Genomic DNA, 72,089 nt, shown 5'->3' with positions numbered 1-72,089 from the left:
AGGAGCTTCACTGTAGCGGCTGATGTGCAGCTACGCCATCAAAACTCATGTATATACAAGAAAACAGCTTTTGAAGAGTGACCTCTGTGCAGGAAAGGGTTAAAAAGTGACGTAAGCCGCCAAACAAGAAAATCAGATCCAAGCAATTGATCCAAGCTGATCACTAAATGTCACTAAGCAGTGTGAACGTAGCCCAACATGATGTCACACACACGTTTTGTTTTCTTCCTCCGTTGTTCTGTCTTTTGTTCCAGGTTGTTCTGCACTGCGCTCACACCAACGAGGACTAACACAGCTGGTTGAAATTAATCACGTTAAACTTGGTACAGCAGTCAAGACCGACTCATGACAAGGTCAATGTTCTCATGAATGCAATTTTAAAATTACCTCCATTAAAAAATGTCACAGTTACAAAGTGCTACGGTGAAAACTGCCCATTATGAGTCTCAGAACCTGCTGCGCTGTGGAAATATTCCTTCTTTGTCTGGTATGTGGAATTTACACTTATATAAAACTTAGAAAAGCTGCAGATCCTCACAATTTAAAAAGTACAGAATCAGATGAAAGGCTTCAAAAGATTGCTGATTGTTTTCTGTTGTTCAACCAGTGTGGAAAAAAGTACTCATATCCTTCATTTAAGTGAGAATAAAGGGTGTAAAAATAGTCTTCGAAAAGCATCCAGGACACAGAATGGCTTCTTTCACAGCATTATAGTGTTATAGAATATTAGATTATTCTGTTTTTATCCCTAACAAAGTCATGTAGCTGTGGTTTGTCGATGTGGAGCCCACTTCAGTTTAACACTGGGTGTGACAGCAGCAGTCACATTAATAAAGTGCTGCATTAGATCATATTAGTGTTTCTTCTGTTTTTATTTCAAAGGTGACGAGCGGCTGTAAATGTCGTGGTTCTCTGTTCTGTGGTGGACTTTAACTTAGCTTCAAATAAAGATACTAAAGTACAGTACAAGTATGTCACACATACACTTACTATACTTACATTCCACCAGTGTGGTCACATAATTGATTAATTCAGTATTTGAGGATTATTAGTTCCATCCAATCAACTCCCAGTCCATTCTGCTGTAGGCGTTCATGGTATTTTGTCCACCTCCAGCTGGGGGCTTTGGTAGAAACATTTTCAAATGAAACTGAAGAAGGATTTCAGGATATCAGCTGTTCAGCATTTGTTTTGTAGCTGCTGTTTGTTGGCGTCTGGGGTCGCTACGCTTCTTTGTCCTCGCCGCCGCTCCAGAGTCTTTGTGGAGGTGTTATCATCGCGGCGGGCGGATCAGGAGACGTCCGAGCTCTCGACCTTTGAAGTTTCCTCTCGACTGAATCGTCAGCGCTGAACAAAAGGCGGGATTAACCCGGCTCAGCCTCCCTCAGTTAAATATCCATCAAAGGCTGTCTCACCTGACGCTGCGCTCTCCATCTGAACTCTCAAAGGCTTCACCGTTCTGCAAACTAACACTTTTATTTTTCCAGCACTTTATTCTTCTGCCTTACGAGACGACGAGAGGAGCAGAGACGCAGAAAACATTATTAAAACAGGTGCATGTTGTTGGTTCGAGCTGCTTGGGACTTTCATGCCGTTTTTTTAAAAGAGGAAACTATGAAGGCAGTCGAGGTAAATAAACACTGTCTGCTTTTGAATTACACACAATTAAAAGTTTGCAGAGTTTCTGCAGCAGAATTGCGGTTGAGCGTCGCTGCCAGGAGGTATTTAGTCCGCTGAAGGTGAAGGCAGGAGAGGAAAACAAAGTACAGGCTGGAAAGAAAAGTGTGGAACACAAACAAAAAGTGTGTGGACGCACACGACAAACACTCGGCTCAGTCATCCAGTGTTCGACCTGCTGAGCTGCTACTGAGCTTTCACATAGACAATAAACTGGACTGGTCAACGCCAGTCTACAAGAGAGTTCAGAGCAGACTGTACTTCCTCAGGAGGCTCAGATCTTTCAACGTCTGCAGATGTTCTATCACTCAGTGGTAGCCACCATCATCTTCTACGCTGTGGTGTGCTGAAGACTCAACAAGCTCATCAGGAGAGCTGCTTCTGTCCTGGTGGTGGAGGTGGAATCTGTGGTGGAGGTGTCTGAGAGGAGGATGCTGAGGAAGCTGCTCAGCATCCTGGACAACACCTCTCAGCCCCTTCATGCCACGCTGACGTCCTGTCAACTTAACGGACTCAATCATCACTCAATCATCTTAAAAAACAAACTGTACTTATCTTGTTTCATTTTAGGAACTATGTCTGTTTTTTCACTTTTCACTTGAGACACTTTACTTTTTACACTTTGTACTTTGGATTTAATGTTTGTATTGTTGAGTCAACTGTGTACTTCAGGATCAATAAAGTGATCTTATTCTTATTCTTGATTGGATAGCCACTGTTTAGAGGTTAGGGTTTAACAACTTCATGATGATTTTAATTAACTTCAGACCTCATCCAACATTCACTTTCCAGCTCTTCCCTTAAATACTGTCATTTTGTTGACTGTTATTGTAAAAGTAGAAGTTATGAATGTCGTAGTTCTTTCAGTTGGACGTTTTCCTTCGTCCTTCGTGTGAGTAGAACAATGAAACCTGAACAAGGTTAAAAAGTTTGGTGAACAGCAACAAGGGACAAAGACACACTGAGAGAACAGTGAAGTAAAACACAAACCAAAACGATAAAAGAAGCAGAAGCAGGAGCAGAGAGTGCAGCGCAAGTCTGAAATAAAAAAATAATAATAAGGAGGAAAATAAAAAATAGAAAAGAGCTGCTGACTGGTAACTAGCGCTCCTTAATTACTGGCACTACCTGCTAAAACTGTAATTTTCAGAGGTGATCAAACCCCCTTTAATCAGCTGTGCATACATAATGCTGCAGAGAGACTGTAATAATAACAATAGTAGAATATATGTGAACACAGCGGCTGCCACAGTGAATAATTTGTTAATTTTTATGAATAAATTATCTCTTCATGCATTAAAAACGCTCTTAATGAGGAAGTCACTCTTTGTTCTTTCATTTGGGACGTGTGTGTGTGTGTGTGTGTGTGTGTGTGTGTATGAAGATGAGGTCTGAGGTTCAATGAATGACTTTCTGAGCCAATTTCTCTTTAACACACACACACACACACACACACACACACACACACACACACACACACACACACACACACACACACACACACACACACACACACACACACACACACACACACACACACGCACACACGCACACACGCACACACACACACACACACACGTCAACATCAGTATCAAAGTGACTTTTTTCAGTGCTGTAGTTTGAGTAGAACAGAAAGTAAAACATGTTAAACATTGTTCTAAGACAGATTTCAGGCTGATTGCAGCGTGCAGAAGGAGAGAGAGGATCCGTCTTAATCAGTAGCTCAGTGAAGACACCTGTCTGCTGATTGGCTGCAGGTGGGGGCTCTCGGCCAGGTGAGCGCCGTCACAAGTTCCTGCCCTCCTCTGCTCCACATTAAGACCTGAACTCTGTCTTTTCTTCATTGTAAACTCTAAAAAACCCCTCAAATCAACCTCCTGCCTCCAGTTTTCAGCTGTTTTACCTTCAGCCAACCTCATTTCCTCTTTTAAGGACAGTTTGTTTGTCATGTTTTAGCTTTTTACATGTAATTTAACGTTTTTACTTTGTCTAAGCGTCAAAACTGGCCCTCACGTTCTCGTTACGTGGTCAGATCATCATGATAAATAAATCGTCTCATCGCTCATGTGACTCACAGATCACCATAGAAACCACCAGCATCTTTTTACAGAGGACAGTGTTTCCTCCCACTGGATGCAGAAATATTCAGAGCTGTGACAAACACGTGTCTCACCTCAAACAGCCTGTCTCACCTCAGAAACGTGTCATAAACCAACCAGCCAAGCAGGAAACGCTGGGGGGGGGCTTCTTTTAGACAGACTGAGATCGAGAGCTGCTGTTTACTCTACAAAACAATCCCTTCTCAAGGCCTCTGATGTTCTGACATCACATCAGAGGCTGTTTCAGTCATAAACCTGTGGAGTGTGGATTCTTCTTGAACTTTTTAAATAGTTTTAAAACTGATGATTCTGATTTTACTGGCACCTTTGAGTAAAACAGCGAGGTGATGACTTTTAACGTCACTTTCTTTTGGTTCTGTTTCAGTGCTATTTTTTCAATTGATTTATTTTTTCAGTCATTAAATGATTTTTCAATCCCAACTTGACATTTTCATGTCTTCTTCTGTCAAAAGCAAAACAAAGGTTTTTAGTTTACAGTGATGTAAAAGCAGAGAATCCTCACATTGGTCCTGTGCAGGTCACCTGACCCAGTCACCTGACCCAGTCACCTGACCCAGTCACCTGACCCAGTCACCTGACCTCCCAGCTGCTCCTCGTTCCCAATCAGCTCCAGTGAGTTTATATAAGGAGGTCAGTCTGCTGTCTGTCTGTTTCTTCTCTCTCTGCTCTGCCACCTGTTGCTGACATCCCTCCTTCATGTGTCCTGTCCCAGGCTCTTCCTCTGTGTGCTTGTTTGGGTTAAGTTACCTGTGTTACCAAATGCTACCAGAAGCTCTCCAGGAGGGGGGGACGACTGGATTAGCATCAAAAACACCAAGACAAACAACTGGAGAATCACAGTTTTGCCCTTTTTATAAATATCTCAGTAATTATAACAGGACAGCAGACTCAGCTTTAAGGGGCTCCTCCTGTGTGTGGATGGAAAAGCTTCATGGTGCCACACCCTCCCTCCCTCCCTCCCTCCCACCCATCACTCACCAATAGGAGCTTCAGGAGCTTGACCATTTCCACTGGTTTCCCCACTCCCACAGTGATTTCTGAAATATGAATGCCTATTTCATATTTATCTTCTGCGGCGGTGGGGGGGCTGTTGCAGGAAGGAGCTGAGCTGGGAGGTCCGGGGGAATAAACTTTAATTATACATGCCAGTGTCAGGGATACAGAGTGGCGAGCGGACAGAGTGATTGATTCGCCGTCAACAGGGAGGGTGGGGGGGAAGAGGGGTGGGTTGGTGGTGATGGAGGTATCCGTGGCGACGAGCAGCGGGCCCTTCATCACCTGAGAGGCAGCTGGCATTAAGGCAGCTGTCAGGGACTTTGATTTGGAGTGGGAATTACAACACACTCAGACTCTCTCTCTGTCTCACACTCACACACTCACACACACTGGCACAACACACAGTTTTACACAATACCCCAGCTTGCATAATATACACGATACACTCTTCACACACACACACACACACTGTGGCTGTCCCCGCAGGCAGACGCTGCAGCAGCTCCTTGACGTGACACCACATGAATAATTTGTGAGCGGCGGTTCAGGCTGGAGGTGAAACAGAAACACAAGGCTGAAAAATCCCACGCTTCACAAACACACCTCATGTAATGCTGATGGCGCTGTAAAAAGAGAGCAGCCTCGACACTTCACCTGCAGGCTGAGACGAGCCGAAAAACCTGAATCACATCAAAACAAAGAGGAAAGAAAAAAAAAAATAAATCCAAACTACTCACATCTGAACCCGGGGGCTGCAAAAATGATAAAAGACCAAAGCAGCCGAAAGCAGAGCAAGCAGACTGTCACTGCTGGGCGTCTGACTGCCTGTTCTTCTCTGGATGCACTTCTTCAGGAAGAGGCAGTGTGAAGATATAACACCTGGTTAATTATAGAGCCCGGCACTATCTATAACCCCCCTCACAGAAATCCCTTTGGAGTGCTTCAAGATGGGGGTGGAAAAAGGAAACCATGAGCGTGGAGGACATTTGAGAACGTAGCCTCACCAATTAGCCTGAACACAAGCAGCTGAGTATGTTTCTGTATTTGAAATATCTCCTTCTATGATCAGCCTGTATGTTTTCAGCATCGCTTCTCCCCAGAACCAGTCTGTGATGCTGGGGGTCAGCATACCCAGAGCTCGGCTCGATAAGAATAAGTGAGGACCGTGGACATCTGGTGGGAGCACCTCTCTTTACATCGAAAGGACCCAGCTGATCAGGACGCCTCCCGGGCACCTCCAACTGGGAGAACCGTCACCGTCACCCTGATGAACTCACACTAGCCTCAGAGTCTCAGGATCCACTGTAAATAGTCCCCGGATTAGAGGATGGATGGATGGGTGGATGGGTGGATGTCATGAAGGCAGTTTTGCAGGTTATCTGATAATAATAATGAGTCATCATCTGCATAAACAATGTGTTGGACACATAAGGTTCCTACAGGACGACTGTAGACAGAAACCAGGGCTGTTCTTCCTCAGGCAGCTGAAATGGAGTCGTGATGGATTCTTTTTCTAAATCACCCTCTCATATGTTGGAACAGACCACATCCTGTGCTAATATTTGAGACCCAGCCATGATTTCTCATAGTATCTAATATCAGATATAATACTGTACTGGCAATATGAGCGTACTATAAAGTGTGGAGTGTTTAACTGGGACACACTCTGGAGCTGCTTCACATTAACAGAATCATATTTCCTTTGGTTTTACTCGAACGCTCACTCGTGTTGGTACTTTTTCATTTCGGAAGTGTAGCTTCTCCAACTAAAGTGAGATGAAATTACCCCCCCCCCCCCCCCCCCCCCCCCTCCAGCATACTGAACGATGCTATCAGAGCAGAAGTGACAGCTCGGCTCTGCTTTATTTACTTTATTTGCTGTGGTCAGAATGTGAAGCTCCTCATATTCAGGCTGATGAGAGGCTGCAGATCAGTGTGTCATCAATCAGCCGGGCAGAGCAAACATTAGCACAGAGCGAGGGGGAGCTAGCCGGAGAGAGCCGCCTCATTTGCAAAGTAAATGCACTCGTGTATTTATCCTGACATGGTTTATGATTACCAGCCCCCCCCAACACACACACACACACACACACACACCCACCCCCCCACTCAACCACCCTCCCAAGACTGATGAATGAATAATGAAACTCAAGAGGCAGCAGTTAGATAAAAACACACTGTGGAATCAAGTTTGGGGAGATTATTAAAAAGCTTTCAGCGTCAAACTGCTCCCCCACCAGCGCTGGTGGACAAGACTGTCCAAACACTTTAGTCTGGCTCCGGCCTGGAGCTCTTTTTGCTCCACTTATAATGGAGGTAAAGCTTAAAGCTGCAGCATACAATGACATTTTATAGCTTAAAGCCACAAACTTGTTTCATAATCTGTAAGAATTAGACGCCCCTCCGTTCTTTGATCCTCCTTCCTGCTGTGACACGAGAGCGCTCCTGTTCAGTAACCCAGATTCATTAAGAAATGTGGCATCTCCCAAATCCACACTATGGTTTGATCCCCAGCTCCTTCTGTCTGTCTTCTCCTGGTGATCCGAGCAGCTCCCTGCATGGAAGCTTGCTGCTAAATGGCAAAATCACAGGTTTCAGGTCCTCAGATGTAAATATCTGTGAGTTTTCTTTTGGATGCAGTTAATTTAATCTGTTGGTTGTGACAAAAAAAGACATTTTAAAATGTCAGCTTGGGCTCTCAGACATTATGATGGTAATTTGTTCTATTTTCTGGCTTTTATACACAGAGAAATGTCTCTTTAAGGGATAAAGTATCGACCATCTTATCTTTGTGTGATATGTGGATAGTTTATGCAAATGAACGCTGTTGAACTTTCCTCCGTGCCGCCTGCACAGAGAGCTCCCCGGAGCCTCCCATGATGAAACGATTAATGTTATTTTACTGTTAAGTCAGTTATCCAATTGAGCAACAGTCCTAGAGCTGGCAAAAGGCTGCTGGATGATACGTTTCCCAGCAGCCTTTGAGAGCGAGGAGCTAAACACTGTTCATTTGCATATAGTGTTACAATGCTGGCAAAGTTTCCCCTTTAAGAAGTGAAGATCCCTCTCATCAGCTGATCATCATGATGTTTTTGCACTTAGATTTCCTTTCATGCATTGCATTGTGGGACAACTGAATAAGGGACAGTTTTTCCTGTCTGCTGCTGAAGAACATGACAGAGGACAGAGGAGTGAAGGCAGTGAGTTCACAGGGATCTCCAGGTGTCCACAGTCCAGTTTTCTGATCGTCGTCATCATCAGATTTAGGAACAGATGAAAACGATTAAAATGCTGGCTGTGGTGAAACACATTGTTCAGAGCTCCCGTCTATTAACTAAATATGAAAAATAGAGAAATAATCCAGCTCTTTACTTTTGACTCCATCTGCAGTGAAACGAACACTTTGATCTCGTCGGTCTGCTTCTTTCTGTTTGCCTTCATGAATCAAACATGCGGCATCGTCTGTCAATATCGGCCTCAATGAAAATGGAAAAAAATTAACGTGTAAGCTTTTTTTTTTTCCCATGAAATTATCTGTAACGTGGTGTTTGAGCAGCTTTTCTCTCGTCCTCTCAGGACGCCGCTTCTGGGACTGTGGGCTCGCCGCTGCTGCCGGTAATGGAAACATTGAATATTGATGCTGTTATTATTCAAGGACATGTGGACATACACGTCTCTGTTTGTAAAATTGGTCTCTTTTTTTGATGTGAATTGAAAGACTGAGAAGCTGGTATTGCTGTTGCAGCCCGGGAGACATTCTGAATGAATTCAAATGATAGCTTTTATTTTCTACATATATACAGTATGCATGGTGTTCATATATCAGGAGCTGTGCATAGAAAAGGGTTTTCTGATGAGTCGGAGGGAGCAGGGAAGACAAAAGGGATGGTTGTGAGGGAAAAAAGGGATATTTGCAGGTGGGGATCAGGAAAAGGAGAGAGAGGGAACATATCTCAACTATTGCAGGGATGGTTCAGACATTTATGTTTCCATCCTTCACGAGGTCAACGGGTCAAAAGTGACCAAACACCTGCAAACATTCCCATCAGCCTGAGCTCTACTTTTAGTTTAGCGCCAATTAGCAAACGTTAGCTTGCTAATATGCTAAACTAAGAACATTGTTCATGGCACCATTATCAGTGACCATGTTAGCATGCTGGTGGTAGCTTTTAGCTTGAAGCATGGCTGTAGACTTTCCTTCTTCCTGCTCCTTTTTGGTCCTGGAATGAAAGAATGTGTGTTTTCTTTTTTTAAAGTAAAGTTCATGGGCCCATTTTGCTTGTGTGTACAATTAAATTATTGAAATCTAAATAAATGATACAAAAATAAATGATAAATGAATGAAAACAGAGCGATCGATACGAGTTTCCCCTCCCGGTCTTTCTACTGGAGCCACTGGGGGGGTGGGTTGGTTATTTTTGTGAAAAAAGGCTGCAAGAACATCATTTTGATTAGTTTACTCCATTTTACAGTTTAATGATGTATTGATTAAATGGCTGAAATTCCTTTTATTAAAGTGGATGTGAGGAGCTAAGGTCAGAGATATGAAAGGGAGGTAGAGAAGGGTAGAAGAAGACATAATAAATGATTGAGCAGGTAGGAAAGGGTGTAAGGAGGAAGGGAAGGAGATGAAAAGGTAGGATGGGAGGAGGTGGGAAAGTATTCAGGGAGGTAAAGGAGGAAAGAGGCAGAGAAAGAAAGCAGGACGGAGAGTAAGAAGAGAGGAGAGAAAGGAGGTAGTGAAGGAGATGAGGAGGGATGGGTGAAAAAAGGAAACACTGCGTTAAAGAAGGTAAAGAGGAGACGGGGAGGGAAGAGAAGAGGCAGAGGAGGAGGGAGGTAACATTAAAGGAAAGCGTGTGCGGCCTCAGAGGCTGATCGGCTCTTCAGTTAAACTCTGGAATCCATTCTGGCACAAACTTAAAGCTCCAACCAGACACGAGTCGATTCAGGGCAGATTTCAGGGCGGCTCCGCTATGTGACGAGACATGTAATTATCTGCAGCTACTGCATGTACAAACAAATTTTCACTTTTATAATCTTATTAGGAGATTAGAGGGGCTCGGCAACGAGCTTAGGCACGGCTGTCTGCTGGGGGGGGCCGCAGAAAAAATAACTTATTTACTTCTTAATGGATTTTATTTTCACTTTCTCTCTCTGAAAAATCAGTTTGGAGACGTCCTAAAGCAACACGTTCAACTGCTTAACACACACACACACACACTGTATATGCTTTAGCCTAAACTCTATCAGCAGAAACAACAAAAAGACGAGGTGGGATGAAGTTTGTTGCCTGAATGAATTCAAATGACAATCCAATCACAGAGTGAGGAGAGAGAGAGGAGGGGGGGGGAGGCGTCAGAAAACAGAGCGTTTTTGTGCAGCATTTTTCAAAATAATCCCATTAAAACAGCAATTTGTTCCACTTCCAACAGCATGTCTGTTATTGTGCTGCGATAATGTACGGCAGGAAGAGAAAAGGCACAACAACAAGGAAGAGAAGAGGCATGAAAAACACCACGGTGGGGGTTTTGAGAGTGAGTTTCAGAGAGAGAAGTTACAGAGGAGGCTGCATTCGAACAGAGAGACGGAGAACAAGGACGACCAAATGAACAAAGAGGGGGGGGGGGGTGATGGAGGGGGGACATGACTACACCTTTATTTCATCGCTTCTGCTCATCATGTGACCCCTGGAGATGAATGTGGTCTGAAGTTCCTTGGTGTGATTTCTATTAGTTATAATAACATGATGCTCGACACGGTCTGAACAGGACACAGTGAAGGAAAAGTTGAGTTTACGTTTCCTCTGGTGGCCTGAAGCTCCATCACACCAGTACTGACAAACACACTTCGCACATCCACGTTGAGGTTAAGGGAAGGTCATCTTCTGTCCTGCAGCAGGCCTAAAACTGACACCTGAATCTGACAAATACCTGCAGCGGTCCCACCTGACCTGTGTCATTGTTAAGACACTGAACCTGCCCACTGCTAAGCTCCCCTGAGAACCACAGACCTTCATGGACTTCACCGTCGGTGTCATCTGTTGTTTACGCAGATTTTACAGGAGTTTTTGCTGGGAGCATAACATCTCTGAAGCATGAGCTCAGGAAGTCTCTCAGCACGGCGTCCTAAGAGCTGCTTGGTTCTTGCGGAGGAAGGTTCTTGGAACTCTTCTTCAAACTACCAAAAAGTTCCTCTGGTCCAAAAACTGGCCCGATGACGAGCCATGTGACATTAAAACATCTCAAAATAAGAAATCCTGTGTGTTTCTGTTCAGTGGATCAGCTTTCCCAGTGTGCACCATCACCAGGCCCTGGAGGGGTTGGAGCGTTTTTCATCTGTTGTGACAACAAGTTCATAATGTGTCCCTCTCCAATCAGGGGGGTCGTACGAAGCCGCCCTTGAGCGTGCTTTGATTTTATTTCATCCATTCCTGAGCGGTGGCTCCTCAGGCTCCAGCAGCACCAGAGCCAGATTTCAATCCAGCTGTTGGAGAATTTTATCCAGATTTTGAGACAAATTGGCAAAAGAGAAAACCGATGAATCCTTTTTAACGTCCATCACAATTATCCAGTTATTTTGAGCTGGTTCATTGTGAGCGGTGGTGTTAGCACTGTTGCCTCACAGCAAGACGGTTCCAGGATCAGATCCAGGTTTGAACCTGAGGTCTTCCTGTGGGGAGTTTACATGTTCCCCCCGTGCTAGCTGTGGCTTCCCTCCCACAACCCAAAGACATGCAGGTTAGGTTACGTGGTGACTCTGGGATCGGCTCCAGCTCCCCTGCGACCCTGATGGATAAGCGTACAGTCAGACTATTGTTGTAGTGGAAAAGAAGAGGGCCGAGATAACGGAATCAAACGAGCGCCAGTCAAACCTCAAATAACATTAAACTAAATGGAAATGTGATATTTAGTTTCACATACTAATTTGAGGAGGGTGTCGTGCTGGAGAGACGTACTTTACTACACACACCTGTCACCTGTCACCTCTAGGAGGCGGAAAAGTTGTGGTTGTTTAGAAATATTTCATTTTCTGATAATAGAGGTAATATTAGGAGTACAGTGTTGATATCATGTGACATGAAACAAGGTTCTTGGAGTGAAACAAGATGTTTACGGTGTGTGTGTTGGTGTAAGCGAAGGTCTGTACCTACAGTATGTATCTGCTGCTGTGTGAGCAGATGGTCCGGCCTATTTTTGTTGATGCTGTTTAACCTTTACTCAGAATGAAGAAAACAGACGCAGCCATCTGTTTACAGCTTCAACGCCAACAACTCTGTCGCTAAAAACTCCAACACTCGTTCAGACTACAGCTGCTGGAGGGACGGACAAACTGATGCTGCAAACTTTCCTTCATTATTTGCTATTATTGCTTAAAGTGATGATCTTGACTGTTTCCATGCAGATAAATATCTCTCCAGTCTCTATCTATGCCGTGGTTGATCTGCCAGAGAGAGCCGGCTCGGCTAACGCGTCTGACTCGCTCTTCGACTCACTCGTGTGTGAAGCGGCGTCCCGTTTCCTCCGGACTGTGTTTGACCACAGACACACACGACACCAGCAAACAGACCAGGGACCACAGACAGTGAAACTTAACACGCAAGTGCAAAACCCAAGGAAAAAGAATCAAGCTCTGATGGAACTAATATCAGCTGACTGATGTATACAGGTGATGTTTTAGGAGGTGACACCTGCAGTCACTGCTTTGCACCAAAGAACAAGACAAAGATGTTAGAAAGTGTTTCTCTAAACTGAAATGTTCTGAAACAGATGCTCAAGACGCTAAACTCAGAGAAACCCTCATGGACTTTTGTTCTTCGAGCAGCAGCCTACATCTGTGACTGCAATGTAGTCCTGAGAGAAAGTTCTCCAAAGTTAGATTAATAATGGAGTAAATGTGCAACTGTGCAAATGAGGAAAGAGAAAGAGGAAGTAAAGAGAAGGAAGGAAGGATGGGAGAGAAAAGAAGATGGAGAGGTGGGGAAGTGTTGGATGAACTTATTATTCACAAAGACTGAACATTGTCTCTTTGTGTTCGTAGATCAGCGTCAGTGACGGATCAGCTGATCTGTTAGCTGGTAAACAGGAAGTCAATGGATGGAGGCTGAATGTCTAAACGGAGCCTGACCATGAAAATGTAGGTGGTCCATCATCGGTGCTCTCATTATTCCTCTGAGGAGCGTCGAGGCTAAAGCCACGACACGCATCAGTATTCTGTGGGGGGATGAGGGTAGGGATGAGCTTCTGTCTCGCCAAGATCATTTTCAGTTGACATGGAAGCTGTTTAGAGGTTGTTAGGAGCAGTTATCAAAGAAATAAGACATTTTAAGAGTTGTTATTTCTGTAAGTGGACTTAAAACAACCTGCACAGCTGCAAACGTCAGAGTGTCCCGTCACATCCTTGATCCCACGTCCAGCTCTGGTTGGCTTATTTGTTAGTGTTTCTTCACTGGGGGAGACACTGTGAGCCGTCACTGTTTCCTCAGTGAGTCAGACAGCAGCAGCGTCGTGCTCAGTGTGACTGGTGGCTCCTCATAAACAGTTTAGATCTCCTCTCTGAACAACGGTCCACATCGCTTCCTGACTGTAACCAAGGAGCTTTGACTTCCTGAGCACCTGAGGGGACGTGGTGGGGGGAAAACAGATGGTGGTCTCTTACAAAACTCAATGTAATGACCACTAGTGAGTTCATCACCGTGGAAACCAGGGATGCTGCTATACTGAAAAGGCCCCAGTTCTACTGTGACGCATGCACCATGTGCTCACACCCTGACACACCAGGGTGAACCCCAGGAAGCTGCTGCAGCAGTACGGCCGGTGGACCGCCGAGACATCCACACACTGTGTCTCTCCTGGGCTGCTTCGGTGTTTCCTCTGTCCATGTTCTCTGCCTTTAGTTTACAGCCCACGAGGCTCTAGATTACCGGGACCACCAGGTCAGAGTCCTCTTCACATGTCCGTCTCTTACTGGAAAACCTTTATCGTCCTGGAAGACGTCCCACAGACGTGGGTGTGCTCCATTGTGGTGGTTGTTGCCATGGTTCTGAACTAACAAAAGTACAATGGGAACGTTTTTTGTGAGCGAACCCAGAAGTTTCTGGTAGAGGTGTTTATCTTTTCTACTCCCAAATCTATTCTTTCTCCCCCCATGGGCCCTCAAAGGCTCCGTATCGATCGACTTAAATCACGGCATGATTATGGCTTATTACAACTGGTTCACGAGGACTCTGTCTGCTTCACTGAAATAGATGAGAAACACTAAACACTTATTTTGGTCGGCACAAAATAAAAAGGAAGCTTCTGTAGAATCACATCAGGACAGCAGCACATCTGTAAGTTAATTTACAGGCATATTGTGTCTATGATGAAAGAAAAGTTCAGGTTTTGTCTACAAGTTTTCCATTCATCTGTGATTTCTGTTTCAAAGACGTCTTAAATGTCGCTAATTGTTCAAACCTGAATTTAAAAACTGGTGCTCTGAGCTGAACCTCTGAGCTGAACCTCTGAGCTGAACCTCTGAGCTGAACCTCTGAGCTGCCCGTCAGCCGAAATCCTTCACACGTCCATGTAATGAGTCACAAGTTTAGTTTAACTGTGTGAAAATATTTTCTCTCCTCATCAGCTCGCTGACGTGTGACAGCATAACGACGGCAATTACAGCCAAGAAAACACAACTTCTCCTCTCTAATCGTGTTTGAACTCATTAATTGTAGTTTTTTCCACCTGAGCCACATTTTCCAGTTCAGAGTGTCGTCTGAAAACGTCGCCGCAGTTTTTTCTTCAGCGACAGAATAAAAAAAAAAAATCTTAATCTGAGGTCGTGAGCTTTTCAGAACACATCTGCTGGAGGGATCATCGATTGGCCCGTAAAGCTAACACTGATCTCTTAACAGGAAGTCAGAATGAAACAAGTAGTAGAGAAGGACAGGAGATCTGGAAAGAAAGAAGAAGAAGAAATGGTGGAAGGGAGGGAAAAGATATTGGGATGAAAAAGGAAAGATGTGGTTATAGAAAGAAGGTAGGGAATGAAAGGAGGAGGTATGAAAAAGAAAAAGAATGGATGTGGTAAGGAAAGGAAGAGGAGCGGTAGAGGATGGGGAAATTAGAGAAACAAAGAGAGGAAGGAAAGTGTGTGAGAAAAAGGAAAAGAGGAAGAGGGGATAGGAGGTGGAGAGGAAGAGGATTAGAGGGAAAATGGCAGGAGAGAAGAGAGGGAAGTATGAAAGAAAGAGGAAGATGGGGAAGGAAAGGGTAGAAACAGAGGACAAACACAGGGAGATAGAATCAGTTCTGTTCTTTTATACATAGACTTGTCAATCAATCTGAGACATGGAGGAGGATCCAATCAAATGTCTAGAATTTACTGGTGGGCGGGGCTTCAGCACAGAATATATTTATGTCATAAAAATGTTACTAACAAGGCAAAAGAGGTTGTTCATGTCATGGCATAAAAAAAAAAACCCTGGAGATGTGTTTGCTTCACTGGATATCAGTGTGTGTGTGTGTGTGTGTGTGTGTGTGTGTGTGTGCTGGTGGGGGGGTTCTGGGGGACCTCCAGTCCGTGTCAATGCTGATTATCAGCTCTACTTCAGATCAGCTGAAAGTAATTTGATTATTATGATGTCCCCAGGGTTTCCCAGCGATCACTGATTTACTTAAAGGAATGAAAAAGAAAAAGAGAATGAGAGAAAAAAAAAAAAGATTTCAATTTATTTCTCCCTGAAGGAGACGTTCGCTCTAATTTGATAACGAGCAGGACGAAGCTCCGCCTGACGATCACTGAAACAAACACGAGACAAGACACGGTCGGATTCTGTCACACACACACACACACACACATCTACAATCACATTAACAGCTGGATATCATTTAAAGGACCATACCACAGGTTTTTAATGTCTGGGCCACTGAACTTGTCACTCATAACCAGTTTTAGATCGATCTCCTTCCTTCTGATTCAGTGAATTCCTGAGAAAATAAAATTTTTCTTGTTTCTTGTACAGCTCTCTTTGTGTGTTTTAAGATGCTCCAACATCTGGGATTTTACCTCAAGATGTCTTTTGTGTTTTTTATGTGTTGTACAAATATGTTGGAGCCGAACTGATCCTTTAAAACACTAACGTCACACAAGAGATTCAGGCAGCAGTAGACCAGCAACAGAGAGCGATACAACGGCTGTTTGTGGTTAAACCAAAAGGATCTTCCAGGTCTCTCTCTGTAGGGATCCTTTCCATGATGCTGTCACACACTTAGAATAACACTCTGAGCCTGTCAGTGGATCAAACAAGCTCTTTTACTGAGAAGTATTGCACTTGTTATATCACTCTCTGCAAACACACCAGACTCCATTGACAAAAACAGTAATTTTACATCACAGAACAGAGGAGCTGCTGGTCTGCTGCTGCCTCAGTGGGGTAGTTTGTATGTGTTCATGTGTGACTTTGGTGTTTTATGGGGTCAGTTCAGATCTGAACAAAAGTCACACTACCAAGCAGTCGAAGTAGCAGCAGACCGACAACTACTGTGTCCTGTAAGCTAAAATCCCTGTTTTAGTGAATGTAGTCTGGTGTGTGTGCTGTTTGTGGTTAAACCAAAAGGATCTTCCAGGTCTCTCTCTGTAGGGATCCTTTCCATGATGCTGTCACCTGATTCAGCTGCGTATGAGTGCACAGAAATGAATCTAGTTTTCATTCGTTAAAATATTGTGCAAAACTTGTAAACTTAATATCTACAAGCTGGTGAAGGAAATAAAAGCAGCTTACCCTTTTACCAAGCTGGAGGCTTGTGTCAGAATATCCTGACTTTAAGCTCCTGCTCAACATGAGGAGGAAACCAACCTTTTGTGGAGCGAGTCTTTCAGAAACATTGTCAGTTTATTCAAAACTTCCCAGCATGCACTCTGTGTGGGTTCACTCTCAAAGACGCTGATCCTGGGCCAGCTGAAGGCATGCTTGTATTAGCACTGAGCTGGGGAACATTATCCTGGAAACAAAACACACTGGGCCAAATATCACAATGCAAAGCACATAAGCCATCAGACCCAGAGTGTGTGTGAGAGTGTGTGTGTGTGTGTGTGTGTGTGTGTGAGAGTGTGTGTGTGAGAGTGTGTGTGTGTGTGTGTGTGTGTGCAGAACCAGGAGGTCAATGTCTGAACAAGGCTGTACTTTGATTAACAGCACGATTTCAGTAGCTTTGACGTTAAACTTTGTCCTCCAGTGTTTGCCTGTGACTGCTGCCGAGCTGTGGGGGCTGTCGGGGCTCCTCCGGGGTCCCGCAGGCACACAAATGAAGCGCACCCTTGGCCGAGCACTGATTAGTATTTGAAGATGGCTATATCCCCGCGGCAGTTTAGACGGCTGACCTAGTTCATCCTCGATGGCCGGCAGAGACGTTCGGTCCTCTGGCCTTAAAAACTCGTCGTCTTGGCCGACGTCGGCGCCTGCCCCCCCCCCCTCACAGACGTCTCAGTCCTCAGAGCACAAACACAGCAGCTGCAGCACAAGGCCGCGGTGGATTGTGGCTCGGAGAGTGTGAGGTCAGTGCTGAAATCCTATTTTCAGCTCCCTGGCAGCGCTCTCTGTTTGTGCTTTTGACAAATGATAATGGACTTTTACCTTTGATTTTCCTCTGAAATTGCTTTTGGTAATTTGGGACTGACAGCAGCTGTACGTTGTGTGGATGTATTTATGGATCGAGTGCTTCTCTCTGTGCAGAACATTCAGTGCTCAGACTGCAAGAACAAATGTTCTTTATTTACTGTTTTTTTTCTGTCTAGTTAAGATGGACAAGTACAACTAGAGAAGTGGTGAATAAAGAAATGGCAAGTAAATAAGTAAATAACAAAAGTACATCCCGTCTTCTTCCTCCCAGTCTGTATTATTTATGAAAGCCACGTGTTCCAATACTCACACAAGTCATGTGTGTCAACATATGTGAATACCCGTCAAAGCAGCGTAATGTATCTCCACATGTAGACAAATGTGCTAATACATGGAAACACAGTCAGTCTTCGGTGTCTGAAGATGACAAAAAAGCTTTTTTTCCTAAAGTGTGCTGTGATTAAATGGCATGAAAATGTGTGCAGCGTGTATTGGAACACAGACGAAGGAGAAGAAAGAAGGCAGACTTTATTAATCCCACTGGGGGAAACTCTATTGTAAACCCACACATGCACAAACAAGACGTTTATTAATGCTCATAGACGACAGCGAGGGGGCTGCCTCACCTGGAGATGTCTCCCTCAGTAGTGCCCAGAAGGTGAAGTGGCACCTGTCCAGCTGCCCGTCCACACTCGGTACTGACGGGTCGACACGTCCCCACAGAGTGAGCTCCCAAAAAGACTTTCAGTTTGAATGTGAGATCTGGTTGATTAAATACCGTTTCTGAAGAGAGCAATCTAACGGTGACGGGTGACTGTTTGAATATATTTTGGAGCCGTGAGCCCGGAGCCGTCTCTAACGCTGGCCGAGGCCATCATGTCCCAGAGCCACCGTCAGAAGAGTCTGCAGCCTCGGCCGGCTGAGAAGAATCAAGTCTAAAGTCATGAGACTCACAGAGAGCAGATCTTTTTTATTTCTAATGTTGCATAATAATGATTGTTTTCTACCTCTTACAGTCTTAAGTCTGCTTATTTAGAAATAAGAATTATATTCTCAGACAACAGGTGAACCCATCATCTTAATCACCTCGCTCTCCATTCAGAAGTGTCTCTCACCTTTCCTCTGGTACCGTCGTTACTTGTTTACTGTTTTACTGCAATAATACTTGTCAACCATCGGAATTATGGAGGTCTAATAGAAATCAACTTTAGTTCTATTAAAGAAAAGTGTTGTTCCCTTTTGCAGCCCTCAAAGTTTATTTCAGTAAGAAGCAACCAGGTGTCTTGAACAACCTTTACAACCCTTTTCTGCTGAAGGTTTAATCAGAAGTTCCACCTGAGGAGAGAGAAGCAGACTTTTAGGGGTCGACAGTCAGAGCTCCTTTGAAACGTGTGACTAAACTGAGTGTCTGGAATGAAACAGGAGGTGTTTGTGAGCTCGCTCAGACCGACGCAGCGTCAGCCGGGCCTCTGATGGTCCGTGCCGCTGCAGCTCTGCATGTGTGTGTCCATATGCTCCTCTTGCTCTTCATGCATGGGTCCGATGTGAGCGTGCATGAACGCCTCATCGGCTCTAATACAATTGCCTCTGTTAGCGTTGTTTCCCCATTGTGAGGTTTCTCAGCTCGTCCCAGCGCACGCCACATACACCACCACCCCCCTCCCCCGTGGGTTAGTGTGGAACGCTCCAGCCGGAGTAGAAACCAGGCGTAGAGTGAGTAATCATGTTTCATGTAAATAAATCACTCGTGATTTTGCTGCGGTCGGGTTGCATTTCAGACTGAATACATCCAGTTTATAACATGAATGGGCACCAAGCCGTGATGTACTGATGATCAGTGAAGCTGAACCTGTGTGTGTTTTCACAGAACCATCAAGTCCAGTTTGTCTCAGCTGCAGATTCTGGTTCAGCTGGATCTGCTCTCAACTGAGCCAAACGGCTCCCAAACAACCAGAGCAGCTCAACACTTGATGTACTTTTAACTGAAAGTACATTTTCACAGGATTTCAGCACCTTTTTCCTCCTGCGCTGGTTTGTTGTCAGAGTGTTTTAACCTAGACAACAGTTGTGTTTATTCACAGTCGTACAAAGTCTGCAGAACAATGAATTCATGTGGGGCGTCCTCTCATCATATTTACCCAGGCTGTGTTTGCTAACAGTGCTAAGCTAACCACACAAGATAACACGTGCACACACACACACACACACACACACTCTCCAATCCCTGTGAGTCCGTCAGTCAGATCAAACATCCCAACAACTAAACGCACCAAGATGGAAACAAACATGGAGAGCATCTTAAGGCGGCTCTCAGTCCTTCTATCTGCTATAATAGAGTTATAATCAGAAACACTCCTCAGTCTGCAGCTGTCTGTCGACTGGAGGGCTGAAGATCGCTCATCCTCAAACTCTAATAGTGCTATAGTGCAGAGTATTTTGGACAGTTTGTATTTGTAGCACTGAATATTGAAATCTGCCAAGAAGGTAGCTTTGGCTCCCAGCGGTTGGTCAGATCTGTGCTTGTTCTGAATTTTCCCTTAATTAGTTATTTCCTGAGAATGACTCTTGTTGAACAAATGGAAAGTAGCCAAACCCCAATCTGGTAATCAGACTGAAGTGCCACTTCAGGAAAATCTCAATTAAGCCTTGTTTCCTTAAGTTAACATGTCTGTGATTGAAATGGCTGTGAAATGAACCTTTGTTTTTAAGGACTGCTTCTTTGGATCTGCTGCTGAAGGTCTGAGCAGCAAACAGTTGGCAAAGTACCCGAATCTTATCGCAATTTTACTGCATTAAAAAACATTCTCAATCTTCTCTCTGATGACTCGTCATGTACTAGTCAGGATGTGGTTTTAGAAAATATTTATGATATTTTAATAAAGTTACCTACTGATGCTTTAGAGAATAACTTAAAACTAATAGAACTGGGCCCTCTTTTTGTGGATTTATGACTGAAAATGACTAAACGTGTTGGCATTGGTCCAGACTGCCTCAGCTGGCAGCCACGAACGTGCTGCGGACAGACTAACTAAAAGAGCTTGTTTGAACCACTGACAGGCTCAGAGTGTTATTCTAAGTGTGTGACAGCATCATGGAAAGGATCCCTACAGAGAGAGACCTGGAAGATCCTTTTGGTTTAACCACAAACAGCACACACACCAGACTACATTCACTAAAACAGGGATTTTAGAGAACAGGACACAGGAGCTGCTGCTCTGCTGCTACTTCGACTGCTTGGTAGTGTGACTTTTGTTCAGATCTGAACTGACCCCATAAAACACCAAAGTCACACATGAACACATACAAACTATCTGACTGAGGCAGCAGCAGACCAGCAGCTCCTCTGTTCTGCTACATGAAATTACTATTTTTGTCAATGGAGTCTGGTGTGTTTGCAGAGAGCGATTTAACAAGTGCAATACTTCCCAGTAAAAGAGCTTGTTTGATCCACTGACAGGCTCAGAGTGTTATTCTCAGCGTGTGACAGCATCATGGAAAGGATCCCTACAGAGAGAGACCTGGAAGATCCTTTTGGTTTAACCACAAACAGCACACACACCAGACTACATTCACTAAAACAGGGATTTTAGAGACCAGAACACAGGAGCGGCTGGTCTGCTGCTGCCTCCATCAGTCTGTGTGTTTGTGTTAAAGTGGACTACAGTTACACAATAACTGCACTACCTTTGTGTGATAATTAGTGTTGGAGTAAAGAGTACAACAGAAATATTAAGTGCAGGTACATCGACATTATTAAACACAGTAGTTGAGTAAACACTGAATTAAAGAATCGTGGTCCTACAGTGGGTCTCCCCACACTCACACTCTCTCTCAGCCTGTCAGGGAAGCAGGTGGTGCGCTGGGTGTCCTGGTGTTGTTGGCTGACCTCTGCCTCCTCCTTTGCCCAGGTTCATCACTACACCTCCACCCCCCCTTAATCACACCCAGCTGGGTTCACCGGCTGAAGCAGGGAGCGCCGTCCTCATGTGAATGTCAGGACAGTTTAGGGTCTGACACAGAGACTCTGCTTCACGCCCTCCTCTTCACTTTCATCACATTAAGACGGACAGATGCTGCGAGAAAGAAACATGTGGCGGCAGTGTTGCACAAAGTGTTAACCCTTTGTGGCCTGCAGTAATGAAAGAGTATGTATTTGACTGAGGGGAGGTTTAGCCCTTGTGATTATCATCTTCTAAAAGCTTTTAGATATCGTTTATGATATTGTTGCCTGACTGCTTTGGCAAAAGATAAAGAAAATTATAAGTTGTCAGCTGCATACAGCTGTCATGCACCATACATGGACTGTTTTTATGATATCAGCACAATGACTGAGGAGGGACGACAGTAATCTAAGAATACAAACAGTAAATAGTACATTTATATTCATGTAACCTCCATATCAGCAGGAGCAGTGAGTCCCTCAGACGGAGCAGTGGGTGCTAAAAGCTAAAAACAAACAGAGCACCTTTCTAATGAACCCATGACCTCAACAGGTGGTCACCTTAACAAGGAAGTAATGGTGAGGACATCAGAGTTAAGAGGCTGCAGCGCTCTGATGCTGAGTGTATTAGAACTGAAGCACAGCTGCACAATAACAGACATGTTGTGGAGTAGAATCAGTGAATTTGTCCTGATGGGTTTCCTAATCAGACACACATGTCACTGTGGAAAAGTAAACAGTGGAGGATGCTCTTTATGTTCAGACAGTTCTGTTCCTGCTGTAACTCTCATAAGGTCTCCTAAGTCTTGAGACAAACAAACTCAGGATGTCTTGAGGTCTTTAATCAAGATCCGGGCAGGCAGATAGGTATAAGGTTACTGTGGAAACCCGGACACCAGTGGGATCACCACTGTCCTTTTCTCATTGTGGGAAGCTGAAACACTTTTTGTTGATTCACATCCAGACTTTTTCTTCCATCTACGTGACTTTGTGTGTGTGTGTGTGTGTGTGTGTGTGTGTGTGTGTGTGTGTGTGTGTGTGTGCTACAGGGGTCAAACGATACAACATGGTAAATAGGCTGCACTTATGTGGCAGCGTTCTCGTCTTTCTGACCACTCAGAGCACTTTACACCACATGCCCACCCCATTCACACACCTAATGACGGAGGCTGCCAACCTGGCCACCAGGATCTAATCTGGTGCTCACTCACACACACTATCTGGGGTCCGTGCACACTGGAGGAGCCACCGGTGGGATCGAACAACCAATCTTCTGGCAATCAACTGGACGACCGGCTCGACATGCACATGTAATACTCTAGAGCTGCTTTCATACGGAGAAAAAACTCCACCTGTACACGTAAAGAGTCTAGTTAGAGCTTGTCTCTGTGAGCGCGTCAGCTAGTGATGAGGACCAACACTATGGAAATAAGAAATCTACTGCAGGCGGCTCGTCGTCTTCGCTACCTTTGTTTAGATGAAAGTAAATTACCTGGCACATCATAATATAGTTGCTTTTATCTAAATATTGCTGGATGCTTGTGTGTGTATATGTGTGTAGTTGGGGGGTTGTTGCATAACTCATCACTGCCAATCACTTTACCGTGCAGCACGGTGATCAATTCAACACCCCCCTTCAATTATTCAATCCGCCTCCCTCGCAGCAGGTTGCGGTGAGAGCGCATCATCGGGCCTCCCGCCGCCGCTCCCTCTGCCATACGGTCATTAACCCAGTCTCCGAACCGGAAAACGGCGGCGAGGGACGGAAGAGAGGAAGGAGTCGCCACAGGGAGGTGGAGGGAGGGGACATTCGGCGCCCCGGGGATCCTGCTTCTGTCCTCCTACCCCTCAACACGACCCCAGTCACTTCCCCAGGCCCAGTCACAGCCTCCTGAATAATTCAGCGTGCTCATCAGCTGTAATCTGATTATTCACCGGCTACTGAAATATGAATAATGAAGGAGCAGAGCGGTGGCCATTTCCATATTCTGCCTCTGTGTCTGTCTGTCCGTCCATCTGTCGTCATCTGTTGGCGAACTCCGACAGATACACGGACACGCTGATGAGGAAGTGACAGTCTCCTCTTTGTCCTCGAGAACAGAGATGGCCAGAAGTATGAGGACACTGTCGTCCACTTGCTCACGTGTGCTTTGGGTCTGTTTTTCCTGATTTGGACTTCTTAGTTCCAATGATGGCAAATCTTAATGCCACAGCATACAATGATATCTTACAAGATAGTGATTTTTTTTCCCCTTAACCACATCCAGCACCTCTAGGATAAACTATAAATCAGGCCTTATCTCCAAACACCAGTGGTGGACCTCACAAACGTCTGAATAGGAGCGAAATCCCTGCAGCCACGTTCGCTGTCTGCTGGATACCACAAGAGCAGAAGCTGTCAGAGCAGCGAATTAATGCTCGTGGTTTTGGATTCGGCTTTTCAACCATCACACACGAGTGCAATATTCAGGTGTCCACATACTTTTGGCAGCGTGAAGGACAGTGGCATGTGAAACAGCATCTGTGTGACAGAACCAGAAACACGTGTTCGCTGTGGCTGCTTTTTTTTAGCTAAATGCACAAACGCATTAACCAGCTCAGAAAACATAGTCAAGCCAAAGCTGTAATTGTTCTGCAGGCAACCATAAAATATATACAACACATATTAGCAACAAAGAAAATACAAAAGAACTCCAGGCTCATACTGAGAATGCAGGTATAACGTTTGTGGTCACATATTTGGCCCTAAGCTCAGAGATCAGCTGAGGCTCATGGGAATGTTATTAGTCCTGACGGTACCAAACAAAAGAACTGAAACTGTGGCCTGAAGAAAAATCAGCAGATCACAATATCATCACGTGCTGATGTATGGAAGCAAAGATGGACAAACAGTAGAAGTATAAAAGAAGGATTGTAACTAACCTTACAACATCTATCAAAATGATTTCTATGCTTCATACTCCATAATAATAATAACTTTATATGATTTTGTATTTCATCCCATTATTGGACTGTTGAATGTTGAGGCACCTCTTCCATGAATAAAAAGAAAGTATACATTTTTATTATATCTTTCTCAGGAAAGAGGGATATTTAGAATACAGAATATGTCTTTTATATTTTATATTTACGTTTGTTGGTTATGCACCAATACACAAAGGCAAACTCCTTGTAAAGTAAAAACCATCTCAGGAATAAACCAGATTCTGATTCCTGAAAATGTGAAAATCAGACATGCCTCCACTGGACACTTTATCAACCCCTTCTCTTCCTCCTCTTCGTCTGTCCACCCTCCTCTCCCTCTTCCCCACATTTATATATTCTTTGGCCCTCTTTCACTCACTTCCTCTGTCTTTGTATGCATCCTTAGTTGGAACCCGACCTCTCTCTTCTTAACATTCAAAGCAGCGTCTGAATAATTCCCATTGAAATAATTGATTTTCTTTTGTTTATTTATTTATTTAGTGACTGCAGGACTGCTCGGTAAATAATGGATGGCTTCATCATCAGGGACTCCCAGACCCTAGAGGCTGAGTGACGGCTGTTACTAACACACACACACACACACACACACACACACACACACACACACACACACACACATATATATATATACCTGCACCACTGGGCAGGTGGGGCTGCGTATTTCTGTAGGATGCGGATGATGGAGACAGAGGGCATCATGAATTCTCAGGAAATGCACAGTCCAGGACTGCAGAGGAAAGACAAGTAGAGTAAAGTGATGCCATGAGTGCACTCACAAGCTTTGTTTGTTAAGATGTTAAAGACTAAGTTGTGTATTTGAGCTTAAAACTTAGCAGAGATGACAGGGCACCTGAAGTTGTTCATGTTGATCTGTAGTGAAAGGTCACAGGTCACAGGGGGACAGCACTTTGTTCTGACAGCCCATTACTCTGAAACCCCAATAGTCCAAAAAATGTCCCATTGGACCGAAAACCCATCTGTCCGACACCCATTATCTCTAAAACAAGCACCCATTTCTCCAAAAATATACAGTCGTCCTTCCTTTTTTAACCCCCCCTTGAGATGTGGTGTTGTGAGTCCAGAAGGATCACCTCTAACGGACATCAGCACCACGGACAGGAAGTCACTCAACTAACATCTGTGGGAAGAGAGGATGTTTCTGGAGCATTGGGTGTTTGGAGGTTGGGTTGGGTTGGGGTTGGGGTTCCGGGTACCAAATAGGGTAAGTAGCACTGGCCTATTGATCTACTGTGTAGTTTAGTGGGGAAGGTCGTGGTGGCAGAGACCTGGGTTCAATCCCCAGGCAGAGCACAGTGAGAGAGAGAAGGAGAGCGGCCTACTGGGTGATCTTTTAACAAAATTGCAGGATTTGTGTTGCTGTGGTGGTTTTTATTGCCATGTAAATGTAGGTTCAGGGTTGGGACAGCCAATCCAGGGATGGATGGATCTGTTAGGCCTTTCATTTAAAAACCATTAAGGCCTCCTGGAGTGGTGGTCCCAAGTCTGTGGATCCAAATCCTTTCCGCTCTCCTTCTCTGTCCCGTGGTCCAGTGGTCATTGCTTTCCAGACCGGAGATTATGAGATGATTGGGGGGGTGTAATTGAAAGTGTGTGATTAGGGGGGTGCCAAGTCGACCTAGCCTAATGTTACGGAGGTGTTGTGAGAGACGGGTGTGTATGGAGTGTCGTGTTTCACCTATGTAATGTTTGTTACAGAGTGTGCATGTGATGATGTAAATGACGTTTGTGGAGGTGATGGATAGGAGGCCTAGGGTCGGATACTCTTTTCTGGTGTGTGGAATATGAATGAATTTCCTGGTTTTGTAGTGATGGCTGTATGCGAGTGTGGATGTGGGTCTGTGGTCGGAAAATAGAGATTTGGTGAGTAATGACTGGAGGTTTTTGTTTTTCCTGTATGCAGAGATGATTTTGTGGTTCTGGAAGGCCGGATGTTGAGATTGTAAAACAGAAAATTGTTGTTTAATTGATTGGTGGAAGGCTGTGGTTTGGTGTGAGCACGTGGAGATGAAAGGTATGAGGTGTGATGGTGAGGAGGGGGCGGGGTGTATGTTGTGTGTGTGTGTGTGTGTGTGTGTGTGTTTGGGTCGAGCCGTATCCAGAGTCCAGGGGAAGAGGGGGAGGACGATTGGGGTGCAGACCCTGAGTTGGGTAGAGGGAGGGGGGGTGGGGGCTGGGATGCAGACCCTTGTTCGGGTAGGGTTACGGTAAGGGTCAGATATGAGGGAGGAAGAGGGGGTGGGGTGAGGTGAAAGGTTAAGGTTAGAAGGGGGAGGAGGAGGGTTAAGGTGAGGTATAAGGTAAGGGGCGGGGTCAAGAGGAGAGATGCGGGTAGGAGAGGAGTTAAGGTTAGATGTGGGGTGGACAGGGGAGTTGGGATTGGGGGAGGAAGGGAGGCGGTTAAGGTGAGGTATGGGGGAGGAAAGGAGGTGGGGGTCAGGTAAGTGAGAGGAAGGGAAGGAAGGTGGAGACGGCTCTGGTCCCGGGACCTGGGCTGGGGGGAGCGAATGGGAGCGAGAGTTGCCAGGGTCTTGTTTTTGATGGAGCGGAGGAACCGTTTTGAATAGTCTCTGGGGCGGAGGCTGTGGAAAAGGGTCTGAGTGGCTGTGTGAAAGCGGATGTTTATGATGGCTGTGAATGTGTTTTGGGTGTTTTAGACTTATGTAAAAGAGCATGTGTATCTGTGGGTTTGAAGTAAACTTTGGTTTGTAGCTTCTTATGTGTGGTCGTGTCGAGGAAGTTGATTTGTTCTGAGTCTATGGTGTGTTTGACCTTAATGGATGGATGATAGTTATTGAGGATGTGGATGAATTCTGTGAAGTGGGAAATGTTGTGTGGCCAAATACCGATGATGTCATCCAGGAATCGGAGATATAGAGATGGTTGAAGTGGGCATTTGGCTAGGGCTTCTCGCTCCCATTCGCTCATGTAGAGGTTCACGTAGGAGGGGGCGAATCTTTGACCCATGGCTGTCCCGAGGATCTGAAGGAAATACTCGTTATTGAAAAGAAAGTCGTTGTTATTGAGACAGAGTTCTATGAGTTGTAAAAGTTCCTGATCTGGTCTGTTCCGGTCCGGGTTTCTATTGAAAATTTTTCGGAGTACTTGTAGGCCTAGGGTGGTGTTGATGTTGGTGTATAGATTGTCGATGTCTATTGTAAAGAGATATGATTGGTTGGGGACAGCCATGGGTCTGATGGTGTCAATGAAGTGGTATGTGTCCTTTATGTAACTGGGATGTTTGGAGGAGAGGGGGCCCAAGAAGTGATCGATGTATTGTGAAATGTGGTAGGTGGCGCTGTTGCAATCGGAGACTATTGGTCGACCGGGGGGGAACCTCAAAGGGAATGGTCCAAGTCTGTGGTTCCTTGTGAATTTTGGGTAGTAGGTAAAAGTACCGGGGTCGTGGGTTATCTGGTCCAAGTAGGAAGTCTAGTTGTTTGGCTGTGATATATTTATTGTTGTACAGTGTGTGTTTGATAGTCCTGAGTTTGGTCTGGGTTTGGGGTTGAATTTGGTCGTCCAGTCGTCTATAGTAGGTGGTATTGTTAAGTTGGCGGTTGGCTTCAAAGAGGTACTGTTGGCGGTCCAGGATTACTATTTTTGAGCCTTTGTCTGCTGGTTTAATGATGATGGTGGGGTTATGGGTGAGTCCGGTCAGGGCCCTGCGTTCGGCCTGCGACAGATTGTCTGGGACATCTGCCGAGGGCCGATATTGTCTGTTTGTGTGGATGAGAGTTTGTGTTAGTGGATTGAGTCCGGTCAGTTCTGGTTCCCAGTGTGACGGATGGGTGAAAGGTCTGTGTTGATGATTGGAGTGGGGGTGGAAGTGAAAGTGGTCAATGAGTTTGAGTCGTCTATGAAAGTTGTGTAGGTTCCTTTGAAGCTCCTCACGGTCATATTTTGTGGGTCGTGGGATGAAGGAGAGCCCCCTCTCCAGGAGTTGGCGTTGTGGTGTGGACGGTGTGAAGAGGGTAGCCAGATTGAGGATGTTGGAGGGGGAATTCCAGCCCAGGTCCTGGTCCTGTGGTGTAGAAGGTGTTTGTGTGTGTTCCTGAGTTGGTCTTGGTGGTTAGTGTAAATTTAGCTGTTTGCACCAGTTTTGTAGAATTAGCTTGGCTGTGGTGGCTGTCCGGTGGATGTTATCTTCAATGGTTGAGAATGTGTCATGTGGGATTCCAGTCAGAAATGGAAAATGTGTAGCCATAGTGTTGTTAATGAGTTTAAGGTTCTGTTTCTGTATGGATGTGAGATGAGGTGATCGGAGGTTGGGGGTGTTTGGAGGTTGGGTGTTCGGAGGTTGGGGGTGTTTGGAGGTTGGGGGTGTTCGGAGGTTGGGTGTTCGGAGGTTGGGTGTTTGGAGCATTGGGTGTTTGGAAGTTGGGGGTGTTCGGGATGATGGGCTGTTGGACAAATAGGCTTTTGGCCCGATGGGATATTTTTTGGATTGTTGGGGTTTCAGAATAATTTGCCACTGTAACACCCTCAGGTGAAGGGAGATGGTGTTCACTTGTGATGAAGTTAGACAGTAAGGAGTAAGTAGACAGTAAGGTAAGGTAAGCGGTGAGGTCGTGATTGTGATTATCCATTCTTTGGCCACTTATATAACTTACCAGTTGCCAAAACCTGGTGAATATTTCTTTTCTTTTAGTCGCCACTAACTCGTGAGGCAGCTGGATGTTCCTCTTTCCTCGCCAGCTAGTCTCTTTGTCCCTCTGCTCGGTGGTGCAGGAGATGGTAAAGGTGTTTATCTGAAACCATCCACTTACAGTTTATGTAAGTATATGGGCACGTCGGCCAGAGCCTGACGACTCAACCACACAGTCTGGTTTTGGTTTTGCAGCTACAGACTAAAGGGTCTGAAATCTGACAGAGTGGTGATAATTTTGTGGAGACTTATGAGTGACATTGGTGGGTATGACACATCCCAACAAGTGCCAAGTTAGCTGTGCTAAAAAAGCAAAATGACCACTTGAAGACTTGAAGACTTGTTGTGTTTGGAGATCGATTGAAATTCTTCCTTACATTTCTTTTTTTTTTCACTTTACTTTAACTTTGCTGTATTTAAATGAAGAAGAGGACAAAGGATCACATCTCTTTGTCCAGAGGTCACTATGTTGAGGTGCTATGTGGGTGGAAACTTTGAATAATTTACAGATTTTGAAACTTCAACATGCTTTCAACTATAATATACGATTGTGGATGTAGTTTCCACACAGAAAGACAAATCACGAAGCAGCAGAACCACGTCTGACACTGTGGGACTGCAAGTGGAAACAAACCCCAGTATTCACCAGAAAGTGAAGAACTGTCTGTATACAGGTGCACTGACGCTGTACTAAAACCTAAATTTCTTTTTTATCCCCCAATGACTGCACGCGGTTGCTGTAATCCTACTTCTAGCTTTAGGATACAGTTTATTTTTGTGGAGGCTTACTTCCTTTTTTTCTTTTCTCAAACCCTTTGAACAACTTTTGAAAAGCAAATCCAATCCCTCAGTACGACCTGCCTCCATCACCAAGCTAAAACATGCATGAATTCAGCTGAAAGATTTGACTGAATAGATGCTGCATTTCTTCAAAGAGCTGTAAAACGTTTAATGGGTCTCATTCTCAGCTTCATTCAGGTTACATAACAAGCATTTTCTCTCCTCTGCTAAAAGGAAAAATCCAAGAGAGAAGAAGCAGCATGAGAATGACCCTGACCCCGACCCCTCGCTTAGATTAAGGCTAACACTAAGTTCTGGGAGCGTGGAGCTTTTTAATGAGACTGAATGTCCTTTATTTACAAAAAAATAAAATGGTCTGAGAATGTCAAGTAAGAGTTTGCTTTAATCATTCCAGTTCTCTACGTCAGTCTGTTCCCGGTACAGTCTGCAGTCTCAGATCATCGCCGCTGCCTGTTTGGATGTTTTTCCCATTAAATCCTGTCAGCAGGCCTGTGGACGATTTCATCAAGTAATCCGGACGCGTCGCTCCCGTCGCACTCCAACACTTGGATAAAATCCTCGATCCTTGAAAACCAGCGGACGTGTCTGATGGGGACACATTCACAGCTGACAGTTTAAAAAAACAGTCCAACATTTTGGGAGATGCTCTTGCAGATGAGATCAGATGAGGCGAGTGGTAAAATAAAGAAGTTGCCCCAAAAGATTACTTTGCACCTCGTTCCGCAGCTCTACACCGTCAATGGTGTTTGTTTATTCCACAGATGTTGAAGTATAAATTTAAAAATGAATCATTAACACAGTTCATCTAATAAAGAGAGCATCTAAAAACTCTCCTCCTGAACCCAGCGGACTGCAGCGGTGCTTTGTGACTACTAAGAACAAGTAAATGGAAGCGAATTCTATTAGTTGTGTTTATCTGAAGTTGCTCTGATCCGAGTTCAGTATGAGCAGCAGATTGAAAGTTTGTTCTTGTTAAGATTGATCTTTCTATAAAAGAGGTGTGTCCCCACCAGGCAATAACCCACCGGTCCATCCTCCACAATGACAAACCGAAGGAGCAGCGGTCTGTAACATAAAGCATCAGATTGTCAGGTCTGAATGCCAGCAGGCCAAAGGTCAGTACGATAATGTGGGCGCGCAATTACTGATGAATGAAGCCTCGGCATGTGCGTCCTTCAGGTCAGAGACACACGGTGGGTCTTTCTAAACCGACTAACGGTGCTTTCAGCTCGCTGGAGAAAAGCTGGAAGCTCAGAAAAGAAAAACCTCCGCGTGTTGTTTTCACCTCTGTTATTATCCGTCTGAACCGGCGGTCGGAGAACATTTGGGCTTTTATCAGAAGTGCATCAGAGTATTCAGCTGATAGTCGAGCTAACTGGATCCTGCTGCACGTCCTGACCTGTTCACACCAGTAAACACTCCACTGAAATGATTCAATCAGTTTCTAACACACAGGCCGTCATCAGGAGCTGCGACTGAAATCACTCGCTTGTTCACTCATTCACTGTTTTCTGTTTTGTGAGAATCAGTTTGTTAAGTTCGGACTGATTTTCATATTTTTATGCACATTAGTGTCTTGACACTGTATTTGGTATTTGATGATTGGATAAAGCATCAGTGCCCTGCTACCACGACAGGTGTCCACCATCAGCAAGACCAAACACCAAAGAGGAAAAAGAGCCAGAGAGCATCTTATTTCAGACTAGCAAATAATTTAAAAGAGAAAAATTGATTCAGTTCAGAAGACTGACAAACACTAATGCCATCTTCCATCTCACCAAACCTCAATAAATTAAGTTATCTGATCTCATTTTCTGACACACAGGATGATGGAAACCAGCTTTGATTTACATTTTATTTTGCACAAATTTGTGAAATTAGCTTGAAACATGTGCACCAAGGAAATGGAAGCAGAGCTGGTATCTGTAAAAGTTGTCTGCAAATCCACGGAGACTATTTAATGGGAATGTTTGTGGTATAGAGTATAAATCTCAAATAACAGTGCAGTAAAAGTAGAGCACTCTGTGGCAAATGAAGTGCTATGAGACACAGCCCGGGTAATTACAGCTGAAAGCAGTAAAAAGCCTGGACTTTTATACAGCTGATTATCGACATTACACATTCACACTTGACCCTTTGAACTCCATTATTGCAATTTCTGTCAAAAGTTCTCGGCCCTCGTTCGGAGCAGTTTAGATGCAGGAGCACAGACATCACACACACACTGGAACCAGCCGTCTCTGAATGGAGGCGCTTCCTGTGATGAAGATAAACATCTTCACAACTGTTTAAAAATCAGAGGAAAAAGCCCTCCTCTCAAGGACCTTGTTTGGATGTCAAACCCGTTTTTCATGCCATGTTTCCTGTCGCCGTGAACAAAAAACTGACGGCTGCTAATGCAGCATCACTCTCCATGGTGCAGCAACATTTAAACTATATTAGGTTCAAAATGTGACATAAATATAAAGCAGGACTCGCGCTAACTCACTGATATACTGGAAACATTATCAGAACATGAATAAATATCAATTCAAACTGTCCCTGAACATAAAATACAGTCCCACTGCCATGCCAAGTGACTGCTTACGTACTCTGCCAATAAAATACAACAGTCCCAAGTGAGATCATCAACTGTTCTGTCTTCATTGGGAATAATAAAAAGCTCTTCAAGCTAAACACGTCATTTGAGTCACACGTGTGATTGGTCAGGCAGTTCTTCTTCTCACTGCACAGTCATGTGACGACACTGAAGCAAACCAGTCCGACACACGACAGACACACAGACACACAGACACACAGCATCAACGTGAGCGATATCAGTACCAAATAAACGGTGTGTGTGTGTGTGTGTGTGTGTGTGTAAGCCACATGTTGAAGTTGAAACTTTATGACTGTCAATAAACACAACATATCACAAATATGAAACATCTACATGCAACACTCACTTTATCTGCTTTCTGAATAACACACACACACACACACACACACACACACACACACACAGAGGAAGTGTTGCAGTGTGTCTTTGATGTGTCTTACTGCGAGTACTTCACTGCCCGCCTGGAAAAACGGAACGAATCAGAGGATTAGGGAGGCCTGGGAGACACTGCTGGGTTGGTGTGTGTTTGTGGTGTGTGTGTGTGTGTGTGTGTGTGTTTATTGTGGGTATGCATGTGAAGTCTGGGGGGGTCACGCTATGTTTGGTACCCTGATTGCTGATCCACTTCCTCTTCATCAAAGAGACGAGGAGGAGGAGAAAGAGTGACGCCGCCGGAGCATGAAGCCAGGCAGGAAATTCAGGAGGGAGTTCAAGATGTGACGGCGTGATGAGTGTGGTGGTGGGGGGGGGGGTGTCATGGTCACATTTTGGCAATTAGATAGGAGGAGGGAGGGTCACTTCCTGTTGGCACTGAGCAAAAACAATCATGTGGTGATGAGAAAAAACAGCCCCAGCAAGAAAAACAAACTTTTTCACATGAATATTTCTTCTGGACTTAAGTCAACTTCTCCCAGTCCAGGTTCGGGCAGCGCTGGCCGGCCTCAAGGTGTGTCAGCAGCCAGGCGAGTGTGTAATCCTTCGGCGACATGCAGGAGGGTTTCACACGAGAGCAGCCGAGCTCTTCAAAACGAGTCCAAATACACAGAAAAGAGGCTTCAACAGGCAGATGGCTCTGATTGGAAATCTAGTCTGAAATGAAAATACATCTTACTGTGCAGTGATGCAGACAGTCTCTATCTCTGTATGTGTCTGTCTCTTATAATCCCCGTGTGCAGAGGGTGCTGCTTACCACACACTGTCAATTTATTAGTAAAGTTTGACTTTCAAGTTTTCTTGTCATGTGCACCAAGCAGAAGAAGTCTGAGTGAAATAAAAGTACAATTAAAGAGTCAAGTAAAACAAGATAAAAACACATGATGAATTTAGAAGAAAATTCTCAAAAATATAAATAAATCAAAGAACTGTGACCTCGAAAAATCACATGAACTAAATTAATATAAATAAATTAAAATTAGAATTTTATACAGTTGAAGAATACAGTAGAATACTGGTATGATGAATGTACATGTTAAATATTTATCTAAATAAATATTAAGTACAAATACAATACCAGTATATGTCAGAATATCTTGTTTGTTTTTTCATCTAGAAAAATCAAATCTTCCCTGTTTACATCACACACTCGTACAAAGACGTCCAAAAATCCACATCGAACCTTTAATTTAACAACAGCATATATATATATATATATATATAAGGATATAAAGAAGTATTTAAACTAAACGGGGATCAACAATAGAGCAGGACATGTAATAAATAACTTTTAAGAGTAGAGAGAGAAATAAATAAATAAATGAATGTTTTTTCAGTCTGGAACATGATCTAATAATCAAATCTAATAAAAAGGTTTATTTGCTGTATTAGTGATTTAGGTAGCATCGTGTTCAACAGCAGCATCGTGTTCAACAGCAGCATCGTGTCCAACAGCAGCATTGTGTCCAACAGCAGCATCGTGCTCAACAGCGGCATCGTGCTCAACAGCGGCATCGTGTCCAACAGCGGCATCGTGCTCAACAGCGGCATCGTGCTCAACAGCGGCATCGTGTTCAACAGCGGCATCGTGCTCAACAGCGGCATCGTGTTCAACAGCGGCATCGTGTCCAACAGCGGCATCGTGCTCAACAGCGGCATCGTGCTCAACAGCGGCATCGTGTTCAACAGCGGCATCGTGTCCAACAGCGGCATCGTGTTCAACAGCGGCATCGTGCTCAACAGCGGCACCGCGCTCAACAGCAGCATCGTGTCCATCAGTAGCACCGCGCTCAACAGCGGCATCGTGCTCAACAGCGGCATCGCGCTCAACAGCGGCATCGCGCTCAACAGCAGCATCGTGTCCATCAGTAGCACCGCGCTCAACAGCGGCATCGTGCTCAACAGCGGCATCGCGCTCAACAGCACCATCGTGTTCAAGCTCAACAGCGGCATCGTGCTCAACAGCGGCATCGTGTTCAAGCTCAACAGCGGCATCGTGCTCAAGCTCAACAGCGGCATCGTGCTCAACAGCGGCATCGTGTTCAAGCTCAACAGCGGCATCGTGTTCAAGCTCAACAGCGGCATCGTGCTCAACAGCACCATCGTGTTCAAGCTCAACAGCGGCACCGCGCTCAACAGCAGCATCGTGTCCATCAGTAGCACCGCGCTCAACAGCGGCATCGTGCTCAACAGCGGCATCGCGCTCAACAGCGGCATCGCGCTCAACAGCAGCATCGTGTCCATCAGTAGCACCGCGCTCAACAGCGGCATCGTGCTCAACAGCGGCATCGTGCTCAACAGCGGCATCGCGCTCAACAGCACCATCGTGTTCAAGCTCAACAGCGGCATCGTGCTCAACAGCGGCATCGCGCTCAACAGCACCATCGTGTTCAAGCTCAACAGCGGCATCGTGCTCAACAGCACCATCGTGTTCAAGCTCAACAGCGGCATCGTGCTCAACAGCACCATCGTGTTCAAGCTCAACAGCGGCATCGTGCTCAACAGCGGCATCGTGCTCAACAGCGGCATCGTGCTCAACAGCGGCATCGTGTCCAACAGCGGCACCGCGCTCAACAGCAGCATCGTGTCCATCAGTAGCACCGCGCTCAACAGCGGCATCGTGCTCAACAGCGGCATCGCGCTCAACAGCACCATCGTGTTCAAGCTCAACAGCAGCATCGTGCTCAACAGCGGCATCGCGTCCAACAGCAGCATCGTGTCCATCAGTAGCACCGCGCTCAACAGCGGCATCGTGCTCAACAGCGGCATCGCGCTCAACAGCACCATCGTGTTCAAGCTCAACAGTAGCATCGTGTCCAACAGCAGCAGCACTGACTGACATGGCTCTGGCTTGACAGTCACACTCACAGTACTGTCGGACATGCAGGGTTCCTCGGCGGAACAAAGTTTCACATCAGTGAGAAGTTTTGGCCTGATGCTGGTCCTGACAGACGGGTCAGGGGGGGTCACTAAAATGTTTTAAATCCATCCTCTGGGGACCATGAATATTCACAAACGCCTTCATGGGCCGTAGTTGTAGAGATATTAAGTGTTGGAGCGACTTAATTCAGAAGTGAGCGCCTACGAGTGAGCGGGTGGAATACAGAGCAGGCCGAGCGCTCGCTTTGCTACGGGGCATGTTTAGCCTCACCAAACTGATCCTGCTTTGTCTGTCGCTGATGCTAAGCTTCTGTTATTGCTGCCGGGGGGATTTTAATTAAATCAAGGGCTCTTCACACTATTGTTATGCATAAACAAAACATTTGGATTAAATAAGAGAAAACACTTTCCATTCGCTGTCCATCTCATCTCCACTGTAGATTACAGCACTGCAGGTGAAGCTGCAGCAACTGACACACTGCCAACAGCATACAGATGTGTGTGTGTGTGTGTGTGTGCTGATTATTGTCTCCAGGCGACTCTGGAGACAATTAAAGCCCCAGAGGAGAGTTTTGTGCACTCTGCATGCATATCTTTTCATTCCTGCCATCTATCTCGCGCTGTCTGGTGCCGCCTCTCAGACTAATAATGAGTGCGAGCTTGAAGGCTTTGGTCAAAGGCACTGAGGCTCAGCACACCCTCAGCTGCAGAGAATAAAATCTAGAAGTCATTATGTCACCGACAAACACTCCGACAAACTCTGAATGCTGTACTTTGTCTGTGTACATACGCTCACCTCATGACCGGCCTGATATGATTAATGAGGCAGGTTTCTCTGATGCCAGTGAAGACACTGTGCTTTAACACTACAACACTCACTTTGACAAACACAAACAGGATTTTCTACAAACAGCCATAGTTCTGAAATGTGAAATGTAGGCATCAGCACTATAAGAAAAACACTGATTTAAACCAGGAGAAGTGGAACATTTCACACTTTAAGAGCCAGATATTGTTTTTAGGCATTGGTGGAGGCCAAATCGGAGCTATAAGGAGAGAAAATGTCAGGACTCTGACAGGTTGAGTAAGTCGGCAGCTGGTTGATTAGGAAAGTCATAACAACTTAATAATTCATCTTGTTGTGAAGCGTTTCTAATCTCCTATTGGCAAAAAATCAATTACTGTACTGCAGCTTTAAATTATCCGCCCGCTGGTACAAATATCGGCCAATCAGAGCGCTGCTGGAAAAAAAAAAAAACACTCAGATTATTTCAAGTTTCCTGGATGGAATGAAAAAAGGTTTTACAGTGAGCAGTAACTGACACTTGGTTTGATCATGATTAACATGTGTTTCATATTTCACACAGCTTCTGGTGGAAAGAACGGGGGTGTTGGTATAATGGGTGCTGGAGATGGTGTGTGTGTGTGTGTGTGTGTGTGTGTGTGTGTGTGTGTTGAAGCCCAGAGATCAATGCAGCGTTTGATCTGCATGTATCTGAGTGAAGTGAGCTTCCAGAGGGCTTCCAGAGCTACCAGCCCAGGGGGAGGCACGGTGTAACCGGCAACATCTCTCTCCGCTACACCACCAACCCCCTCAACACACACACACTCTCACACACACACACACACACACACACACACAGTGTTTCATCTGCTCTTCTGTTTCATCTCTTCCACACACACAGACGAGCTAGCTGCAATAGCATCACGTCCATCATGTGCCTGCAGGAACAAAGACTGTGAAGTATCTGAAGCTGATTCTCATTCAGAGGCTCATTCAGTTCGGAGGAGTTGTTTTTAATTAAATTGCACTTTGATAGTGCTAAGTGCATTTCATGAGTAGTTTTTGTTATTTCTTGTTCAATTCAATGGCACGTTTTGTCCCGAGGGTGGAGCCGAGGCAGAGGTCAAGAGGTCACCTGAATAATTACCTGACTGCAGGTGAAGGGATTCTTCTTTTTGCTGTGTTTTCTTGAATTTGATTGTTGGATTGTGTTTCCAGTCGATCCTTTGCACCAACTGTTCGGACACATACGAGGGTTCTGACTCATCTCTAAATTCACCGGGAGCTCAGTTTTGATCCGTTGCTCCTCTTCAGCTCGTCTCCTTCTTCCTCATGTCTCTGTTCCTGCCCGTGAATGTGCGTGCTCTCGCTGAAGACCCACGGTCTTATGTCGCCGCGGTCCCACGGCGCTTTGAGGGGCCATTCACTTGTGTCCCCCAGAAAATGAAGTGTGTCCGACACTTTAAATTAACCCTTTGGATGTATCCTCTGTTGACCATGAATATCCACAGCTGGGCGCCAAATGGTTAGAAAGACCCATAATCACCACCAAAAAGTAGGCTATTTGTTTTATATGGACACCCTGTGATGTGCATTTACAGGATATTCAGTTCACACACACACACACACACACACACACACACACACACTAAATTGCACATGTATGAGTCCTGGAAACACGTGTCTGTAAGCAGCATGAATTCCTGTTGGACTGCCAAATATAGACTCAGAGTATAAAGCACAGATCCAACAGCAAGCTTTCCACCTACAGTGTACACACACACACACACACACACACACACATGCACACACACACATGCACACACACACACACGCACACACACACACAGTGCACACGTGTACAACTGCACAATGAGGCAACATGAATTCCAGTTAAACCCTCAGATATACACAGAATCAAACACACATTCATGTGTATACACACACGCTCACACACACACCAGAACTTGTGAGACATGCATTTGCTCACACACCATGCAACATACACTCCTGCTGGCATCCTGAATATTCAGACAAGATATCAAACACATACACACAGCGGACAAACACACACCCCAGTGCACACACACATGTGCATGCTCATCTCGCAGTCTCTCGGTGCTGCTTGCAGCTTGTCAACGCAGAGTCAGAATCCCGCGGTACGGACAGGTCCAGATGGCGCTGTCACGGCTGTCACCGAACCGCATCTCCCAGAATACACCTGTGACAGCTGAAACATGTGCGCCCAGTCAGAGCGGCGCCGCTACAGAGACTAATTATCACCAGCAGTCCAGCCGCCGCCGCGTACACGAGGCCCGCGCCTCGCCGTCACCTTACAAGGTTGCCGAGACCGGGCGACAAATCAACGGTGTCGTTAGCGTATGCCAGCTCGGAGAGAGATGGCTGGTTACCATGGAGACACCCCACCGGCTAAGTGAGGCTCAGTCTCATAATTGTATCTCAAGGTCGGGCTAACTGTTATTACACGACAAAGATGTTTTTTCAGTGAGTACACTGTAAAAACTTTACAGAAAACTGTCCGCTAACATCGTTACCGAGGGAAGTTTGGAGGCGTTCTACGCATTATTCACTTTCATTTTTCAGAAGGAAATGTTGAACTTTTTACTAATTAATCTGACACCTGGACTCACTGGTTACTTTATGATTTTTCACATGTAGAAGAAGTAACAACATTAGAATAATCAGGGAACTGTTGCCCCCAAAATTGTTAGTTGTGTCTCCGGCGTGTCGTTTGGTCGACGAACCAAATGTGTGGAGCTGAAGAGCTGTCGTTCAGATGGATCGTTTCAAATATAAGGTGTGTTAGAAAGGATTCAAATAACCTTTCACAGCTTCTTCTTAAACGTGTGTGGATGAGCTCGTTAAATACCCAGTGGGATAACAGATCTCTGGTTTTTACAGTGTGGAGGAATCTGTGTGCTGCTACACAGATATATGGAGGACTTGTCTATTAATTGAGAGTCTAATTGATATTTCTTTCTCTGTCAAGGTCAATAAGGCAGAGCTTCCTCCCACAGCTGGAGCTTTTTTCTTCCGTCTTTGCAGGAAGGGTTTATTGTCATGCTGGGCTGGATGTGTTGTCTTTGTTTTCGTACCCTTCCTCTGTCTCCCATTAGCACGCTGTTCACTCATCGTTCTCTGCGGTTTGAGGAAGACGGCGGCGGCGGCGGCAGCAAGGGGCAGATCCATCTCGACGCTGACGCATATGGTAATTGTTATAATAGATGCAGAGCAGTTGCTTAAGGGCTGATGTTTTGGGAAACTGTTATTGAGCTAATTACTCATTTGCATACTTTGTCTTCAGCGTTTAGCTCCAGATTCGGTCTCTCTCCGGAGTCGCATTAAAAGTTGTTGAAAAGGGGGAAACGTGGAGGAGCTCCGGCTGGCTGTGTGGCCTCAGCGCCCATCAGTCAGCTGCTCACGATCACATTCAGACGTTCAGCTTCACCGCTGCTCTCCTTTGTTCTTTACAGCTGATTTCACGGTTATCAAGCTATCGAACCATCACACTTATCATCACACAAATATAAATAGGGCTAAATATAATTAATGGCGGCCGACTGAATCTATTAGTAGGTAAAGCTGCAGCGACAGAACATTTATTGTTCGGTGGTGAACTCAGTAACTGTGAGGGGAGCGAAGGAAGGAGTCAGGGGCTGCAGCAGGAAGAGGACGAGGTTGGGCCGGTCGGATGGGTCAGACACAGGACTTTTACCCAGAAGGCCGCTGCTAGAGTCTGAACAGGGTATTTGAGGTGATGTACAATAAGCAGCGCAACGTAATTTACAGGTTTTCTAAACAATATTTCAGCATCTGAGACCAAAACAAGCTGTTGCTGGTGTCCTCCAACAGTCACACACATGGTTCTGGGAGTGTTGATGATGATAGATGTTACACACCAGGTGCAGCTGGTCTCACCTGAGGGTCGGTCAGGTCTGATGGTAGCGATAACAGGTGATAACAAAGGGATCGGCTGTTTTTCAATAGCTTTCATCAAATATTGCTCAATCTGTTTCTTAATAATTACATTAACGTTCCCCTACAAAATAAAATGTCTTCAGTTCATATATAAGCAAAACTGTATGAAGTTACTAATCCAAACACACGACTTCAGTTTAGCCACCTGGGGTTCACACACACACACACACACACACACCACATACAGCACACATGAAGATATCACTTGTTCAACAGCAGACAAGCATCATTTATTCATTTATGACTCTTCCAGTAGAAAATAATAAAAAAAAGATTGAATGCAGGATATGTTATGTGGTCAGAAAACTGTTTTACCTTTCCATCACCTACATAACGGCTCTGTGTCGTCCAGGAGGAGCATCATATCATTTATGATGTCATATACAGTCACACACAGTCAGCAGGTCAGCAGCAGGTGGAGGATCAGCCTCAAAGTAAAGGTTTCATTAGTTTAAGTATTTAAAATACCTCTATCTAAACCCAAAAGCTCTCAATATGGCTCCAACACGTTCCGTTTGATTGGCTGACTGGTCCAAAAGATGGAGCCGAGGCGTTAGAACCAAATGTCTGCACCGTCTCGTGTTGCAGATTTGCAGGCTTTAGGCTGAAATTCTGCTTCTGCCAAGAAACATGTAAGCGTCCTGGGAGATCTACGCAGAGAGAGGAGTATTCTGGGTAGCTGTACATCACGGGGGCTCACAGAGGGGCCGGATCTGCAGCCCTGCACATCAAACACAGCTGATTGGTCGATCGAGCTCCCACCTGTGCTGGCACAAAGAGGAAAAGTATGAGTGTACTCGAAATCTTTGTATTCACATATCTTTTGTTTACTTGTGTTTGCCCATTTACCTCCTTCTGTACTCTACCACTGTGCACACACTGACTGGAAGCAGCTACATCTGTGTGTCTGTGTATGTGTGTGTATGTAGGCACGAGCGTGTGCATCATCATCATCATCATCATCATTATTATTATTATGTATGTTAGTAAATGTGTGCATGTGTTGTAAAACTGGACATGTTGTGTATTTGTTTGAAGGAATTAGATCGGTTTGGTCATAACATGTCAGTCCAACGGTGTGTGATCTATATTATATTATATTATATTATGTTATATTATATTATATTACATTACATTACATTACATTATATTATATTATATTATATTATATTATATTACATTACATTATATTATATTATGATCTCTGGATATGTTTGCATGTATGTTTGCATCTTGTCACGACTGGCTCTTCGGCCACAACAAAGGAGGAGGTGTAAGAGAGGCTTTACTGTCAATAAAGACCATTTTATTCTAACAACAGAGCATGGGGGGGCTGGGTGTGAAGAGAGAGGGCTCTGGTTCCACAGGCCGGCCTATATAACCTGGTCCACTGGCCAGGTGTGTCAGGTTAGGTGATTGTAGGCTCCGCCCAGCCAGAGACCTGCAACAGAAGAGAGAGAGAGAGAGACCAGGGCTCTGGGGCTGTAACAGTCTTTATTCAACCAGCAGAAAAATGTTGCTCTCCCATTAAGCAACTTGTCCAAATGCACAATTTCACAAATGGCCTCAGTTGCTCTCCTGTCCACTCCAGGTGCAGACTTCACCTGAATCACCTGTTCTTCCCAGCAGTCAGCAGGTGATGATGTAATGCCGCTGTAGCCAGGACACCACATGCTCTCTCACTCGGTATGTGTCTGCTGTACAGGTTAATTTACATGGTAAAAGTTGACGCTGCAAAAAGTGAATGTTCTGTTCTCAACAGTCTCCTGAGAGGGACTCAGCAGCGTGGAGGTCTTGGCATTGGTCATATTCATGACAACTACTGAGGTCTGAAGTCCTGCGTCAGCGCACTTCAGTCCCTCACGGCGTCCTTTCAGATTTGATGACACGTCACAGTCGGTGTGACTGACAGCCGCCGAGGCTCCGAGCGGATGGACACACGGATTCAGACGGAGACGAGAGGAGAACAGCCCAGTGTGACGTCCTCTCACCTGCTGTCGTTTGACTTAAAGGGTAAATGGTCATTTTAACTCCTCAAAGCTTTTCCATCACATCCTCATTCACTCAGCGTTCACTCAGGAGGAGTCTGAACTGGAGGAGATCATTGTTCCACATTCTGAAGCTGCTTCAGGAGCAGGTCGGGGTTCGCTGTCTTGCCCAAGGACGCTCTGACACGCTGACTTAGAGGAGCCGGGGATCGAACGGGGATCTCCTCAGTGATTCATCTGAAGCCAGTTTAAGTGTATTTCTACATCAAACACGAAGGTGCATCATTAGCTTCGTGTAGGGCAAAGAAATGCATCAGAGCCACATTTAACAAGAGGAGAGTAATAAAAGAAAGTTAGTGAGCTTGTGTTTAGGAGGAGAAGCAGCTTGGCATTGAATCATAATTCTTCTTTAATGCTGCACGACGAGGCACAGGTAACACACAGGTAACACACAGGTAACACACAGGTAACACACAGGTAACACACAGGTAACACACAGGTAACACACAGGTAACACACAGGTAACACATTAAGCTCGTTGTGACAAAGTGCTAAAGAAACACAACGAGAGGTCACATCGATAATGTTGTTAACTAATTCTGATTAAACTCATTTAAAAATGCTGAATCATTATTAGCATGTTGCAATGAAACTGAAATACCAGACACAAACAATTCAAATAAACCAAATATAAAGTGCCAACAGAAGCCCAATGTTTTGTCTGACGTCTGAAATCTCTCCTCTTGTAGAAGTCAGGACAGAAAGTCTCTCTGAGGGGGAGGGCAGGAGGCAGACACATGTCCCAAAGTGTCCTAACACACACAGTATACTGTGAATAACATTTGAATTTCATTTCCTTAATTTCTGATTTCATTGAAACGGTTCTTATTGTGTTTTTCTACCTTATTCAGTGTTTTCTGCTGCTGCTGCGTCATGGGAACGTCTCCACAGGCGATCGATAAAGCCTCCTATCTAACACCGCTGGCCACATTCCCATTAAATCTGTTGTACATACTGATGGTCTCCAGAGAGGGAATCTTAATTAATCTAATGACCCCATGACCTTTCCTCTGGCACCACCCTCACACGGAACGTTTCGTTGCTAGTAGGCTGCAGCCACGGATAAATCATCCGTGTTTGTCAGGAGCTCTTTTTAAGAGAAATAAATGACAAATAACTTCACTTCCATCCAGCGCTGCCTGTCGTACATTATTCTCCTGTTACACTCAGTACAACAGAGCACCGGGGGCGTGCTAACAGCCCCACCTGTGCTTTGCTGCAGTCTAAAGTTCAGCCGACACCTCCTGGTGATTTGTTGCACTCATAATTACCGGCGAATATGTCGCTCTAACGCATCCTTAGACTCTGCTGCAGTTATGCTTTAATCTCCTGAGCAGCTGACTGCCTGTAAACCTGAGTTATCGTGTGTTTACCACGGAGAAAGTGTACATTGATCATGAGCAGAGTGAAAGTGCAGCCGGCTCACAAAGTGGCAGAACAGCTCGCCTCAGCAGAAAGGAAGTGAGCGTCTAGTTCCGGCGGCTGAGCCGATCACGTCCCTCCTCCTTCTGTTTTGGTGACAAACTCCTCCGTCATTAACCTCTCTCTGCATTAATAGCAGCTTAATTAGTCCCTCATCCTCAATCCATAATGTTGAGTCAAGAAAGTGACGCTAATTTAGATCTAATTAGGCTTTTTGCAACGCCATTACACCGCTCTGATGTGGCGAGGAGCTAACGACGGGCCGCGAGTGGGGATGTGAGGCGCCGTCGGACGGCTGCTGCACCGCTAAATGACAGCAGAGTGACTCGAGCACAAAGGAGGCAGAGTTACAACGAGAGGACCGAAGGCAAACTGCAAGGTAGCACTTCTGTCAGAGAGGAGAAACAGTCGGTCTGTCGGGGACGTTCAGGCTGCAAACACCCCGTAAAACAGCAGCAGCGGCTGAGTTAGTATGAAACAACACTCCAACGTCAGTGCTGATAAAAAGCAAACGAGAAGAACAGAGTTGTTTTAAAGAAGCCTGAATGAATATATAAAACACGTGTCCACAGGATGTCTGTGGGTTTAATCAGTGGTTCTCTGCCATGAGGTCTGTTTCTGAAATATGTGAAAACATTGGCTCTTTTATTGATACGCCACTCTTGATAACAGATATATAACAATACATTCACCAGCAGCAGCTGTTTGTGACACCGGTCAGGGGGGGTTCAGGGTCAGCATGTTCACCGCTGAGCTGCAGGATCTTGGTAACCTTTCACACCCAGTGCTGCTGGGGAGTCCAAAATGGAGGAAGCTTTCATATTAGTTTTGACAAACTATCTGGTTTTCTGCCCCACATGAGCAGAATCTCCTGAACACAGATGCTGCTTCCTTCCCTCTGACGGACACTCAGAAATGTTCCTCTGGTTCATCGTGTGGTCCAGTACAGTGGGGGCAGTGGGGGCAGTGGGGGCAGTAAGGTCAACGTGTCTGTGAAGGCCAAAGAGTATGAACTTCATCGAGCTGTTTGCTGATCCCCTGTAATCTGAACAGAGGCGTCTTATTATTTTCTGCACTCGTTTATTCGGGCTTTTCCTCTAATCTGTCACCTGTCTGATTGTTTGACTGCAGCTGATTTTGTTTTGGCCCCTCCATTTTCACAATAGTTCTTTATCCTTTCTTTTATCCTTTTTTTATCCTTTATCCTTTCTAATTGAGGTTTTTCACCAAACAACATGCACTCCTGCTGGAAACTGCCTGATCTCTCTCCACGCAGCCTCAGTCGGCGTCCGGCGGCAGCACCTGTAGATCAGTGTGAGGTCTTGATGTCCTGTTAGTGGTTTGTCTTTGTAAAGTGTCTGTTAATGATGAGCTGTGGTGATGGGGTCGAGCACTCATCTAAATCAATACATCCTGGACCATCCTGCGCTAATGATTAAAGCCGCTCGCCCGACACACCCAGAAAAACACCGAGCGGCACAATAACTAACAGAGTATCGAGCGCTGAATCAAAGCGCTGTGACACGGCGGAACTAACGGCGGATCCGCTCCGGTTAGCATTACACGCCAATGTATCTTTCATTGTGAGTAAATGTGATTGAATGTGTTTTCTCCCTTTCAGAGGCCATTAGCAGGCCGATAGTGATCAGTGGGGTTTACATAACGCCGGTTTAAAGAGTGGTGGCTGCTGCTGCTTATCTAATGGCCCACAGGAAGAAGAAGCCATTAGCAAATTAGCAAGTCCATCCTCGTCAGGGCTATTAGCCCGAGCTTTTATTTCCCTGCTCACAAAGTTACTGAGAAACACAAGATGACGACTGCTATGAACTCTGGGACATGATGACGGGAGTGTCTGTTCACACACTTTGTGACGGACACCCTTAAAGACACAAACACTTCTGTTAGGTGTGAACATAACGTCCATGACGCACAGAATACCCCCCCACAATAACCCCCCAGCCCTCCCCAGCTCCCCGTGCCGCTCTGATCAAACTAATCAACTCTACTTTGTGGATGTGTCAGTGATCCCTCCCTGTGTGACATCCTGTTTCAACAGTCATTACATCATGTAAAGACAGTAAATAGGTAATTTAATGGTTCCTCACAAAGGCCGTCAGCTACGAGTCTGTGCTGAGCTCAGTTCAGTGGACACACACACACAGACAGACAAGGAGCAGAGGAAGAGCATGTGATTGTTAAATACACACACTGTTAACCACAAAGTTGGAATAATTGTTCAATACCCCCCAATAAAGGTTCACTGTGGTTTAAGTTTCACTGTGATCTGTCTGGAAGAGTTTGATCAATAAAGTTGAGAAGATCTAAACTTTATTTATCAGAGGTGAAAAACATTTTATTCCAGCTTTATGGGGAACAGTGTAGATTTGATCCAGATGTGGATTCTAAATACCCGTCAGCTGTATGTAGAAATAACCGATCATCAGTATGAAACAAATGTTCTTGAAGACGCCGGGCCTCAGGGGGGGTCTCAGCAGCTGGATGTGATAGTTTCACTTTTGAGTTAAAGATAAAATGACGTGAATCTTCTGTTTGTGCACTTGACACTTCTTCTCCTTTCGTTGCTCTGCTTTCATGTCTCAAACGGACCCCATCTGAGTTTGATCGGAGTCGGACCAGAACCCACCTTTCACCTTTCGCTCCAGTTGTTTCGTCTGCCACCAGAGTTCCACTGACAGCTTTCACGCTGGATTAAACAAATCGAACCAAACAGCAAACGCACCCGAGTTTGTCTGAACTGCAGAAGATCGTCTGCAGCAGAAGAGCTGCTGTAGCATGAAGCTGCTTTCCTCGCTGCTTCAGTGATGTCGTAAACCCACCTGAGCTGCTCTGTGCTGTCACACCTGTGAGGAATAATCATGTTCATCAACTCCTAAGTTAGGATCAGAGTTCTTTATCAAGCTTTACATTTGTCAGCCCACTCATCTCGACTAGTTTCTGTACCTGTGTGGCTGCAGCACCTGATTTCTCCCTCTGGGGGTCAATACAGAAGGATCTTTTCTTACCTTATTTTATCTTTCTGTGTTCCTTAGAACTGAAGTGCTACGGCCACAGCCAGCAGTACTAGCAGCCAAACAGCCTCATGAATAAGGGATGTTATCTCAATGAACTCCAGACGTGTTTCAGAAGGATTTTTGGTCACAATTATGCTTCATTGAGATGCAGAATCCAAAAAACTGAAGGAGCCTGGTGCACAGCAGTGCTTCTCTCCTGCGTGCCAGCTGGTGCAGGTAAACCACAGCCAACCAAAAAATCTATATTCTTGCACACACCAGGGCAGCAGGGCTGACTCTGCTTTATCAACAGATTACATTAACAACTAGAAGAATGCACTCAGTGGAGTGCAGATCAGAACATAACCTTAACCATGACATAACCTAAACCTGATGCATGTGTATAAGACGTGTGTTTAACTGTGTAGTACAACCTTTGGCCCCCTCTCACATGTTCGAGGATTCATCAGGTTCATGTTCAACAGTAAGAGGCGACGTCAATGATTCTACCAGACACAATCAGACTTAATATTACATTTCCATAAGATAAGATAATGAGATACAATTAATATCAGAGCATACAGCCTCTCCAGTACTCTACACTGAGGCTGCACACATCTCCATAAAATACCAAACAAAGTGCACGAGTTCACTCATAATAAGATACAGACCAGAGACTGTTACGTCTCGTCGTGTCTGTTAAGTTTGTCCAGTTCCTGTTTTATTTTGAAAACTAAAACTCTCCTCTCGTTCAGGCTGTTTTGACTTCCTGCCCTTGTGTGTTTCCCGCCGTTGTGATCGTCTGATTGTTTCCACCTGTTCCCCATCACCTCTTGTATAAATAGTCTGCGTCTCCCTTTCTAGATAGATAGATTTACATACTTTATTGACCCTCGGGGGGAAATTCTGGTGTTACAGGAGTAAAAGTGACCACCACCATGAATACAGACAAATAAATCAGCAGAGAAAAAGATAAAAATGTGCAGATTAAAACCAAAGTGTGATCAAATAATTTAGTCCTGAGCCAGATCGTCTCGTCTCGTCCCAGCGGTCATGTTGCCACTAAATCTTGTCGAGTCTTTGAAAGTATTGTTTGCCTTCTTGCATTATTAAAGTGTTCACCTGTCTGGAAGCGTGCTGGAGTCCTGTGCTGGAGTCCTGTGCTGGAGTCCTGTGCTGGAGTCCTGTGCTGGAGTCCTGTGCTGGAGTCCTGTGCTGGAGTCCTCCCTGGTTCAGTGCCTGGACCTGATCAAAACTAGTGGAGAAAAGAAATCTGAATTAAATTCTGATGGCAAACAAGCAGCATGTGAGACGAGCTGTTCGCTCCCTCGTGTTTCTAACGTTACCTGCTGAAATGATATCTATCCTGGAGTCATATTGATTTTTTTTTTTTTTATCTTTTTGGATTACTGTGACACATCAGTCCAGAGGTTCCCAAAATCCAGACCAGTACCAGGACCAGGCCACCAGGACCAGGCCACAAGGCACGCATCAGTCAGACCTGTTTAAAGTGTGAACGCTGACAAAGAGTCCACCAAACTAAACAATAACTCTGTTTCACAGACGGAACGTATTCACTCTCCCTCCTCGGAAATAATAAGGACAAAGTCAGCTGAGAGAGGAACGGGGGGGGGGGGGCACGGGGTCGTCACCTTCAGGCCCATCTGATTGGCTGAGCTCCTCGGCCCGGCAGCGCGTGGGCGGCCTGAGCGCCGCCGTCCTGCTCCGGCGGTCACAGTTTGTTGGGAAGGTTTCCTGTGGTGCCCTTTAGCTCCTCCTGTCATCAGCCTGTGTGTGTGAGACAATGACAAACCAGAGCAATTAGGAACGGGATTCCTCTCTCGGTCACCATTTTATTTTACTCATCGATCTATTTCTCTGTGTCGCCCCTCCAGGGCCACGCTGAGACTTTTCAGGGCCCGAAGCAGGATTAAATTTGATGTCCCCACGTATTACTAAAGCTGTCAGTCAGTTGGGGAGCTGGTGGTAACTCTGTTTTAAATTTGAAAATGAACTCCCTGAGGCTCCATTTGAGATAAAACAACTGAAGATGATTTTTTTCTTTTGTAGTGTGGTTCTTATTGATTTATTGCTCTGTTTTTTCTTTCATTGCGTCGCGCCGCCGAGTCACAAGCTCTCGCTATATTGAAACCAGGCTTTGAAGACGACACGTATTGGCATATGGTTAGGGATGGTTTAATTTAATTTGTGTGGTATCTTACAGGTCCCCTGATTACCGCTGTTTGGGAGTTAATTGGTGTCGCTCGGCCCTCTGAGGAGAACAGAAGGCGAACTGACGCTGGCACTCACACCTCCAGCTCTTTTTGTTTTATTGAGCAGAGACATGCATTGTCTCTTCATTCATCAAACATGTCAGATCACCCAAATTAAATCCAAGCATTTCCTCTTTCCTTTTCATTGGGAACTCCAACTACCTGTTTTCCGACGCTGATGCAGGGAAATGTTTGCCAGAGCCGCCCGCCAACAGCAAAGTGCCCAGAACGCTGTTAGCTGCTTTTCCTCTCTCCTTTTTGACTCCTCTCCAGTTTTTTCTTCGTCGATGCTTTTATTTGAAACTGAATCGTGTTGGTTCACGTTCAAACTGGCAAAAAGGCGCTACAGCGTGCCACGCACAGACATCAGTGCTCCGCGCCTGGCGATCAGAAGCAAAAGATGGCACGAGTCGTCCATCACCACGTGGCGCTTCTTTGAATAAGGTGGTCATCCAGGTCTGAGCTCTCTGCCAACCCATTAGTGAAAGAGGACGATCAGCAGATCCAAGAGTCCACTAATCACAAACCAAAAGCAGCCAAGAGAAGGAACCTGATCTGAGTATCTGCTGCCCAATATGAGAAATATTCTTGCTGTGAAAGCAGTATCAGAGCACCAGTGTGGCTGCAGCACATGCCACATGACAACCACACGGATAACCACCACCGTCGTGGTTCATTTCCATCTGGCAACCCTGTCGTACCCCCCCCCCTCCTCTGTTTCCTCTCCCCATCAGATAAGAGCCAGAAAATGCATCTAAAGAAATATAAAGGCCAACAATTTTATTTTATTTTTTGAAATGATTGAACGATAAAAGAACTTTTATGTATAAAGTTTGAATCCTTGCAGAAACTCTACATTTGTTAGTGTCGGATTGAACAGATGTACTGAAAATTAGGAAACTGATATCTGTGCATCAGAGAAGAGACACAAGAGACGATGTTCTTATTTTCACTGCACAGTCAAATGATGTTTGTAGCAAAGCAAACATTGATGGGATTTAACAAGCTGTGAATGTCTGTGGCTGAACTAATAGAAATGTTTCCCGTCCTGAGGGTCGGGCCAGAGGAAACTCATACCTAATTAAAATCATTTTAAACTTTCCAGCTGTAGCTCTGCTCCGGCTGCACTAATCAATATTTATTCATCAACAATGGATCAACTCACTGTAATAGGAAAGGTGTCCACTGAGATAAAAAAAAAAAATAATCCTCTATTTTTCATCTTGCCATGTGCCAAACAAACTTTCTGGGTGTTCATGTACTTCCTGGTCTCAGGGCCCTCCTGGTTCCTATCAGACCTACCAGGATTACGAGATGTGTGTTTGAAGGGCCAAATGTATTAATCTGTCCCTTGTTCTGCTCCTCCTCCTGATCCAACAGCACAGGTGAAGCAGGTGAGGGTTAACTTCAGTTTTCAGGCTAAATAGCTAATCAAGTAATCATGTAGTTAAGAAAAGGCTTAAATACTAACCTGTTACAGCCCCTCAGTCTGCACCCCTGTCCACTCAGCTGCCAATCAAGAAGCAGCCCCCCTACTCACAGGCTATTCTGATTTCTCCTATTGTCAGTAATAGAAACGATTGACGATACTTATTGATCTCTTTGACTCTTTTCTGACCACAAAAAAGAAAATTATTGCGTGATTGTTTTCATTTTCCTGCTTTTAATTTGGGAGCGAGAGGCCGGAGAGAGACGCAGCCGCTCCCTCCATCGTCGGCCTGTCAGTGCCGATCAGCCGCCGCCGATGTTCAGACTGCAGCAGACAGACAAAGTATGAAGGACGGACAGACGGACGGCTGGGAGGCAGGCCTCGGTGCTGGCAGCTGCATCAACATGCAGAACGGCATTCTGGGAAGAGAGAGGGGAGGCTTCAAATCGAAAGTGGCAGCCGCAGCTGAACTGTGGAGCTGTTTCTTCCAACAGGAGGTCAGGGGTCACCGCAGGGTGCAGGTCTTCTTCTTCAGAGGTTCTTCTTCTGAAGACGACGATGGCGGCAACGCTGCAGTGACACGTTTCCTCCGATGGGATTGTCTCTGCATCCTTTTTTATTCTTCACTCTTCCTGCCTTGAAGGATCTATCTCATTATCCCCGAGCCCCCGCAGGACTGAGAGAACTTCCTGTCGTGTAGAGTCAGTCTCCAGCTCATCCAGCGCCTCGCTGTCACTCGCCTACGTCGCTACATGTTTAATGTCGGTACAAGAATTGTGCATTTACGGCGTTTGGCAGCACACTGTGACACCAGGCGCTTATTACCCAGCTCCCCCTGCTCCCCCTGCTCCCCCTGCTCCTCAGTTTGGCTGAAGTAAACATCCCCCCCCGTCGTGTGTTCAGGCGTCACTGCTTGTTTCTGTATCTGGATTTATTGACGCAGAAATAACTGTTTGTGCTTCTACACTGTAAAAAATCCCCATTTGAAAATCATCTGCTCTGTAATTTAGTCCTTCCAGTGTTTTTGGAGAAAAATTAACTTTAAAAACTGAAACCTTTGAAGTATTTTCTGAAATGAAGAAGTTTAGAGAACATTGATGTCACTTATTGATGTCTTCAGTACCCATGTGTTACCGAAGTAATCCATTAGATTAGGAACAATGTAATCTAATCTGAATACTTTTGAACCACTCTGAGCTAATCTGAATCACGAATGAATGAAGTCTCAGAACAGTTTCAGTGGAAATGAAATGCTTTGTGCATATTCAGCATCTCCAGACGAACTCCCAGTGTGACCTCACGTAGACATGTGGGACGCTGTTTCATTTAGATGAGCAATTTAAATGTACATTTTGAATTATTAATTTCAAACATATATATTTTAAAGATGTAATTAATCTAGTCTGATTACATAATCCCAGTTACATGTACTGTGTTACTACCCAACCCTGGACCATGAACATGTGGCCTGTTATGGCAGAACTGAACCGTTATCCTGCTGCGAAGCCTCTGAATGAGGATTGTTCAGATCCTCCCTCTGTAGGGTCCACAGCCTTACAGGCTTCCATCCAAGACTAATTTAGCCTCTTCGGCCCAAATGTTGCTGCATATAAACAGTGAAAGCTGCCGGTTGCTGTCCATGTTTGTTCTGGTACGGGAACATGTGACTCGGTGTGATCCAGAGCTTGTCTAGCATGTTTACTCGGTCATCAGCAGGGTCACAGTGGAACAGAGCAGCCTCAGCACACAGACCTCTTCTGTGGGATCAGGGGAAGCTTCCCTTCACACATCATCAACACTTTGTATATGTTGTCATTTAATAATTCAAACAATGACTTCAACACGTTTTCCTCGGTGATAAAACGCTCCGTGACCTGTGCCGGGTCGCAGTCATTACCAGCGCTCACGTGCACCTGGCACAGTTAGGACACGAGTGAGGCGGGTCATAATAACGGAAATGAGGAGAAATGACTGGCTGCACATCATCGGCATGCAGCCAGGACTGGAGAGGAAATACTGAGCTGCAGCGACAGACTGGGTTCATCACAGGAACCACGAAGGGGGCTGACCTCTGAGCTCACCTGTCTCCATGGAAACCACAGCTAATCAGAGCGGAGGAACTTTGTTCGTCCCCTTGGTTACCGATGTCTTAATGATGTCATCATCATTCACTGCAGATATTTACAAACACTGGTCAGGTGCATCGGACCAAATTTTTTATTACGACGTTAGCGTTAGAAGGGTGTTATGGGCATTACGACGTTAGCGTTAGAAGGGTGTTATGGGCATTACGACGTTAGCGTTAGAAGGGTGTTATGGGCATTACGACGTTAGCGTTAGAAGGGTGTTATGGGCATTACGACGTTAGCGTTAGAAGGGTGTTATGGGCATTACGACGTTAGCGTTAGAAGGGTGTTATGAGTATTACGACGTTAGCGTTAGAAGGGTGTTATGGGCATTACGACGTTAGCGTTAGAAGGGTGTTATGGGCATTATGACGTTAGCGTTAGAAGGGTGTTATGAGTATTACGACGTTAGCGTTAGAAGGGTGTTATGGGCATTACGACGTTAGCGTTAGAAGGGTGTTATGGGCATTATGACGTTAGCGTTAGAAGGGTGTTATGAGTATTACGACGTTAGCGTTAGAAGGGTGTTATGAGTAACTGTAGGTTCCACGGAGGCCAACATACACACCTCCCAAATCTCAACAACTTATCATGTGGAGTGTCATGTGAGGGTCGGTCCGTCCATCTCCTGGGGGAGTCTGAGTGAAACACAAGCCAGAGAGGGCAGGATGAGGCAGGATGAGGCAGGATGAGGCAGGAGGAGGCAGGAGGAGGCAGGATGAGGCAGGAGGAGGCGGGAGGAGGCGGGATGAGGCAGGAGGAGGCAGGATGAGGCAGGATGAGGCAGGAGGAGGCGGGAGGAGGCGGGATGAGGCAGGATGAGGCAGGATGAGGCAGGATGAGACAGGATGAGGCAGGATGAGGCAGGATGAGGCAGGACGAGGCAGAATGAGGCAGGATGAGGTGCAGGGTGGATTGAACGAGAGCAATACAAGTATTTTTAACTCAGGAAAATTTTACAGGATCGTTTCATCATCTGTGAGCCAATAAGAGACTTTTCAAAATGATTCACACTTCAGCTGGATTACCAGCGTGATAAGGTCACTGTGATAAAAATAAAACTGATGGATCAGCCATCAGCAGGAGGCTTCAAATCTCTGCAGGTAGATTTTGATGGTGAACTAAAATTAAATGAAACCAAAAACACACCTGACGGTCTGTAACCGCGTTCTATCGGACTGGAGCTGCGTTTCCTTTGCACTGTTCTCACCACTAAATCAGCGGACAAACAGAATGGGCGTCTTTCTAACGATCACATTTAGATTCCAGATCCAGATCATCCTCTGCTGCTGCGGCTCTGCTGGTTCTCGGCAGCGGCGATGATGAAGTGGAGCTGTGATAATTTTGCTGTCAGCGTTATAAACAGGGTCCGCCGAGCCTGACCCGTGGCTCAACACACCGCCCATGAATCAGCCGAGCTCCGTAAACATTTGGGCAATAAATAACTATAATTAAAAAATACTGGTTATTGCATAAATTAGGTAATCAATTAGGCTGCATTTGGTATTCATGCGCTGCAGTTTGACTTATTAGACTCTCTGCAGCTCCACTGTGGTTCACTAAGATTTGGGATTTGGTATTTTTCTTATGTATGAGTGTGTGTGTGTGTGTGTGTGTGTGTGTTACATGGAGAGACTAATGTTGTTTCTGCCCCTCGTTACATTTACACTGTAAACACTGCAGAACTCTCCACATATTTAGTTTCACGTCAAGTCTCACTAACTCCTCCAAACATACAGCAAGCAAGTGGACAAATGCTGGCAAACAGATTGACTAGAAACAGTGTCGTAGCATGAGGAGGGCTTGAGATTGTGAGACGAGATGTTCTTGTTTGTACTGATGACTAAAGCCAGAGCGAGCGTCTCCTCACAGGTTGGGACATCGGTCGGTTTGAGTCTCAAAACCAAAAGGAGACTTGTAGGTGAGAGAACTTTTCACAGTACAGTTCACCTCCTCTCCGTCACTTTGCTTCACATTCTTGGTGCATTATTCAGTTCTTCCTTTCTAATTGTGCTGTGAGACTTTGGGGTCTTTAGACATAAAGAACTCTACTTGTTTTTATACGCTCCAGAAATACTGATGGTGCCTGAAACAACTGTAGTTACAGCATCGTTCATCCCACTGATTAGGAGAACGAGCTGGCGAAAAGTGACTTGTACTTAATCTCACAGAGTAAACTTGGGATCTTTGTGTCGCAGCTCGTCTGTGTAAAACAGGGGGGTCAAACTGGATCAAAGAAGGGGCCAAAATTTAAAACACAAGTCGAGGGCCGAACAGGCTCAACATTTAGTGAAGAGTCTAACAGTGACTCTTTTATTATAGTATATAATAAAATAATCTATATTTTATCCAGAAATATGAATGTAAGCAGCCAAACTTCAACAACTTTTCCTCAATAAAATAAATAGAATTTTAAATATTTCTTTTCTTTTTGTACTTCTCCTGCTGTAGTGTCGTCTTATATTTATATTCTTTAATTACGACCACATCAGCTCCACTAACAGGACACACAGGTTTAGACAAACAGATAAACTCTGCTGTGAAAGTCTCTGTTTTCAAAGTCCACTTCTCCTTTAGCCATTTCTTTTGGGGCTGAAGTGTCGCTGTAACAGAGCTGATCGATGCATTGATCCGCTGATCGGTGTGTCATTATACCTGCGGGAGGAGGGGCTGCTGCACACGGCAGCTGTTCAGTGCATTGTGGGATTTGTAGTATGAGAGGTGGGAGTGCTGTTTACCGACGGGCCGTTCTTAATAGTCACATGACATTATCTCGTGGGCCTTATATATAATTGTATCAGGCCTTGAGTTTGACATGTCTGTGTAATGTGTAGAAAATTACTTTTACCATTAGAATGAACTATATTAATGATTAATGAAGTTACTGCTGCTGCTGCTGCTGCTGCGTGATGACCACAGGTATCTATTCATTAGAATAATTACATGGATTACTCCGTTCCGACTACAAGGGAGTGAAAATCAGGATATTTCTGCTTCAGTTGCACAGATTGTTATCACTGGGCTCAAAGTGTGTCCTGTACTAAATCAGCAGAATGCTCCTTTAACCTGTTCCTGATACTAATCATCTTTATTTTTAGGAAATGTCTAGAAGCTAGTGACCAAATGCAGACAGAGCTTATCTTTCTCTAAGCTTGTGCCGTCTCAGTCCCAGCAGCTTCCTCCAGCATAACTCTTTCAGAATCTTGACTTTTCCTCGTTATTATATTAGATTATAATATTTCCTTAAATTTAGAAACCCCGCTTTGCTTGAGGGTTCTATTATGTATTGTGTTTTATGTTGTGAGTGAAACATTCGGACTCAAGACTCTGTGTTTACGCCCGTGACATCAAGTTGGATCTGGAGGTCTTACGCTTCACTTTAAACATTATTTTCCAGAACGTCTGCCTGACGAACTGAGCGATCTCCACTACGATATGAATAAAGGTGTGTGGGTCGGGACATAACTTGGCTGCACAGCATCCGTTTGTAAGGATTAAGCAGCGTGACGGTTGTCTGATGTGATGAAGAATCCAGTCTGAGGGCTGAACATGAGACCGAATTAGTGTGTTAAAATTAGCTTCTTATTTTTGCAGTGTTTGCTTTTACTTTCCCCAAAATGCATTGCAAACAAGTTTCCGGGCGAGGGTTTCTCCCACACTCCTCTCCCATGGTGCACCTCACTTAGAGAACATGAATAGTTGATGGGCAGAAAAACAACAATTGTTACTTAAGTCTTCATATAATATTGAAGGGACAAGTGCAGCAGGTCTGCAGCGGCGGCCTTGTAACTGAAGGCACCGAGGAGTTTCGTGCAATTAACGCATGGGGGGGGGGGCAGAGGGCCGAAAAGGAACAAAGAAAAGAAAGGAAATGTTTTCTTTGCTTTTTTAAAATACATATAGAAGTATAATTGCTCAAACTGCTCCCTTTCCACTGAATTTAATTGGAGCTTTTGAGAACTTTGCCGAAATAAAACTGGCGTCGCTGAGCGTGTGCAGAGCCAACAGATTGCCTCATATCCATGCAGCGGGCTCAGCCCACATTAAGAATGGCCTCGGCGTCTTCCTCCTCCCTCTGAAGGCTGCTGGAGCCTTGGCAGCAGCTGCTTTTGTTTATTCTGCACCTAACATGTCCTCCCCCAAAAGTTTACCCTTGATCAACAAGCATATTAGGTTATGCTAATATTAGTCATCATTAGAAATCTGCTCACGGCGCCGGTTTCCTCTCCGTTCACTGACTCATTTGTTTTGATTACTCTGTGTTCCCTCCCAGAGCGTTAGCGGGTGGCAGCGGCTCTGCTGGGCAGCGTGGGCGCGCTAACAGAGGTCAAAGGTTAAATTCTGCACATCTATATTATTCGTGTTAGCTTTCAGCTAATGTGCAACTCCCACCTCCAGCTCTTACACATGACAGAGGTGTACTAATGGACAGCTGGAGGGCTTTAATGTACTGAAGAGCAGCGAGCAGCCGATAGCTCCGGCCTCCGTCTCCCTGCAGCAAAACACACACCGAGCAGCCATTTACACTCACAAAAACAAATATATACCCCACATAACCTGTCTTTGAGGCTATTAGAGTCCTACAAACCAGATTTTCTCAGAACAAGTACAAACTGTTAGATAATTAAATAAGAAAAGGCACAGTGTGCTTCTACTTCTTAGAAAAGAAACATTCAAGGTGCAAAATAATAATTAAAGTCAAATCTGTGACAGGATGAAAGTAAATGAAACTTTTTCTCTGAGTTACTATGACTTGAGTCAGAACTGAAATGAAGTGATGTGGCCTGAGTTAACCCCCCTCCACCAAAAACAATATCCAAATCTATGATGTTATGAGGACAAAAATCAGTTTGATCTGTTTTTCCTGTTCCTGCTCCTCCAACTGCTTCCTGTTTCACCATCACCATGTTGATGTGCCCAGTCTGAACTCGTGCATCCTGTATGTATTCTACTTTACTACAGTTGTGGTATTTATGTACTGCACACATATTCTGCATTAAATAAAGGCTCATGTGCAAATAAAAAGTGGTTACAAGAAGCCAAACTGTATATTTAGTGCATGCTCGATGTGTCTTCAGGTCCTTTTTGTTTATCATGCACATGTTTACTCTTCTCCTCCTTAAGTGTTGGCAGTCTGATATATGCTAAAGGTTATCCTTTCTCAGGAGGACATACAGTTTGGTTAGTAGTCCGATTATTTTGCCTCCACTGTGAGTCTGAATGCTGAAAGCAGACAGACTCACTGAAAACACTTCTGTACATTTGAGAAAAACCCATTTTCTAAATCTGACCCTCAGTTTTCAAACCAGATTCGGAGCAGAACTTGGCTTTGGAAAATTCTTGCTGTTGCTGTTGAGGTGGAAGCGTCTGACGGAGGCTCCGTCCTCTGAAGTGCTGAACACTCACAGCCACCCTCAGTAGAATCTCCTACTGAGAGTTTCTTAAAGACGCCTCTGTGGAGAAGTGAAACATGTTCCTGGAGTTTAATGAAAAGTTAAACAGATCAATTTGTCGGCATTAAAGAACTCCACCTCTGATGAAGCTCTTCCGGCAGAGACGTGTGTGTGAAACATGGCGGTGGCTCCACCTGTGCTCCCTTCTGTTGGAGCCAACATTATGACTTTGATATTAACTTTTATGTTGATGAATTATTCTTAAGTAGAATGAAACACGGGGAGTGGAAATAGACTCGTTGTGAATAATTGAGTTGTTGGGACGTGTGCAGACACTCCCCCCTTTGGCAATCAGCTGACTGAGGCAGTAATTGCAGTAAATAAGAGCTCAGCTGTCATGAAGTCAGGCTTCTTTGGTTGTTTTTGTCTTTTTGACCTTTAAATGACAATAAATTTAAGTAGTGTTTCTCTTAATATCACCTCTTATGTGCATCACACGGGACGAGCAGCTCATTTGTTTGTGGAAAAGAACGAGAGTCTGAGTGAGTGATGCTTCCACAGGACAAGAAGGAGCAGATTAGTGCTTTGTAAGCTGCTCTTTTACTTCTAATGTTCCATTTTTGGTTTTTAAGGTGTACTCTCTGCCGTCTGTTTCCTCATAGCTCGCCACTCAACCGACAAAAGGAAGGTTTCCCCGTTCGGAGGAAGAACCAGGAGGGAAAGCGTTATTGTGGCTCTGCTCACCTTGTAGACAGAGCAGATAAAAGGCGTGAACTGGCTTCTCTTCCTGTGATGTGTGTTTGTAGCAGCTTGTTAACAAGAAGAATCCAGAAGAGTGAATGGCTCCTTTTACATGAGCTGCATTGCTTCTTTTCATGTTATTATTGGATTTTCAGACACTCTCTGTATCTCCGACTCGGAATTACAAGTTGAAACAGTTTGAACTTAAGTTGTTTTTCTAACCCAGCTGCTCAGGATTACGGTTTGAACAACCTGACTTGAACTGAGCATCAGTTCACACACCAGACTACATTCACTAAAACAAGGATTTTAGAGAACAGGACACAGGACTTTGGTGTTTAAAAGGGAGACTAAAGTCACACATTAACACAAAGAAAGTAGTAAAACAGAAACACCGACGAGGTAAAATGACAAAAAAAATGGTGTAGAAAGTGGCCTTTAAGTGTAGAAGTGTAGAAATACTGGCCTTTAATCAATAAAAGTCATGTATGTATGAACGCTGATGCCTGTAACAGCTAAGTTTCAAGCATCAGGAAGCTTTTATTCATTCAAGTGAATCAACAAGACAAATCTGATGAGATTCTAGCTCACAGAAGACAGGAGCTGCTGCTCTGCTGCCTCCGTCAGTTCCTCTGTGTTTGTATTTAACATCCATGTAACACACATTAGCACAGATGAACTAAAAACAACATAACGCTGGTACAGTTTGGCTCTCTGTTCATACCAGCATCCATTTAATCGGACACTGAGACGTATTTAGAAAATCGAAATGAGCGTTTGTAGTTTGAGTGTCCATAACATGCAGAAGTGTAAAAGTTTGGCAGTTGCAGCCTCGACTGCTCGGCGGTGGAGTGACGGGCTGTGAGCTGCTGGCTGACTCACTGCCTCCCTGCAGGCCTCTTCCTCTCTCGCTCTCTCTGATATTTTCACACAGTAAATCCTGAAAATCGCCGGCAAGCGGACACGGCAAAGACAGCGGACATCATCGATGTTCCGCTTCTCCTGCTAAGAACTAAATCCATCATACATTGTATTTCCCTCCCTTTCGCTCTGTGTCTCTCTGCTGTCGCCACACGAGCCGAGGCAGATTGCAGGGCCGCGTTCAGGGCTGTGAGGGATCAGCAGGTTTTCAGACCGCTGTTGTCTTCTGATGGAGAACATAAGCACTGAACTGTTTATCATCATGCACAAACACAGGCAGCAGTGAGACAGCTTTGGTTACAAACACACGTCTGCAGGACTGTCACCTGCTCTGCAAAACAAGTCATTTTAGTCCTAAATCCTCTTCACGTGGGATTAGCATTGCAACGCGACCTCACGCTAAATCTGTATTTTAGTCAAATTCACCGATGCCATGCTCCAGGTATGATGTCGAGGCTCCGCCGTACTTCCATGTCATGTTCTGTGGTGAGACGAGCCTCGTCAAGACTTTAATCCTTTTAAAGTTGCCAATACAGCCTCCGTAATTCTGAACCCAGAAAGAGGAAGAAGAAAATATAGAGAGAACAAAACCCCAAATGACTGAGCTGCTGATTCACTCAGGACTAATATCATCACAGGGCCTCTGTGTTTGGCTGAATATGGCTGGTTTACTATGGTATTTAGCAAAATTACATTACTAGAGGTCTCCAGGTAACTCTAGTCCTGTGTGAACACACACACTTTCAGTGTGTTTAGATGATAAACTGATGAACCAGCCTGCTCAGGAGTGTGTGTGTGCTCCCTGGTAGCCTCCTTATGACACAAACCCCAACCAACTGTGTGGAGAGCATTCATTCATGTTATTATCACTGATGGAAACAAAAGGAAAAAGGAATCCATGGACCTTCCTTTAGTGCTTTAGTGCTACATAAACCCTCTCATGGCACAAATCTGCTGCACTGTTAATGTTCACAGGAGAAGGAACCTCTGAGGTCGGCTGTGATACCGTCTTTATCTAAAAGGTCCACTTCCTGTTCACCACCAGCAGAGTTGCTGCGGGAAGCTTTGGCTTGACCTCCCAGATTAAAGCCTCCATCGCCGCTCTGCATCGCTCCACCTTCAGGGGAGAGAAAGTTGTTCACTCTCACAAATATTGATCGGTGTATCTGAGATCACAGGCAGACAACACGGCGATACACACACACACACACACACACACACACACACACACACACAGACACGAGCAGGACGGCTTCTTGCTTTATCTGGGATTTTCTCCCTGACAAAAGAGCTCATGGCGAGCTCGTTAAGACGGCTTGTGGAATAAGGAGGGCGGCTTTGCTCGTCCCTGAGATGGAAGATGAATCTGAGCCTAATGACCTTCACTGACAGCCGTAATTCTATCAGGACCCAATCAGCTGCAGCAATTAGGCGCTCTTTGTGAGCCGGGGAAAGGGTGTGTGGATCCTAACCGGGGTCAATTAGAGAGTATAGAGCTGCCGCTCGACTCCCACTACATCACTCTGTCTGTCACTGGCCGACCGGCCTCCCCTTCCCCTTTAATCACATAATATAAATGTATCTCACTTGCCCGCCCTTCATCTCTCTTTCTCTTCCTCTCTGTCCCCAGGCAACTCCATCTTGGTCAGCCAGGGTTTTTTCTTTTTTCTTTTTTTAAATCAGTTTGGGTCTTTTTCCTCATTTTCTTTCTATGGAAAAAGCTTCCTGTCGTTGAATGGAGGTTATCAGCAGTGGCAGAGTCACCTCGGTTCAGCCCCAGTCTCTGAGGGGTCACATCCTCATTGTAGTCGATCTTTATTTTCATGTCTCTCTACATTAATACAGGCTTTCTGTTGTTGGGGGACATTTGCATATAAACGTTAAGTCCACTGACATGAGAGTTCAGTCTGAGGTCTGTCTGTCTGCAGCTCCTTCTGATGCACTCATCCTCATCTTGAACACGGTCTCATTATTGGTTGTAAAAATGAAACTAAAACCCGTCTCCACCTGGTATTAACATGTGATCTTAGCATGGATATTAGCATGGATACGGCAGCATCGTGCAGAGTAGGACATGTACAAGGCAGATAATTAGTACAAAACAATGTTAGGCAGATAATCAGGGCTGACAGTTAATCACATTACAGGAGACGGGGATAAAACCTGAAGGGACACACTCTGACAGACTGGTTAATCTCTCCCCAGAACTTCTCTGCAGTAAATCTGCTAAATGGCAGAGGTGCTAGTCCATAAACAATTCAATCATCGATTCACCAAGCATTGTGGAATGTGATAAGACTGTCCCAGTGGCAGAGACATGTAGGACATGTAGGTGCTACAGTGATGGTAACTTCTGGGTTTCTGGTCCAGGTTAGTTCAATAGTTTCCTACAGGTTAGTTTCACCAGGACTTTTTTGGTGTGTGTGTTTATTGGTGTGAAATCACTCATTTCCATTAGACCGGTCCTTTATCTGATCATACACTTTAATCTTTGTCTTCTGATCCAGTTGCCGCCTTAAAACTATTAACAAGATTGAAAACTCGACATAACATAGCAGGAGATGGCAGGAGCACTTTTCTTTGATTTATTTAACAGCCCAAACCAGTGAGCGAACTGTAAGACAGCGCACTGTGCTGTCTGTCAGGATTACGTTTAAATCCAGTTAATACGGTGTGAGGTCGCTGCCACTGCTCAGCGCCAAAGTTCAATTTTCCAAATATGAGGCCTGCAAACAGATCAAGTGTTCTGTGATATGTGAAAAGATTCCATTTCTAAAATGTTATTTCACATTATTTAACTGTGAGGAGCAGTATGCCGCTGTGTTCCTCTGTCCTTCAGGGCCTCTCTTCCTCTTCAAGAGTTCTCATTGTTAACAAACCCAGTTTGCTGTTTATTCTGATTTCCCCCGTTACAAATTAAATGCATGTATCCTTGAAACCAGAACTTTCCTTGTAAGACAAACTTTGCTTTGACTTGTGCTCTTCTTCAAACCACCAAACACTCTTGCAGCCCTTTGCTCTCCACACAAACATCTTGGCTCAACACTCGCCACCACGGGTATCCTTGCGTTTACTCGTCTGCTGAGGGTCCCAGATGGCGACGCTGTGCCCTGCCCAGAAGGATTGATGGTCCCTGAAGGCACCATGATCCTGACAGGCAGCTAAATAAACTTAGATCGCCACGTCTTCCCTGCAGGACTCTCTTGTGCACGCCTCCATCTGCGACGGCGGCGAGCTCATCACTCAGCTGGCCGCATGAGAGCACTTCAGGAGGAGAGAAGACGATGAGAGGGAGGAGCCCGCCGGGGACGCCATTACCCGACGACGACAATCAGCAACAGAGGAGCGTTCGGGGAATTCTTTCTTTCCTTTTCCTCAACACCTCAACACCTCAACACGCACGTCGAACCCATCTGCTGCTGTCGGGCTCGAGGGGAGGGGGCACGCAGCTGACACTCGACACCACCTGAACTTTCTGTCGGAAAGTGGTTTTACTCTCTGGGTGCATTGTGGGAAGTTGGCTGCAAAACACAATGCGTGTGATGGACTCTGTCTATAGATTGTCGGGTCATATCACATGAGGGACCTTTAACTGCTTTATCTCTAATGGTAGGCCTCCAGCAGCTGGTGTGTGTGTGTGTGTGTGTGTGTGTGTGTGTGTGTGCACATGTTTTGTTTACCTGCAACCCTTCAAAAACTGCTAGCGTGCAGAGTGAAGTAAATAGCAAAGAAGAGGTAATTGCACACGAGGGGACAAGTGTGTGTGTGTGTGTGTGTGTTGTGTATTAAAGAGAGTGTAAATATGTGTGTGTGTGTGTGTGTGTTGTGTATTAAAGAGAGTGTAAATATGTGTGTGTGTGTGTGTGTTTATCTGTGTGCAGCAGTGTGTCGAGCGTGTGCACAGAGCTGTATGTTTCACCACATAGTCGGCACAGGTGTCAAAAAAATCTGTAATTAGCAAACAAACAAACAAACAAAAGAGCGAGCGAGTGAAGGGAGTGAAGGGAGTGAAGGGAGTGGGTGCGGAGGAGAGACAACTGTCACCACAGGAGGAATCACATGACTAAACACTGACAAGCATGAAGACGAGAGCACAAGTCATAGAGTGAAACCATTTTAACAGCCTCTGATAATGAAAGCAGACTGAGGACCGCAGCCTCACTTCTAACCTCTTCTAAGCTTCTTCTCAGATCAGGAAGTAAAAGGACCATATTTTGTCATATATAACGTGAGGTGACTGACAGCTCAAGTCCTCGATGGACTTGAAACTGTCATGGCTGAGTCATCAGCACAAAACACGAACAAGTGTGTTCAAAAAATATCTGATTTTTGGGAAAAAAAAGTTGAAGCCTGTCAATGTCGAGTCAATGACGACTCCTGAGCTGCATGTCAGCGACAAGCATCCAATCACAGAGCTTACGTTTCTGTTGTGTGCTGAACTAACGGCTAACGATAACCTGATAAAACATTCAGCTGTTTAAATCTCTTCACTTTGGAAATCTGGTCAGTTTGTGATGGATTTAATAACTTTGGTGCCACAGCTGTTCACTACTGCTTTGGCGAAGCATCCTGAGTTGGCTCTATCTCTGAATCACACCGCCCACTACGCCAAACTGACAGAAACAAAGATGAAATAACTCGTGGGGCAAATATGTTTCCAGAGAAAAGCCTGAGAGATATCAGGAATATGTTCACAGGACGGGCTTTCACAGTATATCATGCTAATGTGGAGGATTTCACATGTAGCATGTTAGCACGCTAACATGGAACTAGCTAATGTTTAGTATGTATGTGTATGTGTATAACAGCAGTTATTAAGAGGCAGACATCATCACAACAAGAGTGTGATCAGCAGTTTATACAAATGTGCCCGTTACAGGACTGGATACTTCAGGTGTGATAACATACATGGTACAGTTCATCCTCTAAGGAGGTGATGTGTGATAAGATAAATGTACTGTTGCCCACAAAGTTGGAATAATTGTTCAATACCCCCAATTTAGTTAAAGCCTGAATCCACAGTCTGTAAAGGTTCATTGTGGTTTAAGTTTCACTGTGATATGTCTGGAAGAGTTTGATCAATAAAGATATAAACTTTATTTATCAAGAATAAATCACACCGTCACAATCATTTCATGAGAAGAGGGAAAAACATTTTAGTCCAACTTTATGGGAAACAGTGTAGATAATTAACATGGTCATTAAGATCTTGTCTTGGCTGGAGGAAAAGTTGAGGAGATCTTCAGGAGATTACTCAGCCTGAACCTGAACCCTCTTGATCTGGATCACAGATTTTGGCAGACAGACGGACCAACGTCACCACCCTCGTGTTAGAGACCGATTTGTTTTCTCTGTGAATTTGTCCTTCAGGTTTGGGCGATAGAGAGCAGTTTGTGATGGCCGATTGTCGAGTCGCTCTGGGTTTTGTTTTACTGACTTCCTGTTTTCTTGTGCTGATTGTGTAAACAACCTGCAGCAGCACCTTAAAACTCTGACATTTATTATCTCTGTAGGCGCCGACAGCAGCTCGCAGAGACTCGGCACACCTGGAGCTCTGACGGCACAAAGTATACAGTAGGTTGGCCTGTGTGCGCGTGTGCGTGCTGCATCCATCCCTGCCAAATGATATGTCTGAGCACGAGAAAAATAAAAACATCAAACATAAAGTCAAAGCAGCCCAGGGGAAGATTGTTCCAGAAATAACCTCAAAGCGCTCCTGAGCGTGCCCGCTCGGCTCCGCCCACCCTGACCGCTAACTGGGTCAGCAAGGTTGGCGAAAACTAATAGTGCATCATTTTTAATTGCCCCTGCATGCAATTTCCTGACAGATGCAATCACCACTAATTAGTTACTGACAGCATTATCAAGTTCTTGTCTCTTACGACTGGGCCGATCCTTAAAGCCACGGCCAAATTAAAGTGTTGTGAACTAACGAGCACATAGAGGCTCCAATTAAAAGACGAAGAATGGCTCGTGCTCCGGCTCTGTCCCCGAGGCTTCACATGAAAGCTCGGCTCTGCTCGCCGAGACGCTGCTGGAAGGAGGAAGAGGCTCCGAGACAAGAGGCGACGAGGGGCCTCCGGCTGCTCAGGACAGTTTCTCACTCAGAAATATTTCAACACTAATTGGTGCAAATAAACAATATGTTTGAGACGAGGCCACGGACGACATGTGACTCCGCTGGAGCTAAATAAAGATGTGATGTATTTTATTTCACACCTTCACTGCCCTGAGACGCTCTCTGCTCCGATCCGACGGTGACAGTGTTGTCACCTTTCTGCTTCACTGTAGCTAATAAAGAAGGTTTTTGTCACGTTTTCACCAATTGAATAGAACTTTCATAGACTACTGACGACTTGCCATAGCTTACTTTAACTCTTTAGATTGATTTGCTTCCTTCCAGGCAGCCACTGGTTTCATTTCTATTAAAGTCAACTAGCCGAGTTTTAAAACTTGCTGCACATTGATAATAGATCACAGTTGACATTTAGCCACTTAAAATCAAACTCATTTTAATACAATCCTCCCAAGAGTTTTCAATCATGCTATCTCAGGGAATTCAGCCAACCTCTGCCTGCTTTCAAATCCTCACATTATTTCAATAACGTCAGAAAAGACGAGTGCGTTTAAATCTCCATTCTGCCTGACAGAGCACGACTAGAATGGGCACGTTAAAAATTCAAACTTTTACAACTAATAGTTGTGACCAAATATGATCCAGAAAGTCCAGTTTGAGCAACAGATTCACAAATGTAAAGATTTATCAGGTGTTTTAATTCTCTGAAACAGGATTTTACATGATGGCAACTATTTAATCTTTCATCATGATGACCGACTAGTAAAAAGTGTGGAAATACTCAGTTTACATTAGAAGGACCTGGTCACCTACATAAACACTGGTCTCCCCCCCTTAAAAAAACAAGCAACATGCTGGATTGGAGATGTTGTACGAAGGATAAAGGTTTTTCAGGACGACCTGTTGTTCTGAAGCCACACTCACGATGAACTCTGCTATTTTACACCACCAGAGGGGCACAAAGTAGAGTTCTTCCTCTCTACGCCTTTGTTTTCCTGTGTGAGAGGCTGCTATCAGACCAAATCCTGTTCATATTCTGACATCACTGACTTGATGCTTTCAGGGTGGCTGTGCCATTAATCATATTGATCAATATTGATTAATGAGGCTCTGACTTCTGTGAAATAATAGAAGTGTGGCCCTCCCCGCTCTCTTGAGTCATTAATAAATCGGAGTTCATGTGACACTATCCATAGTCATCTAAACATCCACTGCAGCAGCATTCTTGTTCTCATTGCTTTTATCACACCATTTTAATCACTCTGCTGTTTTATCACGGCGTAAATAGACTAAGCCTGAGTCGAACGAGGAGAACACAACGACCCCGTGAACGCTGCAGTGAACGCTAACGGGCCTCTCAGAGAGACCTTTAAATCTGAGGAAAAATACATGACTTCATCCATAAAATCATCCCTCACTCCTCTCAGCCGCAGCCATTAGTGGTAATTCAGCTCTCAGCTTCCCATCACAGCACACACTAACTGCACCTCCTGCCCCAGAGCCCGCGACTAAAACAAACATTCTGGGTTTACAGAAAGAAATCCCTGAAAGCGGTGTGGCTGTCAGTCGGAGTATTTTGCATGATGTATGAGGCCGGGATGAGCGTGCACCTCGCTGTGACTCTAAATAATTAAGGGAAAAAATGAAAGCTTCAAACGTTGTCTTTGCAGAGGTAGCGTGACTCACCGGTTAATCAATGCTAACAGGGAGTGTCAGGGGACCAAACAGATCAATTCCCCTGACGGAGGGAGGGAAGCCAGCTTCAAGCGTGACACTGATAGACTGACAGCCAGCAGAAGGACGGAGGGATGGAAACACGCAGCTTTAGTACAGGATGATGAGCAGAGGGCAGATACAGGAGAGAGGACTCACATGGATTATTAAACTGCTACATCTGCTCGCAAAACAAACGTTACATAATGAAGCAGCTAAACAGGAATAAAAAGGAAAAACAATAAAAGCTCCGAGGCTTCGCTGAGTTCTGGATGTCTGAGCCGGTAACTGGTTGTAGCTGATACAGAGCTGGCATCTGCAGCAGCACATTTTCTACTGTATCATTATCCTCACACACTGTTCCATTTTGGACAGACACACCTGTGTAATTTAAAGGAGAAGGCTGGTATTATTTTGTATTTTTCACACTCTCAAAAAAATCCTATAAAAAAAAAAAAAAAACAACAAAACCAACAAAGTGTTTGTTTGCCTCTCAACATTTTCTGACTTCCTGTCTGTGGCTCCATACCCACTGGTTCCTACTTTAAAAACACCTCACAAACATGGTGTCATTCATTAATAAAAGGCTCAATCATTTCCTGGAACAACTCACCACTATAGTTTGTGGTGCACTAATATTACTATTGCTACTCTCATGAGTATTTCTGGCAGCACTATGAAACAGTGGACACGCTCCAATTATACTTTATTTTGGTCTGTATAGCCAGTGCAGCGTCTTTCAACTTGGGGTTTTCATCCCAACCAAGGAGCAGCTCCACAGGTCTGTAATGAACTGCTACTAGAGCTGTTCTAGTGACATGCATGACTATTCATGGCATCTGTATTAGCATTCATTCCTTACCTGACAACCATAATGTGCAGGGACTTTTCTGTCATTGTGGTCATATCATTAAAAAACACAATAGCAGTAACAATTTCTATGCAGATGATACACACCTGACACCAAGCTCCACGTGTGCACTGCAGATATTAATAACTGGATGGCAGCAGCTTTTTTACATTTAAACTCAGAAACTGCCAAGATTATTATCATTCAGACTCATCACAGACGCTCCTCCAGTCTCAGTCCCCTCTCATCATCTCATCACTAACCCTGGGTGTCTTTGATAACCGCCTTGATTACGACCAGCATATTAATTCTGTTATAGAGGGGCAGCTCCTACAAGCCTAAATGCAACCTGAGAACCTCTATTAGGTCTAATGGGGACGAGGCCTTTTCAGTTCAGGCCTCACAGCTGTGGTGTGACCAGCCTGAGATCAAGAAGCTTCTACTTCAAGTCACTATTAAAAATTCACGAAATGAGACTTGTTTTTTATTGATTTCACCGTTTGTTGAATTATCTTCTGTATTCAACTAAACTATTTCAAGCAACTGAATGCTTATTGTACCTTGTAATTGCATGTCAAGCGCTTTGTAAGTTGTTTTGAAAAGCTAAATAAATACCGGTATTATTATCCTCATCATTATTAGATATCGGAAAGATACGTAATGGGTTCATTTGTATTGCAAAGAGCACTTCACATAAAGTGATGCCATATGAATAAATAAATAAAAAATACATTGATCACACAAAAGCAATTAATTAGAAGTGAGAGGATGGTGCAGATGTACACTGCAGAGCATAATTGATATTAGATTCTCTCTCTCTTATGTTTCATTTCCGCTCAACATGATCACACTCAGCTCAGGTCGAGTTCATACTTATACCACAAATAGTGAATGCATGTGTTTTGTGCACACAAACTGTCATTTAAAGGAATACAAAGACTTGTTTTCTTTTCTTTTCTAATCATTTTTTAGAAATGCATTAATTGAAGTACTTAAATACAAATAACACTGAACTGATTAAAGGATCCTCGCAGTAACCAGTCATCATGTGCATTACATCAGATGAATGTCCTTTATCATTCATACTGTGAAATGACATCACATGAATTCAACAGATAAAAAACAAACTGAATGACAGCAGTTTTTTCCCTCCTCTCATGTTTCTTGTCACCTCAAGGATCAACTCCAAAACAAACGAGCCTCATTCACTTTTTTCTCCTCACCATTCCTTCTCCAACGTGTTCATCTGCACACGCTAACCACGCCGCCGCCATGTGCTCTTCCTCCGACAGCCTTCCTCCAGGCCGTGAGAAACATCTTCTGAGCGGATCACCGGAGGGGCCGCTGAGCTCGCCTCTTAATTCCTCCGACAGCAGCGTCGCTGTGATACCTCTAAGAGGCGAATCCCCGTCTCTGTTCTCAAACCCGACAATCTCCACTGCACCCTGCGTCTGACTTGAATACCATCTGAGAGTTTAAAACGAGGCCGGAGAGAAAGAGAAGAGAGAGAATCAGAGGCGTGTGGTATTTGTTTGACAGGTACATGTCTCTATAGGCCAGTGCCTTTCCAATTTAAGAGGCCCTTAAGCTGGGAGCAGCAGCTTAACATTATTCTCTGTGAAGAGAAAAAAACGCTGCTCTCTTTTTTCCCTCTCTCCACGCAGCTTTCAGAACAGGCCCTGCCGACCCTTCAAGGACGCTTTGCTGCAAGTGTTTCATCATTTGGTTGAATTTTAATTATTTTCCAGGCTTGTTAAGTCCCGCAGCGGCAGCGTTGAGCATTCGCTGTGAAGGAAAAGGAAGCGAAGTGACAAAAGGTATGAAGGGAAGACCAGGGGGACAACGCAGGATGACAAAATATTTCATTAGCCTCTGAAATGTTGGCTCACTCAAACATCCAGAGCTCATCGCCCTTCGACTGGCTGCGGTGTTTGAAGTTTGACCGAGGACCTCGTCTCAGCCCTCATTTGCAGGACAAATCTTTAGATAATTAGTGATTCCCAGCTGTTAATAAAAGATCATAATGGTGCTTTGTATAATTAACTAAAAATCTCACTTACACTACAGCACTGCTGGCAGGTGACCACCGCTTCATTTTAGTTTTAAAATTAACTAGCACACACAGACACACTCTCCATCACAGCAAACATTTAGTCCGCTTTGTTACTCTGTCAAATTAACTATCATTTTGCTTTTGGAGATGGGAGATTTGCTCTGTCTGTTGGTCTGCTGTTGAAAAGCAGCGCTTTAAATGCAAGGTGTGTCTTTTTGTTTCTGCATCTAAATGAAACATGTAGAAAAATAAAAACATATTTTTACAGAAGCACAACAGAAGAACTACAGGAGCTGCTGTCCCTCTATAAGATATACTTTGTCCTTAGGATGATGTAAGAGGCCCTAAATCAGCCATCCTGGGACACCTGACAGTTCATCAGGCTGAGCTCTGTGAAGCTCATCAGACCTGTCACACGGCCATGGCTGTATGCTGGTGCCACCCACGATTACGGATGGTAGACCTCCGTATTGTGGTGAAGCTGTGTGTTCAACAACCAGGTTCTCTTGAAGCAAGTGATTGGCATGTAAGGATGCTAAAGCTAAGATGTTACCATGCTTCCAGTTACATCAACGTTCTGCTGAGTGGTGAGAGGGCAGGTTTTGTAGCAAGCTCCTGGTTTGACCAACTGATAACAGATATCGTGTTTCCACAGACAGACACTTTAGAAATGATCCTAAAGCCGACGGAGTGACCGGGGGACTCGACTCTCCGTGCAGGTTGTTGTTCTCAGTCTTGGTGACGTGACTTGGACCTGAAGGCATTTTGTTGTTCTGATGACTCACTCTGCTTTTGCTCTCTTGCCTGCTGCTCTCCCTCCTCCCTGGGGGGCGTTCTCGGCCTAACCCCATTAATTACCACTCTTTAATTGTCATTGCCAATTTACCCATGAACGCCCCCTCCCGCTCTTCATTACCAAATCCACCACTACCACCAACTTAGCCGCTCTGAAATTAAAACCCATCCACCACCAGAGACGCTGGGTTCTCCCCCAGAGGACTCTCAGCTTAACTCCCTAAAGCCTCCAGAGTTTAATCCTCATGAAATGAGCAGCGAGCTCTGATATCTCCCCCTGGGTGAGCCAGTCGAGTGCTTCGTATGGCACCGGCCAGCCTCTCCCATCAGGTGACATCAGCATCAGAGGGGCCTGCGGTGGCCCGACTCTTTCTGCCTCATTAACAGTCAGGTCACATCACGGCGAGCTGGACTCCGGCCATTAGCCGGACCCCGATTAATGGCTACTTAGCTAAGGCAATTGAACGTTACACGACACAAGAGGAGGTGTTATGACTGTGGTGTATGAGTTTGTTATGTAGCACCGTGAGCCTTCCAGATATACTTTACAATTATTTGTTCTGTGAGAACGAGCTGCAGGGAGGAGAAATCTGTCCGCCTTCTCCGATGATGAGTAATGCCAAATCAGCATTCTCCGCACAGAACCTTATTTCATTTCTTCTCTTTTTCATTTAAGGCCCCACATATCTATCTATCCATGCTGAGTAGACATCTCAAAATCTCCAAACCAATTTGGCATTATCTCCATCACGGGCGACCCC

General features: G+C 44.9%; 1 protein-coding gene across 1 annotated transcript; it reads left to right on the top strand.

The window, feature by feature from the left end:
* Positions 1-28,251: 28,251 nt before the first annotated feature.
* On the top strand, positions 28,252-35,653 carry LOC139206842 (uncharacterized). The gene is made up of 2 exons (XM_070836437.1): positions 28,252-28,372; positions 34,215-35,653. The coding sequence occupies exons 1-2, from the start codon at positions 28,252-28,254 to the stop codon at positions 35,651-35,653; spliced, it is 1,560 nt and encodes a 519-aa protein (XP_070692538.1).
* Positions 35,654-72,089: the final 36,436 nt, after the last annotated feature.

Source organism: Pempheris klunzingeri, chromosome 9 (assembly GCF_042242105.1).
Source record: "Pempheris klunzingeri isolate RE-2024b chromosome 9, fPemKlu1.hap1, whole genome shotgun sequence".
NCBI lineage: Eukaryota > Metazoa > Chordata > Actinopteri > Acropomatiformes > Pempheridae > Pempheris > Pempheris klunzingeri.
Note: the sequence above shows the minus strand (reverse complement) of the source record. Positions and strands in the feature narration are given on the sequence as shown.

Coding starts and splice junctions, on each gene's coding strand:
- LOC139206842 (XM_070836437.1), top strand. CDS start 28,252: ATGAAGGAGAGCCCCCTCTCCAGGAGTTGGCGTTGTGGTGTGGACGGT. Junction 28,373..34,214: donor CTGGTCCTGTGGTGTAGAAG/GTGTTTGTGTGT, acceptor TTAGTGATTTAG/GTAGCATCGTGTTCAACAGC.